Source organism: Hyperoodon ampullatus, assembly GCF_949752795.1.
Source record: "Hyperoodon ampullatus genome assembly, chromosome: 18".
Taxonomy (NCBI): Eukaryota; Metazoa; Chordata; class Mammalia; order Artiodactyla; family Ziphiidae; genus Hyperoodon; species Hyperoodon ampullatus.
In genome coordinates, this window is record NC_136931.1 from 40125050 (window position 1) to 40197138 (window position 72089).

Below are 72089 nucleotides of genomic sequence, written 5' to 3' on the forward strand. Positions count from 1 at the left end.
CCAGGGGGACCCAGAGCCTGGGCCCCTTCATGCCGCCTCCCCTCCCTCCCTCCTTCACCCAGTCACGTGTAGGACAGGAGCACAGGCTTGGGGCCAGACTTGTGGGTTCAGGGCTGGCTCTGCCACCTGCTAGCTGGGAGACAGAGAACCATGGTCTCAGCTCTTCCTTTTACTCGTCTGCAAAGCGGGGGTGGCAGGACCCACCTCGAGGGATACTGTGGGGATTAAATGAGATACATGTGTGTGAAGCACTTAGCACGGGGCCTGCATGTGATCAAGACTCAGTCTGGGTTGATGTCATCACCATCGTCATCAGATGCTGGGGAGAGAGAGGGAGGAGGAAAAGGCAGCTGTCTGTCTCTGATCAGGAGGCTCTGGTATGGAGGGCACCTGCCCCACCCCTACCCATGCCCCTAGACTTAAGGGGACAGAAACCCTGACCCCTCCAGGGGTCTTGGCCCCAGGGAATGGTCCTTGCAGGGAGGGTCCTGGCACGCTGCCGACATCTAACTTGTCTCCCTTGCCCTCTTCCCGCCCCGCCCCATCCAGTGGCGATGGATGATGAGGATGGGAGATGCTTACTAGACGTGATTTGGTGAGTAATGGGCTCCCCACCCCACCCCACCCTCCCCCACCCTCCCCTCCCCTGTCCCTCATCTCCTCAAATGTCTCTCCCCTTCTCTCTTTCAGTGACCCTCAGGCCCTCAATGACTTCTTACATGGATCTGAGAAGGTGAGTGCTGGGGCAGGGAGAAGCATCCCCAGGGCAGGGGCCTGTGGAATTGGGAGCTGAGAGACACTCCCCGCTGATTCAGTAGACATCTGCCCCTTGCCTTCCATGAGCCAGGCCCCAGGGTTATGGCAGAGAGTGAAAGAGATGGCAAATCCCTGCCCTCACTCCATACACATTTCCTTGGTAAAGAAAGCAACCGAGAGCTAATAAAGTTGATGGTGGAAAGCACCATGCAGAGCAGCATAAGAAATAATAATGTCACTTGCACAACAAAAGAGGTTTAAAAGAAAATGAATGGGAGGTGGAAGCAGGGGCTTCTCTAGCTGGTGTGAACCTGAAGGATCAAAGGGAGGTGGCCATGGTGCTCTGGGCAGGGGAAGGACAGGTAGGAAGGTTGGAAAGTTTGAGAAAGAAGGCCAGTGGGGCCGGAATGAAGGGGAAACTAGAAGGTGGTAAGACTGGAGTGGACAAAAATCACCAGGTCATGAAGGGCTTGGAGGACTTGATCGAGGAGTTCAGACTTTATTCTGAACGTGACAGGCAGTTCTGACGGGTTATTAAGCAGGAGAATGCCACATTCCGTTTGCCCTCCAGAGAATGGAACAAAGTGGGGGCGAGTGGATGTCTGTTGAGCCATGAGGAGCTGTATCAGTCACCTACAGCTGCATAACAAGTTATCCCATCACTTAGTGACTTAAAACAACATTTGTTAGAGCTCTCAGTTTCTGAGGGTCAGGAACTGGGGAGTGCTTAGCTGGGTGTCTAGCTCAGTGTCTTCCCTGAGTAGCAATCAGGATGTTGCCTGGAGCCACTGTCATCTGAGGGCTTGTCTGGGGCTGGAGGATGTGCCTCCACAATGACTCACTGCCGTGGCAGTTGGCTGGAGGCCTCAGCTCCTCACCATGTGGGCCTCCCCCTAGGATTGCTTGAGTGTCCTCAGAGCATGGCAGCTGGTTCCCCCAGAGCAAGTGACCCAAGGGAGAGAGGCAGGAGGAAGCTCAGTGCCTTTTATGACCTAGTCTCCAAAGTCGCACACTGTCACTTCCGTCATACTGCATTTACTAGAAGCGAGTCACTAAGCCCGCCCACACTCACAGGGAGGGAACGGGGCTCTGCTCCTTGAAAGGGGATGTATCAAATAATCTGTGGAGCGGAGGCGAGTGTGGAGCAGAAGTTGGTGGCCTGGGCCCCAGGGCAGGCACGGGAGGAGGTACCAGACGCTGGCTCTGGGATCTGTCTGGGAGGCAGAATCACTAGACTTGCTGGTGGCTTAGACGGTGAGGAAGAAAGAGCATCCAGAATGCCTCCTGGACTTGACCTGAGCAGCTGAGTGGGTGGTGGTACCGTTCTCTGAGACTGGGAGTTCAAGGTGGATGCCAGAAGTCCAAGGGCGGCTATTGGATATACCAGTCGGGGGTTCTGGAAAAAGATCAGCTGGACAGAGAAACTGGGGAGGCTTGGCTGTGGACAGCCATTCATTGGGCGCTTAGGGCCTGTTGTAGACATTGCCTATGTCTGCGGGAACGAGACAGGTCTCTGTGCTCCGAGACACGGGAACAGCACGCACGTTAGGCGCCCGGGTGGCAGGGCGTGCCGGGTGCTTGGGCTGGGCAGTGGAAGGAGTGACTTAGTAGGAAGGGACGGACAGTTGTCGGGAGGAGGTGACAAATGTGACAGGCCCTGCCAGATGTGTTACCAAAGACGCTTGAGCAAAGCCACGGAGGCAGGATTCTAGAGTTCAAGGCAGGCATGTCAGGAGAGGCTCGGACTCAGTGCTGGGGTTGCGTCGCGTTTTAATCTTGCAGCCAAGCCCCTTTCTTTGGGGCGACTTTTCTGGAGGCGGAGTTTCCTGTACCCCTCGAATCTCCCCCTGCACCCCCCCCACCTCGTCTTTGTCTTTTTGTCCCATGTAACCCTCAATTGGTTTTTGTTCTAGAGGTGGGCCGGCCCACTGCCCAGCTGACCTTTGACCTTGGGTGGGGGCGGGTCTTGTTGCAGCTTGACAGTGATGAGCTCCTGGATAATCCTGGGGAGGCCCAAAGTGCCTTCTATGAAGGTCCTGGGGTAAGTTACCCGGGGGCTCGGGGAAGGCCGTGGGCTCCAGGCATCACCCAAGTCGCCTGTGGTGGCAGCCAGTGGGGGAGGGGAGAAGGGGTCACACTCGTCCCCTGAGGCACTTTGCCGGGAGGGGGGCAGGGGGCAGTCACTGAGGGGCAGTGTGGGGTGGAGGTGAGGCCGGAGCTGCTGGACCCCCAGCTGTGCCCTCCGGCCCCTCAGAGAAGGAGGTGTGGTCCTGAGTCCCTGGCCTTGGAGGGCAGCTGCTACAGAGCTGGAACAGAGGCAGAGGCTGGCTCTGGAGTTCACAGTGGGCAGGGCGGGGGCACTGGGGGGTCCTGTCCCTGCCCAGCCATGGGTGGGGTGTGTGACCTGGGGGAAGGGGATCGACTGTTGTGGACCTCAGTCTCCACCTGGAAGATGAAGACAGGGGTGATGAGCAAAGCCCAGAGCGGGGAACACAGTGGACTTTTATTGAGCACCTACTGTGTGCCGGGCCCACTACTCAGTGCCAGTCGTCCCTCCCTCTTCTTCCTCTTCTGTGGCCTCTCCCCTCCCCGCTTCGCTCCCCATCCCTCCCCCTCCTTTTTCCTCCTCCCCCCTCTTCTCTCTCCCTCCCACTCCCCCCTCCTCCCTCTTCATTAACATAACTATCAGTTAGCAAATACCTCTCATATGCCAGGCCCTTTACAGTAATTTTCATTTAGTCCTCACAACAACCACAATAGCATTCCAAATAATTTATCTGGCATAATATAAATGACTAAATCCAGAACCCAACAAATACACATTATGTTCATGTTATTATATTTACGGACAGTAACAATGTGCATTATTCTTACCCGTGCCATCTTCTTAATGCCCATAACGTCCCTGGTCAGGTTCTCAGCACCTCCTGTACGTGACGTCAGTGAACGTCACGACTGTCCTAGGAGGCGGGTTTGGTTATGGCCATTTAGCGGTTAGGAACTCAGAACTGCCTGGTCCTTGGTTGGGGGCTGAGCCAGAGCCCCATCCTGCCAGGCACTGCCCTCCACTCAGCAGCAGGGTGACCCCTTTCCCCGGTCTGGGAGGAAAGGAGGGAGCAGTGCCCACCTCACTGAGCTGTTATTAACGACAACAAGGACAGTAATAATGACGGTAACAACGATAGATGATGTTTCTCGCGTGCCAGCCAAGAGCCACGTACTGCTCTGAGCCCTCCACTAGGATTAACTCAGAATCTTTCAAACTACAGGTGATGTTATTTTTTTTTAATTTTATTTATTTTATTTTTGGCTGTGTTGGGTCTTCATTGCTGTGCGTGGGCTTTCTCTAGTTGCAGAGAGTGGGGGCTACTCTTTATTGCAGTGTGCGGGCTTCTCGTTGCAGTGGCTTCTCTTGTTGCAGAGCATGGGCTCTAGGCTTGCGGGCTTCAGTAGTTGTGGCTTGCGGGCGCTAGAGCGCAGGCTCACTAGTGGCGCATGGGCTTAGTTGCTCCGCGGCATGTGGGATCTTCCCGGACCAGGGCTTGAACCCGTGTCCCCTGCATTGGCAGGCAATTCTTAACCACTGTGCCACCAGGGAAGCCCCCGAACTACAGGTTTTGATCCATTGCCTGGTCAAGTATCAGTGGGTTTTCCATGCCCTTGGCATAATTATTACTTGTGGAATATTGGCTCCAAAATGCATGTATAGATTACACACTCGTGTCCTGGATTGCCATCCCAGAAAGCATTTAAGAAACATCAGGTTCGGGACTTCCTTGGTGGTGCAGTGGTTGGGAGTCTGCCTGCCGATGCAGGGCCCTGGTCTGGGAAGATCCCACATGTCGCAGAGCAACTAGGCCCGTAAGCCACAACTACTGAGCCTGCGCGTCTGGAGCTTGTGCTCCGCAACGAGAGGCCGTGAGGGTGACAGGCCCGCGCACCGCGATGAAGAGTGGCCCCCGCTCGCCGCAACTAGAGAAAGCCCTCGCACAGAAACGAAGACCCAACACAGCAAAACAACAACAACAACAACAAAAAGTTAAAGGGTATTAAAAACAAACAAACAAACCAGATATATGTGGGTAGGCATTTTCCATCCCAGTTACAGAATGAGAAAACTGAGACTCAAACAGGGAAAATGACTTGCCCAAGGTGGCAAAGAAGGAAGAAGAGCCAGGCTGTAGATTCTGGTTCATCTGATGCCAGAGTCCTTTCCCCAACCACAGTGCCCGCACCGCTTCCAACTCAACTTCCTCCTCTGCTCCTCCTCCCTCCCCGTCTTTTCAGATGTACTGAGCTGCAACCTGGCCCTTCTGTGAAGCCTCCTGACACCACCGTTTGCCCTGCTCCCCTAGCCAGTCCCTCCGAAGGCAGCACACAGTTACAGACACAATCACGCCTTTAAGCCATCAATCCTCTGATGTGTCCCTCTTCCTCATCTCAGTTAATAGCATCTACTCAGTTGCTCAAACCCCAACCTGCCCTGCCAACCTCGATCTGTCCTTTTCCTTACCAGCTCTCCCTGTGACGTGAGACCCATCAGCAAGTCTGAATCTACTTCTAACGTGATCTCTAATCCTTGCGCTTCTGGCCTCTTCACTGCGACTCCAGCCCAGGGCACCATCTCCGCTGAGAACCTTCCAGCTACTCTCCAGGATTCCCGTCTTGCCGCCCACGGCCCCCACACAGCAGCTAGAGCTTTGCACAGCCTCCCCTGGTTCCCGTGGCAGACTCTGTGCTTTGCCTCCCCGTGGCCTGGAAGTGGGTCTCAGCCTCAGCAGCATCCTCAGTGTGGCTTCCCACCCCCGCGCCATCCACCTGCCAGCGTCTGCCACTCCGTCACTCCCTCGGACTTGGCCCCCTGCTGTACTTTCCTCATGTCACTTTGTGGTGGACACAAGGTCTGACTCCCCAGTGGCCATTTCTGCTTCCTCTTCTTTTCCTGGCAATGGGATTCCAGTTTGGATCGGGTGACAACAAATTTGAGGGAGCACACTGGTTCTCCCCACTCCTGGAACTGGGGGGAACACAACTTATGCTTTTGTCCTGGACACAAATCTTGAGGGTCCGGGATAACGGTGGCCACTTCCCTTTCCACTGCCACGGATCAGTTTAGAAAGAGCACGGGCTACAGTTCTGGCCGAGGAGACGTGAGGGGCGTTCTGTTGGGCGCTGCTACAAGCTTTCCTCACTTTTAAAAAGGGGAACAAGGAAGGGAGGGAGCTGCTCTCTGCCCTGCACCCTACGAAGGTTTGGGTGCTCCGCGTACAAGAGGGGATTCTTGCTGCTGCTGCTGCAGCCGACTTGCAGACGCTGGCCACTGCTGGCAGGCCTTGACTTCACCGTGGAGCCACTGGCACCACCACGTGTCCTGAGAGCTTAAACCTACGCTGACTCCTCTGTTATTACGGCCAAAACCATATGCACTATAGATATCTAAACTCACCTTTTTGCTGCTTTATCACTCCTACCTTCCCGCTCCTAAAATGTAAGCTCTGTGAGGGGAGGGTCCTGTCCCTCCATCACTAGGTCCCCATCACGTGGACTGGGCATTGTCTGGCACAGCTACAGCAGGTGCTTGATAAATGCTGGCTGCATTCATGTATGAGGCTCCTCCAGGGCAGGGACTCAGTCACTGTGGCTTCTGGGAGCAGCAGGGGCTCAAAAGCCTTCGCTGGATCAACAGGCAGGGAAGCCAGAAGACAGCTGCTTTAGAAACCAATTTAATAATATATACAAGGAGAAACGTACAAAAACAACCTAACAAAGGAGATGCAACAGGGCTGGAGGTGCCCGTCCCAACTAGCTGCCCACGCAGAGGGCCGATGCCAGCCCCTAGCTCGCCCTCCTCCTCCTACAGTTGGAAGGGCTCCACGGGCCACCTTGCCCTGACGGTGGGATCCACGTGGTCCTGAAGCCGGTGCCACTTCATGTGGGCATTCCGACCCTTGATCTTGCCAAACACCCTGAGGAGGCACCAGAGGACACAGGGGTCAGAGCAGGGGGAGGCGGGTAGCCCTGAGGGGGGCACCCCAGAGGGCTGAGGGCAGGCGGTGTGGGAGCATCCAGGGAAAAGGCGGTACCTCTCACACTCCCGGCAGGGAAAGAAGCCCTGGCCCTTCCTGCTCCCCGGCAGCTCAGGGGTCCGCTTCGAGCCGGTGTTAGGGCTGGAGTTGGGGATGGTCTCACTCCTGTAACTCTCAGTAGTCCTCTGTAATTCGGGGGTTGGACGGTGGCTGGGTTTCCTCCGAGGGCTACGAGTGACCTGCAGAGTGGGCAGAGGTGATGAAAGGGTGCTGACCGCCCCGCCGCCCTTCTAAGGGAGAAGCAGGTGTCCAGAGCGTCCAGACGTCGCGGGGTGCACCCCCCCACCGCCACCCAGCTTGGATGGGCACCGGGCATCCAGATCCGTGCTGAACTCCTGAAGCCCTACCCCGAGACCCTCTACCTTTGCTTCTGTCCTGTCTGCTTCACCCAGCTCTCTCTTGACCCTCTTTTCTGGCACTGGGGCTCGGCCGCAGTCAAACTCCATCATTTTCTTCTGCATGTAGTAGAACTCGACACACTGGGCTACTGTTTTTGTCTGGACCTAGTGGAGGAAGACAGAAACCGGCTAAGGACAGTGCCTCAGGAGTAGCAGTGAGGATGGCCTTCACGCCCTAAATCCCCTCCCCATGGGGCCAGCCGCCACTTTTTGAAAGCCCTCCTGAAACGTCTCTCCCCTACGGCTTGGTATGCTCCTCTGCTACGGGGGAAAGAGAATCACAAAGTCCTCCTGGGGATGAAGGAGTTCAGAGAGAAGCCACCAGAGTCAACACCACGTAAGCTCTGCATGCTCTGAGCAACAAGGCTGGCCCAGGAAGGCTTCTCTCCAGGAAAACGCACACAAAGGTACACACGAGGACGCTCACTGTGACATCATGTGGAGCCACGTCTACAGACAGGGACTAATTAAAGCAGAGTGTCCTTACGTGGTGGATACCTCATAGCCTTATGCGACAGCTAGGCAGAGCCCTCCAAAAAACTGAAGAGGAAGGAATACTTCCCAACTCAGTCCGTAAGTTCAACATTTCTCTGATACCAAAGCCAGACAAAGATATTACAAGGAAACAAGGCTACAGACCAATGTCCCTCATGAACATAGATGAAAATTTTTAAACAAAACTTTAACGAACAGAATCCAACAATATATATATGTGTATATATATATATATATATATATATATATATATATATATATATATATGAAGGACAATATACCATGACTAAGTGGAGCTCATCCCAGAAACGTGAGGTTGGTTTAACAATCTAAAATCAATGTAATTCATCATATTATACTTAAAAAAGAGAAATCATATGAGCATCTTGATAGGTGCAGAAAAAGCATTTGATACAATCCAATGTCCATTCCTGATGTAAACTCTCAGCACAATAGGCATAGAAGGAACTTCTCTTCAACCTGAGAAATGATACCTACAAAATCCCTACAGCTAACGGTGGAGTGGTTTCCCCTCAAATATCATGAACAAGGCAAGGATTTCCACTCTCACCACTTCTACTCAATACTGTACTGGTGGTTCTAGAGTGCAAAAAGGCAAGAAAAAAAGTAAAGGCATCCAGGTTGGAAAGGAAGAAATAAAAGTGTCTTTATTTGCAGATGATATGACTGTCTATGTAGAAAATTCAGTGGAATCCACAAAGAAGTTACCAAAACTAGTAAGTTAGTTTGGCAACATTTCAGAACACAAGATCAATATAAAAATCAATTTTATTTCTATACATACTAGCAACAAACCATTGGAAACTGAAATAAAAAAGAACTCTATAACATCATAAAAAACACAAGTACTGGGCTTCCCTGGTGGCGCAGTGGTTGAGAGTCCGCCTGCCGATGCAAGGGACACGAGTTCGTGCAACGGTCCTGGAGGGATCCCACGTGCCATGGAGCGGCGGGGCCCGTGAGCCATGGCCGCTGGGCCTGCGCGTCCGGGGCCTGCGCGTCCGGAGCCTGTGCTCCGCGGCGGGAGAGGCCACAATGGTGAGAGGCCCGCATACCACAAAAAAAAAAACACAAAAACGAAACAGAAAAAAACCAAGCGCTTAGGAATAAATCTGACAAAAAGTATGCAACAACTGTACACTAAAAACTTCAAAACATTGCTGAAAAATTAAAGATTGAAATAGAGAGATATACCCTGTTCACGAGTCAGAAGACTCAATATTGTTAAGGTAACAACTCTCCCCAGTTGACCTATAGAGTCAAAAACAGTACCAATCAAGTTCCTAGCAGGAATATTTATTTTGAAATTGACAAGTTATTTCTAAAATTCATAGGGAATTAAAAAGGATCTAGAATATAAAAAATAACTTTGAAAAAGAAAAACAAAGTTGAAGGACTAACATTTTCTGATTTCAAGACTTAGAATAAAGCTACAGTAATAAAGACAGTACGGGAATAGCTTAATAAAAGACAAACAGATCAATGGAACAGAATACAGGGTCCAGAAGTAGATGCATATATATATGGCCAACTGATATTTAACAAAGGTACAAAAGCAACTGAGTGGAGAAAGTATGGTCTTTCCAACAAAAGGTATTGGAATAAACATCCATATGCAAAAATGAACTCACCTCGCACCCCATACAAAAATAAACTTAAAATGGATCATAAATCTAGAAATAAAACCTAAAACTATAAAACCTCCAGAAGAAAACATAGGGGAAAATCTTTGTGACTTTGGGTTAGGCAAAGATTTCTTAGATACAACACGAAAAGCACAGTCTAAAAAAGAGAAACTAGTAAGTTATGCTTAAGCAAAATTTAAAACTTTTCTTCAAAAGACACTGTTAGAAGACTGACAAATGGCATATTGGGAGAAAATATTTCCAAAGCATATATCTGGATAAAGGACTGCTGTTCAGAACAAAATAAGAACTCCTACAGCTCAATAAAACCACAGACACTCCAATAAAAACAGAGGCAAAAGATATGAACAGACAGCTCACCAGAGAAGGTGCACATATAGCAAAAAAAAAAAAAAGATGCTCAGCATCATTAGTCATTAGGAAAATGGAGTCAGATGCTACTGTACACTCATTAGAATGGCTAAAATTAAACAGACTTAGCATACCAAGTGTCAACGAGGGTGTGGAGCAACTGGACCTTTCATAACCTGCTGGTGGGAATGGGAAGTGGTATAGCCACTTTGGAAAACAGTTTGGCAGTTTCTTCAAAAGTTAAACATACATCTACTATAAGTTACCCTCATTCCCCTCCTAGGTATTTATAATCCCAAACCCGTGTCCGCAAAAAAAAAAAAAAAAACCCAGTACATGTCCGTACAAAGACTTGTATGTAAATGTGCAGAGCAGCTTTATCTGTAGTCATCAGTAACTGGAAAACACCAACAGGTGGATGATTAAATGAACGGTGGTCCGTCCACACAGTGGTATACTCCTCAACAGTAAAGGGTGAAGTATGGGTACACACGACAACATAGATGAATCTCAAAATCATTAGGTTGAGTGTAAGAGGCCAGATAAAGCAGATCACATGCTGTATGATTGTTCCATTTATATAAACTTCTAGAAAATGCAAACTAATGTAGAGTGACAGAAAGTAGACAAGACTTGACTAGGGACCTGGGTGGCAGGAAGGAAGGGTTGCAAAGGGGCAGGAGGGAACTTTGGGGGGTGACAGATATTCTCATTATCTTGATCATGGTGGTGGTCTTACAAGTGTATAAATATGTCAAAAACATTAAATCTTACACTTTGATTATGTGCAATTTTGCATACATCAAGTTAAAAAAAGAGCAAAATAATCAGCAGGATATTAAGTATATGATGTCATCCTTTTTTGAGAAAGTGCATATAGGTGTGTAAAATCCGTAAGGGCAGTAAATACCTGTCAGGTTATCAGTCAGAAGTAGGATTGTGGGGAGGGGCCTGGAGGGCTTTATTTTGAACATGGGATTCATTTCTGTACCGTTTGAGGTTGTTCGAAGCAATGGCAATTTAGTTGTCAACTGTTCACAGCATGAGCAGAGTATCGCCCCTGACACGCCCTGCAGTTCTAGCGCCTCGGCCGTGTGAAGGAGCCTTGTCTACACCAGCCTGCCATGTTCGCCTTACCATCTTGTGTATCAAGTAGAAGTCCTTCTTGTAGGCACAGAACGCCTTCTTAAAGAGCCTCTTCTCCATGGAGGTCCAGATGTCCGAACCTATTGGAGAAACAGCCAAGAGGAGGAAGAATGTTTCTCCTTCTGGGACCACAGCCACGGCTGAAGTGCAGACTCCCCTCCTTTTTCAGGCCACCGAGCGCCAATTATATGCCAAGATTTCTGCTAAGCCCCTTACTTGCTTTATCTCACACAATCCTCACAAAAACCTTAGCAGGTAGGGGCTATTACCATCCCCACTTAACAGGTGCAGCAACTTGAGGCTTCCTCTGGTTAAGAGACTTGCCAAGGGCAGCCGTGGGCCCCTGCTTGCCTGACTCCAAGGCTGGAGTGCTCAACTGGGAAACCTGAGCCCACCCCAACCTGGCACCCCCCTTCTGGCCAGGAAGAGCCCACGAGGGGACCAGTGGAAAGGGGAAGGTTGGATCCAACTAGAGAACAGCACCCACTGAGTCCCCCAGAGAGGACGGGCCCTTCTGGGGGGGCAGGTGTAGGCCCCAAGAGAACTCCGGGAGGCACGTGCAGAGCTTGACATGGAAACTGACTGGCTCGCAGGGGCCTCAGCCAGGCCAAAACCAGGCGGGCAGCCACGCTCGTTACCTGTGTAGTGATAGTTGGCGAGAGGGTGAGTCCATGGCTTCTGGGGTCCTCTCAGTAAGAGGGTCTCCAGGGCAACCTGGAACGAGAGGAGTGGTGGGCAACTCTCTGAGGGAGGGAAGGTGAGGTAAAGGCCGGCCTTGGTTCTTTCATTAATTCAGAAAATATGTGCAGCCCTCCCTAAAGCCACCCCTACCCCAGGGCGACTCAAAGTGTGGTCGGTCTGTGGACTGGCCACCAGCTGTCAACCACTTGGGACACATTGCCTACAGCACTAAGCAGACTGTTGAGTGCAGCTGACGTTACCTTTTTCATAGCGAGATTTACTTGATGACGAAACAGTGTGTGGACTTATTCTGGCACAAGCTCCTTATTTCTTCAGGGAGCAGCATTTGGAGTGGCACTGCCCCCGCCCTAACCCATGTTATGGTCCTCATAGCACTAATCATTATCTATCACTTTTAAAAAATGTATTTCATGTGCTCACTCTCCTAAAATGTAAGCCCTGCAAAGAGAGGGCATTTGTCTTGCTCAACAGCGTAACCCCGGTCAGGACTAGCTATGCAGTTTGCAGGACCCAGCGCAAAATGGAAACACGGGGCCCTGTGCTCAGAAACTATTAAGAATTTCAAGATGGTGGCAGCAGAGCATTACACCAAGAATGGGCCCCTGAGCTGGCCCCAGCCTGATACCATGACAGCACCAGGTATCAGGAGGACCCAGTAAATGTGTGCTGATTACTCTGCTGAGCACCCACCACGTGCCAGCCACTGCCTCTCAGCTTGAGAGAAAGCACCATGTAGCCCTGACTCTAGGGTCTCCAACTCGGGTGACGTGACTTCTTCTCCCACTACACACAGTTGGACTTCTTCATTTTGTAAACTTCAGGATTGTGAGGAGGGTCCTTGGAGGAGGCAGAGGCATTTCTGTTGCATCAGAGGTTTTCATACACCATTTTTAATCAAAAAGTGAATGTTCAGTAAATAAACCAGATTAATGCAGGCCCTGAGTTGGTTCTGCTAGGCACCGCCTCCCCAGTGCCGCGCTGAGATGAGATAACGCTGGAGGAACCCTGGTGCTCTGCTGTCACCCCAGATAAATAACTGATTGAGCCCGTATGTGTGCATTTCCCCTACGTTCAAAAGGGCACCACCAGTCCCAAAGCGACCAGGGAGAAGGGTGGGTGGCCAGCCTTTGGTTCTCGTGAGCTGCAAAGCCCCAAGTAGAAGGCACGTGTCTTGCGCCTAGAGCCCCTGGCCCTAAGAGAGCAGGGAGCTTCCCACAGCTCCTCTGAGCCCACCCTCGCCTGCACCTCACCTGGATGTTGCCCTGGGCTTCATGCAGACAGTGCAGAGCGAGCTCCAGGTTGGTGCCCCCGCCCGGCATCACGCTGGAGCAGGCCACGTTGAAGAGCTCAGTCACTGTTTCCAGCAGGCAGCCCGGCAGAGGGAAGGAGAGGAGACACAGAGGGTCAGCAAGTGCCAGAGAGGAAACCTCCCCAAAAGCACAGATGGGGCGGGGGGCTCCTGTCACCATCTCCACCATCTCTCTGCTAAAAGCAGGCTGAGGGAAGGGAGGGACAAGGAGGATGGGCAGAAACCCTGCTCCTGGCACCTGCTCTGGATGGCCTGCCCAGCTACTGGGTGAGAGGAGAGGTGGGGCAAGGGACTGCAGCACAGCAAAGCAGTCCTGCGCTAAAGGCCATCTCTGCCCACCCCACCCCCGCCTGGGGATCACTGCTTTCTGCTCAAGGTGAGACCTGGGAGGAGAAAACCCTTGGGGATGGAGGAGGGCCCTCGGGAACCTGGCCCCAAAGTCTCAGCCACCTCTATCCTGTGTTTTCGGGTTGGTCATCACATCTCCCCATGGCTTCCAGACCAGAGTAGCTACATGCTCGTCACTTCCAGCCAGTGATCTGTCCTGGAGCTCTGGGATCTCAGCCTGAAACTGGCTTCCTATGTTGATGTGTCTGAAATGAGGCCACACACACGGACATAAAGACATATGTGTGTGACCAAGATGGGAAATACAAGAGAGATGTGCGGTGAGCCCAGCTCAGCAGGGAGGTGGAACCCACCTTTTGGCCATCTCTCAGACACAGGGAGTGCTCATCAGCCCAGTAGACACGCGCAGGTATTCCAGAGACCTCTTGAGGGATACTTCCTTCCTTCCTCCAATTTGCTTTATCGCCAGATTTCTGGCTTCAGGCGTTTGGGGTCTAGGACAGGGGAGGTATGTTCTGATACCTGGCATTCTTCTGTATCCAAGGTAACATCCAAGCTACAAAACAGTATCTCATTGTGCCATCATCAATTCTTTCTAGAACCCCATGGTGCTGGGCATTCTGTCCCCAGAGATCCAACTATGGTATGTCTGGACAGAAGGAATTTTGGGGAAACGCCTGGAAAAATCCACCACTTCTCTCCTAGGGAGGCTCTGGATCTAGACCTGACTTTCCCGTGATGAAGGCTCCCTTGGGAAAAACCGACACTGGAATGCAAGGAGGGTAAAAGCATCCCCACATTGCAAGGACCCTCAGGTTCTAAGTCTGTTCCAACTCACGGTTCAGTGCTGATCTTGCTGTTGTCCTTCACCACATAGATACCAAAAGAGCCGTCTATGTGATCTGGAAAACACTCAAAGAAGAGCCTCAAGAAGACTGGCTACAACTGACCCATGAGGCCCTTTCTGCCTGCCTTTCTAGAGCAGCTAAAAGCAGGCTCTTCAAGATTGCATGGTATACACACACTACTGTATATAAAATAGATCATCAACGAGGACCTACTGTATAGCACAGGGAACTATACTCAATGCTCTGTAATAACCTATATGGGAAAAGAATCTAAAAAAGAATAGATATGTGAATATGTATAACAAAGTCACATTGCTGTACACCTGAAAATAACACATTGTAAATCAACTCTAATCCAATGTAAAATTGAAAATTACAAAAAAAAAAGATTGCATGGTATGGAGTTTCCTCAAAAATTAAAAGTAGAACTACCATATCATGCAGCAAACCCACTTCTGGGTATTCATCCAAAAGAACTGCACTCAAGACCTCAAAAAGATATCTGAACTCCCATGTTCACTCCAGCACTATTCATAAGAGCCAAGATGTGGAAACAACCTAAATGTCCACTGACAGATGAGCACATAAAGGAAATGTGACATAAACATACAATGAAATACCATTTAGCCTTAAAAGGAAATTCTGCAATATGCAACAACATGGATGACCATTGAGGACATTATACTAAGTGACATAAGCCAGTCACAGAAAGAGAAATACGGCATGACTCCACTTATATAACGTACCTAAAGTAGTTGAATTCATATTGATAGAATCAAAGAGTGGAATAGGGGTTACCAGGGGTTGGGGGAGTGGGAAAGGGGAGGTTACTAATCAATGGGCATAAAGTTTCAATGAATCAAGCTCTAGAAATCTGCTGTATAACATTGTACCTATAGTCAACAATACTGTAATGCACACTTAAATCTTTGTTAAAAGAACAGATCACAGATCAACTGTTCACATCACAATAAAATAAAATAAAAAGATTGCATGGAATGGAAAAGGAATCTATGAACTTCCGGGTAGGATGGCGGAAGAGTAAGACGCAGAGATCACCTTCCTCCCCACAGATACACCAGAAATACAGCTACACGTGGAACAACTCCTACAGAACACCTACTGAACGCTGGCAGAAGACCCCAGACCTCCCAAAAGGCTCGCCCCGCACTCCGTGCCCCTCCCTCCCGCCCGGCCTCAGTGAGCCAGAGTCCCCGAAGAGGCTGCTCCTTTAACCCTGTCCTGTCCGAGCGAAGAACAGACGCCCTCCGGAGACCTACACGCAGAGGCGGGGCCAAATCCAAAGCTGAGACCCAGGAGCTGTGAGAACAAAGAAGAGAAAGGGAAACCTCTCCCAGCAGCCTCAGAAGCAGCAGATTAAAGCTCCACAATCAACTTGATGTACCCTGTATCTGTGGAGTACATGAATAGACAACAAATCATCCCAAATTGAAGAGTCAGGAGTCAGTGCTGTTCCTCTGAGGTGGGAGAGCCAACTTCAGGACACTGGTCCACAAGAGACCTCCCAGCTCCACATAATATCAAACGGCGAAAATCTTCCAGAGATCTCCATCTCAACACCAGCACCCAGCTTCACTCAACGACCAGCAAGCTACAGTGCTGGACACCCTATGCCAAACAACTAGCAAGACAGGAACACAACGCCACCCATTAGCAGAGAGGTGGCCTAAAATCACAAAAAGTCCGCAGACACCCCAAAACACACCACCAGACGTGGACCTGCCCACCAGAAAGACAAGATCCCCCCCGCCAGCCTCATCCACCAGAACACAGGCACTAGTCCCCTCCACCAGGAAGCCTACACAACCCACTAAACCAACCTCAGCCACTGGGGACAGACACCAAAAACAACGGGAACTACGAACCTGCAGCCTGCAAAAAGGAGACCCCAAACACAGTAACATAAGCAAAATGAGAAGACAGAAAAACACACAGCAGGAGAAGGAGCAAGATAAAAACCCACCAGACCTAACAAATGAAGAGGTAATAGGCAGTCTACCTGAAAAAGAATTCAGAATAATGATGGTAAAGATGATCCAAGATTCTATTTCCAAGATCCAAAATCTTGGAAATAGAATAGACAAAATGCAAGAAACTGTTAACAAGGACCTACAAGAACTAAAGATGAATCAAGCATCGATTAAAAACACAATAAATGAAATAAAAAATACTCTAGATGGGATCAATAGCAGAATAACTGAGGCAGAAGAACGGATAAGTGAGGTGGAAGATAAAATAGTGGAAATAACTGCTGCAGAGCAAAATAAAGAAAAAAGAATGAAAAGAACAGAGGAAAGTCTCAGAGACCTCTGGGACAACATGAAACGCACCAACATTCGAATTATAGGGGTTCCAGAAGAAGAAGAGAAAAAGAAAGGGACTGAGAAAATATTTGAAGAGATTATAGTTGAAAACTTCCCTAATATGGGAAAGGAAATAGTTAATCAAGTCCAGGAGGCACAGAGAGTCCCATACAGAATAAATCCAAGGAGAAATACGCCAAGACACATATTAATCAAACTGTCAAAAATTAAACACAAAGAAATCATATGGAAAGCAGCAAGGCAAAAACAACAAATAACACACAAGGGAAGCCCCATCAGGATAACAGCTGATCTCTCAGCAGAAACTCTACAAGCCAGAAGGGAGTGGCAGGACATAATTAAAGTGATGAAGGAGAAAAACCTGCAACCAAGATTACTCTACCCAGCAAGGATCTCATTCAGATTTGATGGAGAAATTAAAACGTTTACAGACAAGCAAAAGCTGAGAGAGTTCAGCACCACCAAACCAGCTTTACAACAAATGCTAAAGGAACTTCTCTAGGCAAGAAACACAACAGAAGGAAAAGACCTACAATAACGAACCCAAAACAATTAAGAAAATGGGAATAGGAACATACATATCGATAATTACCTTAAATGTAAATGGACTAAATGCTCCCACCAAAAGACACAGATTGGCTGAATGGATACAAAAACAAGACCCATATATATGCTGTCTACAAGAGACCCACTTCAGACCTAGAGACACATACAGACTGAAAGTAAGGGGATGGAAAAAGATATTCTATGCAAATGGAAACCAAAAGAAAGCTGGAGTAGCAATTCCCATATCAGACAAAACAGACTTTAAAATAAAGACTACTAGAAGAGACAAAGAAGGACACTACATAATGATCAAGGGATCGATCCAAGAAGAAGATATAACAATTGTAAATATTTATGCACCCAACATAGGAGCACCTCAATACATAAGGCAAATACTAACAGCCATAAAAGGAGAAATCGACAGTAACACAATCATAGTAGGGGACTTTAATACCCCACTTTCACCAATGGACAGATCATCCAAAATGAAAATAAATAAGGAAACACAAGCTTTAAATGATACATTAAACAAGATGGACTTAATTGATAGGTATAGGACATTCCATCCAAAAACAACAGAATACACATTTTTCTCAAGTGCTCATGGAACATTCTCCAGGATAGATCATATCTTGGGTCACAAATCAAGCCTTGGTAAATTTAAGAAAATTGAAATTGTATCAAGTATCTTTTCCGACCACAATGCTATGAGACTAGATGTCAATTACAGGAAAAGAGCTGTAAAAAATACAAACACATGGAGGCTAAACAATACACTACTTAATAACGAAGTGATCACTGAAGAAATCAAAGAGGAAATTAAAAAATACCTAGAAACAAATGACAATGGAGACACGACGACCCAAAACCTATGGGATGCAGCAAAAGCAGTTCTAAGAGGGAAGTTTATAGCAATACAATCCCACCTTAAGAAACAGGAAACATCTCGAAGAAACAACCTAACCTTGCACCGAAAGCAATTAGAGAAAGAAGAACAAAAACATCCCAAAGTTAGCAGAAGGAAAGAAATCATAAAAATCAGATCAGAAATAAATGAAAAAGAAATGAAGGAAACGATAGCAAAGATCAATAAAACTAAAAGCTGGTTCTTTGAGAAGATAAACAAAATTGAGAAACCAGTAGCCAGACTCATCAAGAAAAAAAGGGAGAAGACTCAAATCAATAGAATTAGAAATGAAAAAGGAGAAGGAACAACTGACACTGCAGAAATACAAAAGATCATGAGAGATTTCTATAAGCAACTCTATGCCAATAAAATGGACAACCTGGAAGAAATGGACAAATTCTTAGAAATGCACAACCTGCCAAGACTGAATCAGGAAGAAATAGAAAATATGAACAGACCAATCACTAGCACTGAAATAGAAACTGTGATTAAAAATCTTCCAACAGGGCTTCCCTGGTGGCGCAGTGGTTGAGAGTCCGCCTGCCGATACAGGGGACGCGGGTTCATGCCCCGGTCCGGGAAGATCCCACATGCCGTGGAGCGGCTGGGCCCTTGAGCCATGGCCGCTGAGCCTGCGCGTCCGGAGCCTGTGCTCCACAACGGGAAAAGCCACAACAGTGAGAGGCCCGTGGACCGCAAAAAAAAAAAAAAAAAAATCTTCCAACAAACAAAAGCCCAGGACCAGATGGCTTCACAGGCAAATTCTATCAAGCATTTAGAGAAGAGCTAACACCTAGCCTTCTCAAACTCTTCCAAAATAGAGCAGAGGGAGGAACACTCCCAAACTCATTCTACGAGGCCACCATCACCTTGATACCAAAACCAGACAAAGATGTCACAAAGAAAGAAAACTACAGGCCAATATCACTGATGAACATAGATGCAAAAATCCTCAACAAAATACTAGCAAACAGAATCCGACAGCACATTAAAAGGATCATACACCATGATCAAGTGGGGTTTATTCCAGGAATGCAAGGATTCTTCAATATACGCAAATCAATCAACGTGATACACCATATTAACAAATTGAAGGAGAAAAACCATATGATCATCTCAATAGATGCAGAGAAAGCTTTCGACAAAATTCAACACCCATTTATGATAAAAACCCTGCAGAAAGTAGGCATAGAGGGAACTTTCCTCAACATAATAAAGGCCATATATGACAAACCCACAGCCAGCATCGTCCTCAATGGTGAAAAACTGAAACCATTTCCACTAAGATCAGGAACAAGACAAGGTTGCCCACTCTCACCACTCTTATTCAACACAGTTTTGGAAGTGTTAGCCACAGCAATCAGAGAAGAAAAGGAAATAAAAGGAATCCAAATCGGAAAAGAAGAAGTAAAGCTGTCACTGTTTGCAGATGACATGGTACTATACATAGAGAATCCTAAAGATGCTACCAGAAAACTACTAGAGCTCATCAATGAATTTGGTAAAGTTGCAGGATACAAAATTAATGCACAGAAATCTCTAGCATTCCTATATACTAATGATGAAAAATCTGAAAGTGAAATCAAGGAAACACTCCCATTTACCATTGCAACAAAAAGAATAAAATATCTAGGAATAAACCTACCTGAGGAGACAAAAGACCTGTATGCAGAAAATTATAAGACACTGATGAAAGAAATTAAAGATGATACAAATAGATGGAGAGATGTACCATGCTCTTGGATTGGAAGAATCAACATTGTGAAAATGACTCTACTACCCAAAGCAATCTACAGAGTCAATGCAATCCCTATCAAACTACCACTGGCATTTTTCACAGAACTAGAACAAAAAATTTCACAATTTGTATGGAAACACAAAAGACCCCGAATAGCCAAAGCAATCTTGAGAACGAAAAATGGAGCTGGAGGAATCAGGCTCCCTGACTTCAGACTATACTACAAAGCTACAGTAATCAAGACAGTATGGTACTGGCACAAAAACAGAAAGATAGATCAATGGAACAGGATAGAAAGCCCAGAGATAAACCCATGCACATATGGTCACCTTATCTTTGATAAAGGAGGCAGGAATGTACAGTGGAGAAAGGACAGTCTCTTCAATAAGTGGTGCTGGGAAAACTGGACAGGGACATGTAAAAGTATGAGATTAGATCACTCCCTAACACCATACACAAAAATAAGCTCCAAATGGATTAAAGAGCTAAATGTAAGGCCAGACACTATCAAACTCTTAGAGGAAAACATAGGCAGAACACTCTATGACATAAATCACAGCAAGATCCTTTTGGACCCACCTCCTAGAGAAATGGAAATAAAGACAAAAATAAACACATGGGACCTAATGAAACTTCAAAGCCTTTGCACAGCAAAGGAAACCATAAACAAGACCAAAAGACAACCCTCAGAATGGGAGAAAATATTTGCAAATGAAGCAACTGACAAAGGATTAATCTCCAAAATTTATAAGCAGCTCATGCAGCTCAATAACAAAAAAACAAACAACCCAATCCAAAAATGGGCAGAAGACCTAAATAGACATTTCTCCACAGAAGATATACAGACTGCCAACAAACACATGAAAGGATGCTCAACATCTTTACTCATTAGAGAAATGCAAATCAAAACTACAATGAGATATCATCTCACACCAGTCAGAATGGCCATCATCAAAAAATCTAGAAACAATAAATGCTGGAGAGGGTGTGGAAAAAAGGGAACACTCTTGCACTGCTGGTGGGAATGTGAATTGGTACAGCCACTATGGAGAACGGTATGGAGGTTCCTTAAAAAACTACAAATAGAACTACCATATGACCCAGCAATCCCACTACTGGGCATATACCCTGACAAAACCATAATTCAAAAAGAGACATGTACCAAAATGTTCATAGCAGCCCTATTTACAATAGCCCGGAGATGGAAACAACCTAAGTGTCCATCATCGGATGAATGGGTAAAGAAGATGTGGCACATATATACAATGGAATATTACTCAGCCATAAAAAGAAATGAAATTGAGCTATTTGTAATGAGGTGGATGGACCTAGAGTCTGTCATACAGAGAGAAGTAAGTCAGAAAGAGAAAGACAAATACTGTATGCTGACACATATATATGGAATTTAAGAAAAAAAAATGTCATGAAGAACATAGGGGTAAGACAGGAATAAAGACACAGACCTACTAGAGAATGGACTTGAGGATATGGGGAGGGGGAACGGTAAGCTGTGACAAAGTGAAAGAGCGGCATGGACATATATACACTACCTAACGTAAGGTAGATAGCTAGTGGGAAGCAGCCGCATAGCACAGGGAGATCAGCTCGGTGCTTTGTGACCGCCTGGAGGGGTGGGATAGGGAGGGTGGGAGGGAGACGCAAAAGGGAGGGGATATGGGAACATATGTATATGTATAACTGATTAAATTTGTTATAAAGGAAAAAAAATACTATTTTATAGATGTGCAGTTTCTTGTATGCTAGTTATATCTCAATAAATCTGTTAAAATATCTGCATTAAAAAAAAAGATTGCATGGAAGGGGGATAAGACTTCTGAAAAAGTAGAGTAAGGAACTCGGCAAAACAACAAATTTACTGATAAAAATCATTAAAAAAAAAAAAAAGAACAGTTAGCCAAAGTCTATGCAAGTTGTCCTAAAGGCATACAGCATTTTAAGAAATACTCATTCAAGAAAATCTACTAAATCTTGGGAAGAACAGTGAGAGTCTGTGGCACTGGAGCCATGGCCCACTCCCTTACCCACCTTTACCCACCTAGCCCCCAGCTCTTTGTAACGGAAGCTCTACCCAGGTAGGTGCACCCAAGGAGATGGGGGCTTCTTCTTCCCCTGGCTCTCATGCTTAAAGAATTAAAGTAAGATAAAATAAAAATTTCTCATCAAAGAGAAAATGCCATGAAGAGATGGAAATTATTTTTTTAAAAAGAAACAAATGTGGATTTCCCTGGCGGTCCAGTGGTTAAGACTCCACGCCTCCACTGCAGGGGGCATGGGTTTGATCCCTAGTCGAGGAACTAAGATCCTGCATGCTGTGCGATGTAGTCAAAAAAGAAAAAAAAGAAGAACCAAATGGAAATAATTCAGGGGTTAAAAAAGTACAATAACCAAAATAAGGCTCAACAGTAGATCTGAGCTGGCAGAAGAAACGATCAGCAAACCTGAAGATAGAACAATGGAGACTATGAAATCTGAAGAACAGAGAGAAAAAAAATGTAGGAAAGTGAAGAGAGCCTCAGAGAAATGTGAGATGTCATTAAATGTAACAATATATATGTAGTGGGAGTACCAGAAAGAGGGGAGAAAGAGACAGAATATTTAAAGTATTAATGGCTGAAAATTTCCCAAAGTTGATGAAAAACAATATGTATATCCAGCGAACTCTATAAACTCCAAGAAAGATTAACACAAAGAGATCTACATCCAGACATAACATAGGCAAAATCTGGAAAGCAAAAATAATGATATGATCTTGAAAGCAAAAAGGGAAAAACAATTTGTTACATACAAGGGCACTACAGTAAAATTAACAGCTAACTTCTTAACAGAAACGATGTAGGTTACAAGGCAATGGGATAATATATTCAAATTACTGAAAGTAAAAGAGTGTCAACCAAGTATCTTATATTCAGCAAATTATCTTGCAAAAATGAAGGTAAAATAAAGACATTCCCAGATAAATACAAACTGAGAATACCTGTTGCTGGCAGACCTGTCTTACAAGAAATATTAAAGGTGAAATATTATTCAGCCCGCAAAATGGAACAAAGTACTGATACATACTGCAACGTGGATGAAACCTAAAAACATCATGCTAACTAAAAGAAGGCATTCATAAAGGACCACATACTGTATGATTCCACTCATAGGAAATATGCAGAATAGCCACATCGATAGAGACAAAGTAGATTAGTCATTACCCATGGCTGGGGATGGGGAGGATGGAAAGGAGGGACTGCTAATAAGTACAGGGCTTCTTTTGGGGATGATGAAAATTTCTGAAAACTGATGGTAGTGATGGTTGCTCAGCTCTGTGAATATACTAAAAACCATTGAATTCTATACTTTAAAGGGATGAATTGTATGGTATGTGAATTATATATCCCTAATAAAAATAAATAGTAAAGAAAGTCCTTCAGATTGAAAGCAAATGACATCAGATGGTAACTTGAATCCAAACCAAAAAAAAAAAAAACAGCGAAGCGCTAGTAAATATGGGTAACTATAAAAATCAGTATGATTACATATTTCTTTTCTTTTCTTAAGTGCCTTAAAAAATAACTGCATAAAACAATATGTATTGTGGGCCTCTAACATATAGAAATATAATATATGTGACAGTAACTGCACAAGGAGCACAGCTGCATTGGAGTAAAGGAATATCACCTCAGACAGTAACTCAAATCCACAAGAATAAATGAAGAGATCAGAAATGGTAAATAAGAAGGTTAATATAACAACCTCTATAAATCATGCTTGCTTTCCTTTATTCTCTCAGTGTTTTTACACGAAATAAAAGTATATAAAGCAATAAACATGACCAGTAAGGTATTACTGGGTCTCTCACATATAATAGCAAAAGAGTTAGAAGGAAGAGAGCTAGATAGGAGCAGTCTTTCTACATTTCATTGTTAGTGAGTTATTACACATCCTAACAGATTCTGATAAGACATATATTTTAGGTCCTAGAGCAACCACTAAGAAATGACTAAGAAAAAGTGAAAAATTAACAGAATTAAAATGTTACACTAGAAAATACTCTCTTAATACAAAAGAAAGCAGGAAAGGAGGAACAGAGGGAGAAAAAGACATGTAACATATCGAAAATAGAAAGCAAAATGGCAGATGTAAATCCAACCATATCAATATAACATTAAACAAGAATGGATTAAACAAACCAAGCCAAAAGGCAGAGATTCTAAGACTGGATAAAAAAACACATGATCCAACTAATGGTGTCTAGAGGTAACATGCTTTATTTTCAAAGACACAAATAGGCTGAAAGTAAAAGAAGAGAAAAATATATACCAAGAAAACAACAACCAAAAAAGAGAATGGAATGACTATACTAATGTCAGGCACATTAGACTTTAAAACAAAAAAATATTACCAGAGATAATGATAAAATTATTGTAGTAATGACAAATGAAGTCACAATCACATCCTAATGGTAAAAGGTCAAGCCGTGAGGAAGATGTGACAATTACAAACATATACACACCTAAAAACAGAACCCCAAAATACACCAAGCAACAAACGACAGAACTGAAGGATGAAATAAACCATTAAAAAATAACAGTTGGAGATTTCAATACTTTCAACAGTGGATAGGGCAGCTAGGCAGAAGATCAACAAGGAAATTGAAACTAACTAGACAAAACAGACAAAATACAGCATTCCACCAAACATCAGTAGAATACATTCTTCTCAAACTCACATGGCACATTCTTCAAGACAGACCGGATTCTAGCCCATATAACATGCCTCAATAAATTTTAAATTTTACAATAAATTGAAGGGAATTCCCTGGCGGTCCAGTCATTAGGACTCCACGCTTCCGCTGCAGGGGGGATGGGTTCGATCCCTGGTGGGGGAACTAAGATCCTGCAAACTGCACAGCACAGGGAAACAAATAAAAAAAAAATTAAATAAATTAAATTGAGAAAGAAATAAAGTATGTTCTCTGACCACAAGAGAATTAGATTACAAATCAATAAAAGGCAGCAATTTGGAAAATTCACAAGTATGTGAAAATTAAGCAACACACTCTTTAATAGTCAGTGTATTAAACAAGAAGTGGAATGATAAATTAGAAAATACTTTAGCTGAATGAATATAAAAACACAACATACTAAAACTTACAAAATGTAGCTAAAGCAATGTTCAGAAGGAAATCTATAGCTGTAAAATGCCTGTATTAAAAAAGAAGAAACATCTCAAATCATTTATGGTCAACTGATTTTCCACAAAGGTACCAAGACAGGGCTTCCCTGGTGGCGCAGTGGTTGAGAGTCTGCCTAGCGATGCAGGGGACATGGGTTCGTGCCCCGGTCTGGGAAGATCTCACATGCCGCGGAGCAGTTGGGTCCGTGAGCCATGGCCACTGAGCCTGCGCGTCCGGAGCCTGTGCCCCGCAACAGGAGAGGCCACAACAGTGAGAGGCCCGTGGACCACAAAAGAAAACAAAACAAAACAAAGTACCAAGACAATTCAATGAGAAAAGAACAGTATTTTCAAGTGCTGGAAGAACTGATACATACATGCAAAAGAATAAATTTGGACTCCTACCTCATACAGTATATAAAAGTTAACTAAAGATTGATCGCAGGCCTAAGAATAAGTTGGGCTTCATCAAAATTAAAAACTTGTGTACTGCAAACCATATCATAAATAAAATGAAAAGACAACCCACAAAATTGGAGAGAATTTGCAAATCATATATCTGATAAGGGGCTTGCATACAGACTATATAAGGAACTGAGACAACCCAATAATAAAAAGATAAGAATTCAATTTAAAAAATGGGCAAAGGATCTGAACAGACATTTCTCCCGAGAAGATATACAAATGGATAATAAGCATATGGAAAGATGCTCAACATCGTTAGCCATCTGGGAAATGTAAATCAAAACCACAATGAGGGGGCTTCCCTGGTGGCGCAGTGGTTGAGAGTCCGCCTGCCGATGCAGGGGACGCAGGTTCGTGCCCCGGTCCGGGAGGATCCCGCTTACTGCGGTGCGGCTGGGCCCGAGAGCCATGGTCGCTGAGCCTGCGCATCCGGAGCCTGTGCTCCACAACGGGCGAGGCCACAAACACTGAGAGGCCCATGTACCGCAAAACAAACAAACAAACACCCCACAATGAGCTACCACTTATACGCACTAGGATGGTTATAATGAAAAAGACAGCTAAGAAGTGTTACCAAGGATGTGGAGAAACTGGAACTTTCATACAATGCTGCTGGAAATTTAAAATGACCCGGCCATTTTGGAAAACAGTCCGGCAGTTCCTTAAACGGTCAGACATAGTTACCCTTTGACCCAGCAATTCCACTCTGAGCTGTATACCCAAGAGAAATGAGGACTTATGTCCAAAAACAACTTATACATAAATGTTCTTAACAGCACTATTTGCAATAGCCAAAGGACGAAAACAACCCAAATGCCCCTCAACTGATGAATGGATAAATAAAATGTTGTCTCTCCAGAGAATGGAATATCATTCATCCATAAAAAGAAATGAAGCACTGATGCATAGTACAACATGGATGAACCTTGACAACATTATTCTAAGTGAACAAACTAGACACAGAATGTCACCTATTGTACGATCCCAATTATATGAAATGTCCAGAATAGGGAGACCCATAGAAAAACTAGGTTGGTAGACTGGTGGTTGCCCAGGGCAGAGGAGCTGGGGGCTACAGCTCCTGTGCCCTGGGCCTGTGTGTAACCACTCGTGGATATAATCATCTGGGGTGATGAAAATGCTCTAGAATTAGATTGTGGGATGGGTGTACAATCCTAAGAATACACTAAAAAATCACCGTACACTTTAAATGGGTGATTCATATGGCATGTGAATTATATCTCAATAAAGCTGTTTAAACAATTACTCGAAAGGGCAGGCAGAATGGTGGTTAGGCTAAATGGCGTCTATTTTCTTTCTGGCTACAAAATTATAAGCACCTAGAAGGCTGCTGGTCCCAGATGGTCCTGGGATAGTTCTAAACAGCAACAGGACCCCCAGACCAGACCCAAGCGTAGGCCAGAGGGAATGGCTGGACCAAATTCTACAGGGGGCGTGGGTCTGGCCCCCCGCAGGCCTATCATGGGGTGATCAAGCTCACTCACCAACCATGGCGCTGATGAGCCTGTTGGGACGGGCCCGGGCAGATGTGGAACAGAGAGTGTTGAAATACAGCCCAGAGCCCTCCCGGATGGGGCTGAGCATCGGGGGCGGCGTGTAGGCAGGGCACTGGGACAGTCCCTTCAGCAGACGGTCCACCAGGAACACGGGCGAGCACAGGCAGCTCTGGCGGCATCCTCCCGGGCCCGGCTCCCCAGACATGGAGGGCGGAGGAGGGATGAGCAGTGCCTTGGGCCGTCGGAGCTTCTTCCTCTTCCGCTTCCTGTGTTGGCTGCTCTCCTTGCTGTCTCTCTCTTCCCCGTCCTTCTCCTGTCCCTGGAGAAGAAGAGACTTCAGAACCACAGCGGTCACCTGAGGTCACCGGCCCCACAGCTCAGTCCTCAAGATGGCCTGAGAGTGGGAAAGGGTACTGACCAGCCAGACGCACACCCAGCATGGCCGTGCCCAGAGTCCTCAGCGCAGGAAGCCAGGCAGGGCCACCACGCCTGAGCCAGACTCCAGACCCTAAGCCGGGTGATATATGAGGCTAGGGCCTTCTCAGGCACACACACCTCCCAAGGAGAGGCCCTCACTCAGACCATTTTGGAAATTCATGTCCGTTTTTAAAGTGACTGGCACTTAAAGTGTGGGGGCCAGACGGATGCAACAGCATGACAAAAGGAAAACCTTTTGCCCTCAAAATGACAGCAGCTTCTGGGAGACAAACAGTGGGCTCCACGCATCCCGTACCCGGGTCCAGCAAGAACGTCTCCAGGTGGGGTCTTCCAGCACAGGCTGAAGAGACGACGGCTTGACCTTGCTACACTCTCTCTTACCTCCACACAATCTCCCCTCCTCTCTGCCCATCTTACCCCTCCTCATCCTCCAGCTCTCAGCTGCAACACCCCCTTCCTCAGGCAGGGTCTCTGGTGCCCCCGGGGCTCCTACAGCTCCCTCTCCCAGCCCGGCCCGTTCTGGGTCGTCAGTGTCCGGGGATGGGTCTATCTACTCCGCTGGGCTGGGAGCCCCAGGAGACGGGGGCAGGCCTGTTGTGGTCGCTGCAGTGTCCCCAGCCCTGCCCAGCACAGGGCCAGAGACAAGGAAGTTCACTGGAGGCTGAATGGATGAATGAACATGCAAATCAAGCCCTTCTGGAGTCAGGATTTGGGGGCTTTTCTCACAGCTCCCACTGGAAGCTGGAAAGCAGCTGGAAGGAAGTGTACCCACCTTGCTCCCCGGGGGCTGGTTCGCTGCAGCCACAGGCACCAACACAGGGACCACCAAAGGGGCTGCGGTCATGTTGTCCAAGGACTTCCTGCCTCCCGGGGAACACTGCCTGTCCCCCTCCGGCCTCAGCACCTGTCTTGGTGGCTTGCAAAACTCCATGCCACACACCTACACACAGAGAAGAGCCAGCCCTTTAAGAGACACAGTACGTAGGGAGCAAGGGGCCCCTCCAGAGCAGCACAGCCCTGACTCCCGGCCCCCAGCCAGGCTCCCCGCAGGAGGACGGCTCCATCCTGAGATGAATGGCAGCTTCGCGCCCCTTCACCTGCGGCTCCTGCTTCCCTCGAGGTGACGGCCACTGGTCGCTGTGAAAACACATGTGGCTGCTCAGCCCTCTCTTGGTGTAAAACATCTGGCTGCAATTCTTGCAGACGTAAGTGCTCCTTGGCTCTGCCCAGTCTGTGGGACCACCATTGTGCTGGTTACTGTGGGGAAGAAAGGGAGAATGGGACTCGGTCCCCAAACACTGATCCTCTGACAGCTTTGGACGAACCCTAAAGAAATGGAGATGATGCCCCCGATTCTCCGTGGCCTGGTGCTCGCCCCTTCAGGAGTGAAGCATCCAGAGCTCGCTCACCCAGGGCCAGCACATCAAAGCCACCAGAGGATTCCTGAGGGGCTTCGGAACTTACCAGCCACCCGGCATGTTCTCCTCCTTCATCGGGTGGGGGAGCCAGTAGATATTTCCACCCTGAAGATGAAAATACATCTGAGCCAACATATCAGAAATGAGATGCAAGAGTGAAAACTATAAGACTTGGAAGAAAACACAGGTATAATTCTTGGTGACCCTGGAGTAAGCAGTGGTTTCTTGGATGACTCCAAAACCAAACAAAAGGCAGACATATTAGACTTCATCAAAACGTACAACTTCTGTGCTTCAAAGGACATCATCAAGAAGTGAAAAGACAGAATAAGAGAAGAAGTTGCAAATCATGTATCTGATAAGGGACTATGTATATTTCTGTATCTGTGATACATAATGAACTCTCACAGCTCAAAAATAAAATCACAACCCAATTTAAAAATGGGCAAAGACTCTGAAGAGACACTTATCCAAAGAGGATATACAAATGGCCAATAAACACATTAAAAGATGCTCAGGATTATTAGCCATCGGGGAAATGCAAATTAAACCATAATAAAATTATCATTTCCCACCCACTAAGGTGGCTGTAATCAAAAGAACCAACTGGACAATAACAAATGTTGGTGAGGATGCAGAGAAACTGCAGGCCTCATACACTCTGGGTAGGGATATAAAACAGCACAGCTTTTTGGAAAAGTCTGGCACTTCCTCCAATAGAATTACCCTAGAGCCCAGCAATTCCCCTCCTACGTATTTCCCAAGAGAAATGAAAACATATGTCTAAACAATAATCTGTATACAAATGTTCATAGCAGCGTTATCACAATGGCCAAGAAGTGAAAACAACCCACATGTCTATCAGTTGATGAATGGATAAATAAAATAGGGTGTATCCATACAATGAACAACTTACCAGCGATAAAAAGGAGTGAAGGTCTGACCCATGCTACAGCACAAAGGAACTCTGAGAACATCATGTGAAGTGAAAGAAGCAAAAGACACAAAAGGCCACGCAGCATTATGATTCCAATCACATGAAGTGTCCAGAATAGGCAAATCCATGGAGACAGAAGGTAGATGCATGGTTGCCAGGGGCTGGGAGGGATGGAGAGATTGCGGGTGACAACCAAGGGTATGGGGTTTGTTTTTGCAGTGATGAAAGTGTTTTGGCAAAGAGTGGCAATGGGTGCACAACCTCCTAAACAAATTGGATGGTGCACTTCAAGATGGCGAATTAGAAGGCACGTGAATATTAAAGCTGTGAAAAAAAAAAGAGGAGGAGGTAGCTGTGGTGTGACAGGAAGGATGCTGGACCTCGGAACAGCACGAAGAGACGTGGCCAAGCTCTCTGCGCCCAGGACCTCGTGGGCACGATGTGGGAGGACCCAAGCTGCTCCACAAGGGCGGACCGGCGCCAGGCCTGCAGCAGGGGACAAGTCGGACTTATGGACCTGTGATTCACAACCAGAATAGACACAGCATTTCACGAACAAATATCAAGGGCAAAGGAGCTGTGCCTTTACATTCTCTGAAGAAGTGAAGGAGGCAAATCCAAAAGGAAGCGAAATGCAGAACGAAAGCAAATAGAAAAAGTTTAGTGAAGAAACATGATGCAAAGTGTCTCTGACAACTCTAAAGCCCTGTTCTGTTTTGTGTGTGTGTGTTGCAGGGCGGAGGGTGATGGAAGGAACCATCACTTCTCTGGACCTTCATTCCCCCCTCTGTAAACAAACTGCATCTGACGATTTGCTGAGGTTATATACAGTGCCTGGACAAGTCAGAAACACGGACACAGGTAAGGACGACACTCTGCCTCCCGCATGGTTAGGTCCCGTGAGAGGGCCCTGGTACCTGGATCCTGTTGAATATCATCAGCTTGGACTTGGAGTCCCAGGGAGGATCCGCTGGAGGCCCGGCCGACGACGAGAACGAGGCCATGGCTACCTGGCTTGGAGAAGCCGCACAGCACATATTCATTTTCACCTTCTCCTTCCGGAAGCCTGAAAAGTGCTGGGCCCTGGAGTTGCCAGAGATGAGCCTGTATCCTCGGCCCTTGGAGCAAGCCGGGCCCTCTTCACCTTTTGTGGCCCCGGAAGCCGCGCCATTCTCAGCCTGAGCCTGCTTCCCTGTGAGGTGGGCTCTGGATGGTTCCTCTCCTCCGAACAGGGTCTGACGCAGGGCCCCGGGGGAGAAGATGTCCCACACGTCCAAGGTCCCTTTCGAGAATCTCAACTGCTAGGCCAGAGAGGAGATGTCTGGGTTCCCAGGAGGGTCCAGGGACGACGCTGTGAAGGCAGGTGGAGCATCAGCCACTTTTGGTCTTCCCTTTGTGTCTGGGTTCACTCTGCTGGGGGAGGCCTCTGTGGGGAAAGCAGGTTTGGATTTTCTCCTGCGGGTTAGGGATCCCTCTTGCTCAGGCTTCACGGGGCCAGCATGGAGAGTCAACACTGGGCGCCATAGGCGGGGGCTACTGTGGCCATGGCCCCTGCAGTGACTTCAGGGCAATTTGCTTGCTGTCGGGTGTGGGAAGCTGGGAGGAGGCGGCGGCACCTGGGTGTGGGAGGAGATCCGCTGGGACTTGGTGATCATCTGGAACACCTGCATCTGCTCGTGGCTCACCAGAGACTCCTGAGACTTCAGAAACAGCTGCCGGAAGAGCGGCGTGGCTTCCGACGGGAGGCCGCTGGACTTTGGGCTGTCCTGGGGGCCAGGCTCACCAGGGTTCTGCCACGAGGAGTCGCAGTCGAACTTGCGCCTCTTGGAAGCCCAGGAGTCGTCTTCTCCGCTGGTTCTAACATATCTGGGGTCAACCGAGGCCTCCCCTTGTGCTTTCAGGAGCGTGGGAGGGAAGGGCGGCATGTCCTCCAGACCGGTGCCCCAGCTGGGTGAGGGCTCCCCCGCAGGGGAGTCGCTGCTGAGCCCGGGGCCAGGCTCGGAGCCCTACCGGGACAGAACTGCAGAGGGCTTGTGGACGACAAACATACTGTTTCCTTTGCTCTTAGGGCTGTCCGACAGGTTTCGGAGCCACTGGAAACTGTGGCTTGATGGCTGGGAACTGGCGGGGACAGTCTGGCTATGCAACAGAGGCAGGCAGGCGGGCAGGGGAGCGCCCTCGGGCCAGCCCTCCAGGGATGATGGGGGCTGGAGCAGGGGCAGCTCCGGCTCAGCTGCGTTGGGCCGCTGTTCTCCGCTGCTCACGAGTGGATGGCTGTGAACACGTCCGTGCCCGGCTCCTTCCGTGGGGGCCGGGGCTCCTAGGGAACCTCAGTGCCCAGGGCTCCTGGGGCCGCCGGGGTGCTGGCTGGGCCCCAGAAGGAGGACCCTGATGAGGGCAGGGAGGAACAGGCCGTGTTCCTCCCTTCGCCGCTGTCTGAAGGCCCTCCCAGGGCTGGCCCGGGAGAAGGGGTCTTCTGTCAGACGATGCTGCTCATGATACAGCACAGGAGATCTCGGTTGGGCAAGAGGGAGCTGGGGGATGGGGCTTCCGGGGGCACCAGGGACCACAGGCTCGCGGGTGCGGGCTGGCTTGCCACCTCGTGCGCACGGGGTGAGCTCCCGCAGGGCTCCTCCTCCGGGGGGTGTCCTTGAGGATGCACAGGCCGTGCTGGACCTCGTAGTGCCAGTGCAGGGAGCGGTAGTCGCAGTAGCTCTTGCTGCAGCCCTGCGCACTGCACACAAAGGGCTTGGTCTTCTGGTGAGTGAGTGTGTGCCCAGTCCTGGAATCACATGAGGAGAAAGTTAGCGGGTGTCTCGGCGTGGGTCACTAACTGCAGGAACCCAGGCGTGTCCCCAGGGGGCAGCAGCATCGCAACTCAGAAACTGTGCTCAGACCCTATGAGGAAAGACCCCTGCTACGGCCAAAGCCGTCTGGAAGGGGGAGCTCTTGCCCTCACCCCTAAGCAAACCCCTAATCTGAGATTAAAAAAATCAGTGGGAGCCAAGTCAGAGTTCCCCAAAGTGGGTTCCTAAGGAACACAAGTCTCCAGGGTTGCTCCCTGAGGACTTGGGCCCAGCTGGCAAATAAGTTTGGAAAAAACACTCTTTACTTCTTGGAGGTTCCTAGTAGCAAACTGAAAAGCCACAGAGCAGATAAAGAGAGATCTGTTGAACTTTCCATGTCTCTCAAACTTATTTGCCCACAAAACCATTTTTTTAAATAGACACATTTAGCATCCCCGAGAACCAGAGATGCAGAGTTCTGAGAACGCACTTGAGGAAATGCTAACTTGGGGATGATCCTTCCTTGAACAAAGGAGTCTTTGCCTTCCCACAGGAGTCCTCTAGGCAGTGACCTGGGAACCCGACAGCAAAAAAAAAAAAAAAAAAGAAAGAAAAAGAAAAAGCCAAATTTGCCTATAATTTCTGCAAATATAAAAGAATGCAAGTATGTATTATATTTACATCATACTTATACCTGCATTAATACATTATAAATATAAACAAATGGGTAAATCACCCTCTGGGTTCCCAACAATCCTACTCCGTATGGTTCTAATCAATTGGACCCAGTAAATAATGAAACCCTTTCCCAAACAGGGACCCTTGGCCTCCATCTGAGGGAAGCAGCAGAGAGCGCATCCGGAGACCCACTTTCTAGCCCTAACTATTACCAGCTTGTGACAGGAGTAAACCATTTCCCATCCTTAATGGCGAGAGGGGAGAGGATACAATGAAAGCGGGATTCATCGAAGCCTCAGTCAAGGCTGGGCGAGCTGTAAACATGCAAGGGATCGTCCACTCCCACGTACCAGTCTCTCAGTTTGAAAGTCTGTCTCTCCTCCCTCGGCAGCAAGAAAAGCTTATCATTTCTAAGACATGAAGAACAAATGGAATTCTGCTCCTCTTACACTGACCTTGTTTTTTAAAGTCAAGTTTAAAAAAAAACTGAGTTAATAAAAGGGGGAATTAAGGAAAAAAAAGAGTGAACAGTCCATTGCCATGTTCTAGAAACAGGCATCTCAGAACCCCTTAAGCCCTGGTGTTATCCCAACGTATATTCCTCATGGAGTGCGTATCTGTTCTGCTCAGACACCTACCAGGGACTCTGAAAATTTCTCTACAGAGTTAGCCAAACTCCCTCCATGACAAAATAGCCTCTGGAGTGTGTTTTTAAAGCACAAGGGTCCTGTCTGCAAATCGCAGCGGCACTCTCCTCACTGCAGTGAATCTGGAGGCTGGGGAGGGCTGGCTGTCCGGGGCAGTGTAGGCCCTGCCCCCCACAAACACTGGCCGTGGGAGGAGAACAGGTTGCACACACCTGGGACACCTGACGGTGGGGGGCGGTGCAGGTGGATGGGAGGGGATGCAAAAGAACCAGGAACACGCCCAGCCCCCATTAGCCCCCTGAACAGACGTCCCGACCAGACTCCTACATACAGGTGGTCCTGACGCTTAAAGGCCTTGCTGAAGATTTTGCACACGTGTCTCCTCTCCTGGCTGTGGGTCGGGTAGTGCTTGCTGAGAGAACTGGCGCTGCTGAACACCTTCCCGCAGAGGCTGCAGTCCAGGAGTGTGTTCTGTGGGGAACTGTGCTGCCGCTTTCCTTTCCTTGTGCTCCCAGACGTGGCCCTGCCTCCTTTGTTAGCCTCTTTGGGCACCTTCACCACGCCTAACCCCAGGTCTAGACAGAGGGAGAAAGCACAGGTTATGACCTCCGGGGACATCGGAGCCCGGGAGGAAGCACTCTACCACCCTCGGACCAACTTCAGCAGCTGAGTCCAACTCAGGGCGTTGGCCGAGAACCCCAACTTCAGCAGCCGCACTCGCAGAGAATACCAGGCTTAGCACCAGGTGAGGCGGAGAAGGGACCCTGGTCAGGCCACCCCTCCAGGGCAGCACCCAATCTTCAAGCCACACTTGGGGGGTAAGGGAGGGGACAGCAACAGTCTGAGTGCTTCCAGGACAGAGTGACTCGACAGGCAGGGCTTCATGACGGTAACATCAACAGCACACTTGCAAGTGCAATCCAGAAATGCACAATGCAAAATCTTAGAAAAGTTTAAGTCCTTTCTCCCAGCCAATTCCACTCTGGGTTTTTTAATTAAGGAAATTAAGGCAGATCTGTACAAATTAACGGAGATCTTGCAGTGAACTGCACGCGAGTTAAATGCAGCATTGTTTTTCCTGGTGAAATGTGAGAAACCACCTAATAACTGACACGAGGGCAGGTGGGTGACTGTATTCTGGTCTCAATGGTCTATGGCGCAGGCATTTAAGATAAAACTGTAGGAAAATATCTGATGACGTGAAAGGATGTTCATGCCATACCACTAAGTGCTGTGCCAGTAACAAGAGGATTGCTGAAAAACGGAATGATCTAGTCTTTAGAAGGGACAAATAAATTTGAATACAAACAAACACAATGGGATTGATTGGTAGGATCATGGATCAACTTAATTTTCCTTTTCCTGTCTATCTGAATTTTCCATGTTTATGTACTTCTTGGGTAAATGATAAAAGGTATTTCCATGAATCACCTCATCAGAGGAACAGGTGAAGAGACTGGGAATGTCCATGTGGGAGAGGGAGATGTCTTCAAGTAGCTGAAGGGCCAGGATGCTTCTGTCTTGCTACAAGGGGCAGAGCTAGATTTGATGAATAAAAGGTAAAAAGAGGGTCTTCCCTGGTGGCGCAGTGATTAAGAATCCGCCTGCCAATGCAAGGGACATGGGGTCGAGCCCTGGTCCAGGAAGATCCCACATGCTGCGGAGCAGCAAAGCCCGTGCGCCACAACTACTGAGCCTGCGCTCTAGAGCCCACGAGACACGACTACTGAAGCCCACGCGCTCAGAGCCCGTGCTCCGCAACAAGAGAAGCCACCTCAATGAGAAGCCCGTGAACTGCAACGAAAAGTAGCCCCCGCTTGCTGCAACTAGAGAAAGCCCACATGCAGCAACGAAGACCCAATGCAGCCAAAAATAAATAAATAAATTTATATTAAAAAGATGTGTAAAAAAAAGTATAGGGAAGCTGATTTTAAATCACTAGAAACGTAAGGACAGTGGATACAAGACCTAAGAACTCTGCAGGCTTGCTGCTGTGTTCCTAGCTCCTGGGATTCCCATTCCTGTACTCGTAGGCACACAGTAACTGTTGCATGGATGAATCATGGAAGATTTTTCTACCCCTTAAGATGGATTAGACTGCCTCACGTGATAGCAAGTTTAAAAACTGCCCTTCATCTAGGATGCAGCAGAGGCTGGACCCAAGAATCCAACAGGTCAGGGCGTGCATACTGCACTAAAGGACCCCAAAGGCTAATTCTCTGTGGCTGAGATGTAGCTTGAGAGACACAGCAGAAAGGAACCTCGACTCTCATCCCAACTCCGTCTCTGGCCATTTGTCACTTAACCTGTCTGGTCTACATCTTCTTCATAGGAAAAGCTGCTGTGTTGAGTGGTCGAATGATTCTAACAGTTTAAATGAGGGAAAATAGGACTCCCATGTGGGAAAGTCCTTGCCTTGATAACTTACTTTTAAAATGTTCATTAGAAGGCTTCCCTGGTGGCACAGTGGATAAGACTCCGCGCTCCCAATGCAGGGGGCCCGGGTTCGATCCCTGGTCAGGGAACTAGATCCCATATGCATGTGGCAACTAAGAGTTCGCATACCACAGCTAGGGAGCCTGCCTGCCACAACTAACACCTGGTGCAACCAAATAAATAAATAATAATAATTTTTTTTTAAAAAGATGAGTATTTAAAATAAATAAATAAAAATAAAATAAAATAAAATAAAATGCTCATTAGGACCTCCCTGGTGGCACAGTGGTTAAGAATCCGCCTGCCAAGGCAAGGGACATGGGTTCGAGCCCTGGTCCGGGAAGATCCCACATGCCGCAGAGCAACTAAGCCCGTGCGCCACAACTACTGAGCCTGCACTCTACAGCCCGCAAGCCACAACTACTGAGCCCACGTGCCACAATTACTGAAGCCCGTGCACCTAGAGCCCGTGCTCTGCGACGAGAAGCCACCGCGATGAAGAGCCCGTACACAGCAAAGAAGAGTAGCCCCTGCTCGCCACAAATAGAGAAAGCCCGCGTGCAGCAACGAAGACCCAACGCAGCCTAAATAAACAAACAGAAGTTTTTCTCTAAAAATAAATAAATAAATAAAATGCTTATTAAAGCAACTGTTAAACTAGAGAACAAAATGTGGTTTCAAAGAAATTGGCAGGGACACTGAAAAACAGGCACATTGAGTCACTGGCCCGGGAAGCCACTTGCTCTTCCCAGAAAGCATGTGCACAAGCTCTAAAACTGTGTGTGTTCTCCGACCAGCAAGCCTACACGGAGGAATATGTGCGAAGAACTCATCCAAGAGAAAAGTCAATGGAAAAGTTATTCACAGATCCACTGTAACAGTCTATCAGGCAAGAATATGGTCCGACAATACAATGCAATAACCATTACAATGACAACCGAATAGTCTACCTTCATATAAGAAAGCAGACTCACTAAGTTTTAGAAACTTCAAATGAATTAGACACTTAATACATCCCTGCAAAACCATGTGTACCCTAGTGGCCTCACCTACGTTTTTTAAAAATCCACGTGTGGGAGCCATGGTGGGGATTTTAATTGTTATTACTTTTCTTTATTTTCTAACTTTTCTATATAAATCTATATCACTTTCTAATTAAAATATATAAGCATATCCATTTGTATGAATCTGAATTTAAGTTAGAGAAGTGTAAAGAGTTAAAATTTAACATTCAGTGGATTTTTTTTAATAAGGTAACCAAAAAAAAAAATCCTCAACTTTAAAACAAATTAGGAAAAATTGAACTAGATTAATGCTTTGTAACATTCACTGGGGGGCACAGACCCATATGAAAATCTGGTGAAATATCACAGTTTCTCTGCCCAGCAAAACGCACACGTACTCACCCTAGCAGCATTTTTAGGTAATTTTTGTGGTTCAGGTTGAGAACCTTAATTACTGTAACCAGGCCTGGCCCAGCACCTGCAATACCAAGGATGGCCTTGGTTTCTAGGATTTCACATTTAGCCATGGTTCCAACACGGGGACAAGGCGACCGGCTTGTCTACATTGTGTGGAGTGCGGGCCTCGGCAGTCTTTCATTCTAGCGAGTATGCAGGACAGTTCTTGAGCTGCTGATCCCAATTAACATTGACATTTGTTCTGCAGGGCTGTTCCGGATGTGGCCTTCCATGCGTGTGGTGTGATTATAAATACGAAGGAGCTCTAAGTCAACTCGTCTAAGCAACTTACCCAAGAACCCATGAAGTGGGTTAAAAACAAAAATCAAATTTATCCTATGGCGGAAGTCTGAAGGTAAACCAAAAGGTGATGTAACCAACGTCTCTGACTGTTCCACTAGTTCTCCCTTTGCTCCTCCGCTGCGGAAGAGAAAGACTTAGAACTGCATCAATGGACTGTGGGAAGGTATTCTAACAGTATTGGTAAAAATCACTACCATCTGTCCAGTGCTTCCCAGCCTGCAAAGTACTTTTACTTTCATTTCTTCTTTTGCTTCTTACTGCTGGCACTCTGGGGGGAAAGCAGAGTGGGTATTATCGTAAGGCAGTCTGAGATTCTGGATCTGCATACTCCACCAGCGGCTTCATGGAGTCACTGTCCTTCCCTGAATACACGGACAGGGCATCCAAGTTGTCCTCCAGCATCTTGCTGGGCGCGTCAGGCATCAGGAGGCTGGGGTCCAGGTCCAAGTGGCTCAGGCCGTCGTACAGCAGGTCTCGTGAGCCAGGCCCCAGATCCCGGTTGAGGGTGTCGCTGCATTTGAGCGCCTGGCTCTCGGGAAACGAAGGGAGGTGCATCTCGGATGGAAGGGTGCCCTTGTCCCCCAGGCTGCACTGGTCCATGGCTCTCCACTACCAGGTCTCAGCCAACAGCTACTCTCTAGACAAGCAAGGCTGTGTAAGGAGTCAGGGAGGAGAGAGCTCTTGGTGGTGTTTATTTCCTGAGAATGAACGAGGACGAATCACAATTATGAGATGGCAACACACATGGTGGATAGAGCGTGGACTTGGAATTCAAACAGACCTGTATGGGGGTTTGTTCTCGGCCACTTAACAGCCACATGACCTTGGGCAAGTCACTTAAGGTCCATGAGCCCTAGTTTCCTCATCTGGAAAATGAGCGTAAGAGTACCTCCATCATAAGATGGTTGTAAGGAAAAAGCAACCGAAATGTCCATCAACAGAGGAATGGATAAAGAAGATGTGGTACATATATACAATGCAATATTACTCAGCAATAAAAGAGAACAAACTAATGCCATTTGCAGCAACATGGATGGACCTAGAGATTGTCATACTGAGTGAAGTAAGTCAGACACAGAAAGACAAATATCATAGGATATCACTTATATGTGGAATCTAAAAAAAAGGGATATAAATGAACTTATTTATAAAACGGAAGTAGAGTCATGGATGTAGAAAACAAATTTATGTTTACCAGGGGATGGTGGGGGGAAGGGATAAATTGTGAGATTGGGATTAACATACACACTACTATATATAAAACAGATAACTAATAAGAACCTACTGTATAGTACAGGTAACTCTACTCAATACTCTGTAATGGCCTATGTGGGAAACGAATCTCAAAAAAGAGTTGATATATGTATATGTATAACTGATTCACTTTGCTGTACACCTGAAACTAACACAACATTGTAAATCAACTATACCCCTATAAAAATTAAAAAAAAAGAAGAAGAAGATGAAAAAAAAAGATGGTTGTAAGGAATAAATGAAAGGATTTTGGCAACATGGTGGACTAAACTGACCTCTTTCTCCAACTATAAACACATAGAGATATGAGAAAAGACCATTTTTAATACAGAGTCAAGCTCAAGAGACAGGTAAGACCCCAAGTGCCAGCAACAATGAGGAAACTCAAAGCCACAGGTGCGAGCACAAGTTGGCCCAAGGGGAAAGTCAGACTCCAATACAGGGCCTGGAACTGTCATCCAATATGGTGGCCACCAGTCACATGTGGTGATGACACACTGGAAATGTGGCCCCGAATTGAGACCTGCTGTGAGTGTCAAATACACTGGATTTGGAAGACTTAGTACCCCAAATAATTCATTTTCATATTGATTACATGTTGAAATGATAATATTTCGGATCTACTGGCTTAAATGTAATATGTTATTAAAATTAATTTCATCTACCTCTTTATTTTTTAATGTGGCTATTTGCAAATATTAAATTATATACATGGCTCATATTATATTTCTCTTAAAGAGCACTACCCTGGAGGCTGGGACCTGAGGTTGTAACAAACACATGGAAAAGGAAACAGGGACTTGAGTTCACAGGCAAGGGAGACCTGGGACCCTGGAAGAGCCAAGCCATCCACAGGAAAACTAAATAAATGAAAGAAAAACACCGCACACAAGCCTTGAAAAGCATCACAAGAACTAGTTAAAAACAGGACGAGAGACAACAAAACCTAGCAGAGAAAAGAAGAAGACACAAGGGGCAAGGACATTTTTTAAAAGAAACAAATGAAACTTCTAGAAATGAAAGACTTGTAAATTTAAAACTCACTGGGAGGGTTAAACAGCAGATAAACAGTGCTGAAGAGACAAATAATGAACGGGCAGAGCAATCTGAAGATAATTCTCCCCCAGAATTCAGTGCAGAGAGAGAAACAAATGGAAAATACAAATGAAGAAGCAAATGCAAAAGTCCAACATATGCCTAAAAGGGGTCCTGAAAGGGAAGAGGAGAGGATGGAGAAGACATGGTACCTCAGGATGGCGGAGGGATTTCCAGAACTGCGGAAACACAGGGCTCCAGACTTAAAGATATGATTCTTGAAGGTATATAGTTAATCATGAACAAGCACTGCAAGGCCAGAGCAGGACAAAAAAAAAAAATGAATTCACTCCTCGACACACAAGCAGAACTGCAGAACCCTAAAGACCAAGAGAAAACCCTAAAGACTACCAGGAAGACCAGGCAGATCATTTACAACTTCTCAACAGAAACGAGGCTAGAAGACAAGGACTACCACCACCTGCAGACTGAGGAAAGGCAGGAGTCAGCGCAGAACTCAATGCACAGGAAAACCAGGATTCAAGAGTCTACACAGACTTTTCCAGACAAGGCATAAGACTGTACCTTGTAGACTTTGGCTCAAACACTACCACAGGTTTTGAATCATTTAGTAAAAACAAAAAGAAAGATGAAGATTCACTTCATACTTTAAGTATTCACACTCAAAGAATCTAACCGTAACCGCCAGAGAAAAGGAATAAACTATGTAACATGTAAACTAGTAGAATTGATCCTAAAAAGAAAAAGAGAGAAAAGAGTCAAAATATTAAAATCAGAAATTAAAGAAGGGACATCACTCATGATCTTACAAAATTCAAAGGATTGTAAAGGAATACTATGAACAACTGCATGCCAACAAATTAGGCAACTCAGAGAAAAACGGACAGATTTCTAGAAAGATATAAATTACCAAAACTGACTCGAGGAGACAGACTATCTGAAAAGACCTATAAGGGTAAAAAGCTTGAATTACTCATTTAAAAACTTCCCACCCATGCCAGCATAGAAACAGTGAAAACAATCTACCTTGTCTGAACTGTGGAAAATAGTAAGGTTCACAGCAACCAAGCAAACACTTATCGAAAGGTGAATGAACCACCCCCGCTTCCCCACTCTCCAGCTCAGCAGTGATTCTGAAGACAGCACCCCCCTTCTCTTGTGGGTTCCTGGTGTGGGAGGGAGCAGACAGGACCTTGTTCTCAAAGAACTGAGGCTGTCTGTCCTGACCTGTCAAATAGCTTCTGAAGGTCTAATGAAAAGGTGTTGCCTTTGGGAGTTGCCTTCTGAGTTGTGTCTAACTCAGAATTTGCTCAGAGCAGAGAGTGGCCATGGGGAAGGCATTTGTCAAAAACATTCAAGGCAGTCAACCAGTCACTGCAGCCTGGGGCAAAGGATATTAACTGAGGCCGACAACAGACAGCACTGAAAGCCAGGGAGAAAAGCTGGAGAGTGAGATGCTTTGGGGAACAAGGGCTCTGAAAGGGCTCCATACTGGCAGTTTCTTACAAAGTTAAACATAAACAGGGCCTTACCATACCATCCAGCCATCGCACTTCTAGGTATCCACCCCAATAAGCTGAAAACTTATGTCCATACAAATGTTTATAGCAGCTTTATTCATAACTGCCAAAAACTGGAAGCAACCAAGATGTCTCTCAACAGAAGAATGGATAAACGAACTGCGGTACATCATATAATGGGATATTATCCAGCAATAAAAAGCAAAGAGCTATTGGACTTCCCTGGTGGTGCAGTGGTTAGGAGTCCGCCTGCCGATGCAGGGGACACGGGTTCGATCCCTGGTCCGGGAAGATCTCACATGTCGCGGAGCAACTAAGCCCGTGCGCCACAACTACTGAGCCCACGTGCCACAACTACTGAAGCCCGCGTGTCTGGAGCCCACGCTCCGCAACAAGAGAAGCCACCGCAATGAGAAGCCCGTGCACCGCAAGGAAGAGTAGCCCCCGCTCGCCGCAACTAGAGAAAGCCTGCGCACAGCAATGAAGACCCGATGTAAGCTGTAAGCTGCCTGCTGAATGTTGAAGGCCTGTCCCAACACTCACCCAGATGTCAACTGCAGAGACTGTGAGTTGTTTGATGTGGGGTTTGTTTGCTTTGCTTTGAACATTTAAGGAAATCTCTGTCAAATGTCTCTTTGGACACTTAAGGAAATCTCTGTCAAATCTCTGAAGAGAGACTTCACTGACCACGCGTGACAAAAAATACAGTCTTTCTAAAAATAGCCTAGAGAAGTCACTAAACGAACAAACAATTAGAACCCACACTGGACAACAGCAAAGCCTGGGGTGGAGGTGCGGGGGAGAATCTGATTCCCAGAGGTACCATATTATAATATTCAAAATGTCCAGTTTTTCAACAAAAAGTTATGACGTATGCAAAGTATGGAGAGGGCCATCCATTTCACATAAATGGCATCAAACAATATGCAGCCTTTTCTGTCTGGCTGCTTTCACTAAGCATAGCATTTTCGAGTTTGATCCCCCCCTTGGGGCACATATCATCACTTTATTCCCTTTTATGGATGAACACTATTCCACTGTGTGGATAGAACACATTTTCTTCATCCATTCATCTGCTGATGAGTATTCGGGTTGTTTCCATTCTGGGCTATCACGCGTAATTCTGTCCATAGCGAGACATTTAATAAACGCTTGACGACTCACTGATAAATCGAGTGGATCCTAGAATAACTGGAGTTTGGGCTAGTTTCCTAGGCCATAGGTTTCGACTGTTTTGAAACCTTTCATGTTGCAATGGAATAGACTAGCTGCAAGTGTAATGTCTGAGTGTCACATTATGTGTCCACCTGTGTGTCTGTGTTAAGTAGCCTACTGAGGGGGCTCAAAGTAAAGTTCACTGCAGGTCTGAAATCCTGTACCACAACTCCGGGACCCAAGTGAGTTTCAGAATTCACAATCTGAGGGATTCAGAAAGGTAAATCAATGCATACACCACACTGTAAGTAACCGCCAGTGGGTCCAGGGCAGCACCTGGTGACCAAATCATTCTTCCTGCATTGAAACCCTGACAGCTCACAGTAAACAGAATAAATAAAGACAGGAAAGAGCAATATGTGAGTTCAGGTGTGGCCACAAAGAGGTCTGAGCCACCTCAGTATTTTCAGAGCTTCTGGGAATTCTAAATTGCAGACAAGGGAATGTGGATGACAGAAGTTTATATTTTAAGGCAAAGTGAATTTCTCTGCCAATTCCAAAGTTTCTTCTACAGTGCTGCTCTAAAGTGTTCCCAGCACTCCAAGGGGAAAAGAACCCATCTCCTTCACCTCCCGACTATAAAAACAAGCAAATAATATAAAACATAAAGCATTACTTAAAAGTAACATAAAGCAACATCTTATAAAGTAAAACTGTAAGCGTTTTCTCCTTGTCAGGTAGCACACCAAGTGCTCTTCGGGCCTTAATTCACTCACCCCTCACAACGACCCCGAGGTCGGTTCTATCATTACTCCCACGTTGCAGAGAAGAAAAGGGACTCTGAGAGGGTAAATCATTTGTCCACACTCACACAGCTAACAGGTAGTTGAACCAGATCTTAAACCCAGATTATTTTTTTTTGTATATATTTATTTTTGCGATACGCGGGCCTCTCACTGTTGTGGCCTCTCCCGTTGCGGAGCACAGGCTCTGGACGCACAGGCTCAGCAGCCATGGCTCACGGGCCCAGCCAGTCCACGGCATGTGGGATCTTCCCGGACCGGGGCACGAACCCGTGTCCCCTGCATCGGCAGGCGGACGCTCAACCACTGCGCCACCAGGGAAGCCCAAACCCAGATATCTTGACTTTAGAGCTTGTGTTCTTACCCGCTGCACAATACTGATTCCCTATAAATTAATCTGTAGACTGCACTGCACCAATTATACTAGAAAACACAAAAGGTGCCAATGGGGGCGGGGTGGAAGACAGGATTATGTCTCGGGATTTCCCCAATGCCGAAATTGCCTTCCTTCCAACATACTCCTATAGTCCATAGAACAAACTGGTCCGGTTACAACCTCAGGCAGGCACGCCAGAAGTCCAAAGGCTGGGCTTTGACATTTACATCCTTTTCCAGATAGTAAAGCAACACCCCCCCCACCCCGCTCAACCAGTACTGAACTTGCTCTTGTTCTGTCAACAGATAAATTCAATTCAACAAGTTTTAGCACCTTCTATGCACAGAGCTCCCCGCTAGTCCCTGTAGGGCAGGGTTTCTGGTCCCCTGGAGACATTCCCAAGCTTCCAACTACTCTTTACAAGACTTTTGTAATTTTGTGCTTTCGTTTTGAGAACAATCTAAACAAGAAAATCTGTATATCTGGATTATTGGATTACCACTTTATAACCCAGTAATACTACCATTTGGTTTCAATGCCCGGGCTTTGTTTAGGATTGCACTAATGCCACTAACGATGACTAGGACTACTTTAATTGCTGCAGGCTAATGAGAAGAGGATAGAGGTGGATTGAGCTCATGATAATGCTTTTGGCCTCAACTAAAGCCAGTGGACATCATGGTACAAGTGGAGGTTTTGCTGCAGTTCAAACTGAAAAAGGGATGGGAGATCTGAGATACCACAGGGCCTGTTAAACCCAAAAGGGCCCGGTGTGGCAGTCTGCAAAGTATTTGTTTCAAGGAAGCCGTTAAATTCCAGCAAAATAGCAGCCCTCTCATTAAATTAATGTTTGTAATTTGAGTTACATTAGTTCGGTTGCTTTGTTTCTATTTGATTGGCAAATTGACTTTGGCTTTATGGTGGCACGAGAGCTGTAAGCTTTAGGAACTTGTGCCTCATTTTAGCATCATTTAGGCCTTGTTTAATAGTTTAAAAAACAGTTTAAGTCAACACTGGGGATCCAAAGCAATTTTATTTTTTTTTTCTTTTGAAAAAGGCCTATCGGGGCTTCCCTGGTGGCACAGTGGTTGACAGTCCGCCTGCCGATGCAGGGGACACGGGTTCGTGCCCCAGTCCGGGAGGATCCCACATGCCACGGAGCGGCTGGGCACATGAGCCATGGCCGCTGAGCCTGTGCGTCCCGAGCCTGTGCTCCGCAACGGGAGAGGCCACAGCAGTGAGAGGCCTGCGTACTGCAAAGAAATAAAATAAAATAAATAAAAATAAAAATAATAAAAAGGCCTATCATTCCACGACTGGTGGGGTAGGAGGAGAAAGAGATTCTCCTCTGAAATGCTACAACCTCTTGGGAAAGTAACCCACCATAGATTCTAGACCGCAGCCATAAATCCACAATTAGGTAAATAATATTTACTGAGGCCTTGTTTGGAGGGAAGGGAGAGAACAATTTCAATATCTACCTGTTCTATAAAAATGTTTTACTCAGCCTGCAGTAAATTTCAATATTTTTCAATTAGTTACCAAGTTGAAAAATTTGTCAGACTTTTTTTGGACAGAGTATCACTGTCCAAAAGAACTTTCTGAGCTGCTGGAAATGTTCTAAATCTGCATTGTCCAATGACAGCCACTCAGCACATGCAGTTAATGAGCAGCTAGAAATGCAGCTAGTGCAACTGACAAACTAAGTTCTTTATTTTATTTAATTTTAATTAAGTTAGCTACAAATGGCTTGTGGCTACCACCTGGGACACTGCATTGAAAATAAGGTTATCCAAATTCTATTTAAAAACCTGGGGAAAAATATCTGATGCTCTGTCAACACTGAGTCCACAAAGCAACAACTGGCTGGAGCTGAGAAGCCACAGCTGCCTTTAGACACAGCATGCACTCTCCAGTTTGCCACAGTCCTCACCACTCCCTAACCTCTCACACCTGGCCATACCGCTCATCTATATGCCCTGCCCAGCCCCTCGAGACATCTGAATTTATGACACTGATTTTGTGCCGTTGCCCTTGACCACCTTCTCTTCACTCGGCTTTACCAAATGAAACGCTTCCAAAGAAGACCGAAACGCCCCCTCTACTGCAGAGAATACTCCCAACATAACTAAGTCTGAGGTTATTTCCCCCTCCTCTCAACTCTGATAAGCACTTGTCTGAAAATCCATGTAACACTCATCCTGAATGGCTTCAAAATTTAATTATCTTTCAGGTTCTTCTATTTTCCCCCGGACTATAAGCTCTAGGATGACTTTGACTCTACCTTATGTGTCTATACTTCTGATAGCATCTTGCTGGTCACAGAACTCTGATCAAAGAAGGCTCTCAGCATCCCTTTCCTTATGAGTGACAGGATTCCATTGGGCCACCTCTCTTCCTCTTTGAGCAGCCCTAACCTGTTGGTGTGTCAGCTTTGCCACCTCCCACTCCCCACCAAGAGCCACCTTCTCTTCCTCTCTGTGCATCAGTGTTACCAGGGAGACAGTGATCATGTCTCAGTAACATCAGGTTGTTGGGAGCTGGGAGGTAGGAGAGACTTGCAGCTTTTACCCCGCCGATGCCAATTCTTTCCTTATTTTCCCACTCCAAACATTGTTGTAAACTACAGGCTTCTTTTGTTTAACCTACACAGTGTTTTTAAAAAGTGGATCAAAAAAAAAAAAAAAAAGAAAAGAAAAAAAAATTGGATCAGATTGCCTGAATACCCCAAATATAAAAAATAAATAAAAATTGGATCAGCCACCAACATTTTTTTTAATGGGGAGATTACACCTAGAGATATGACTTTCTGCCTTCTCTTGAAAATGATTAGATTTGATATTCCCGGATAGGTAATAATAGGATAGAGTGAGGGACAACGGCCATCTCTGGATGGGGCAATGGCCTCCAGGTCCCACAGTCTCCACTTACCTTCCGGCCTGGCCCCCATAATAACAACCATCATAATACTAAGAATAGCAGCAAACATTTACCAAAGCGTTATCATGTTTCAAACATCACTGCAATCACTTATATATCACTTCATTTAATTCCCACAACATCCCTTTGAGGCATAAACTATATTATTGACCCTATTTTATGGATGAGGTGAATAAAGTCCACACAAGTTAAGTAACTTGTCCCAAATCAAGGTTAGCATTCAACCCTGGGAAGTCTGACTTCAAAGCCCTCACCCTTAACCACTCACTGTGCTGTGATTCCACGCTTGACGCTGGGATTCCTGCCCTATACTCTGCACTTACATTCTTCACTTGAACAACCAAGGAAAACTCCTCCTCTAGCCATGGAACCAATATAGAATTTTCACCGTAAGTTTCACTCATTTCCTCTGATCGCTCATTTAAAAAGCAGATATAAAGCTTATGCTGGAAAACAGAACGACATAGAGGAATCAGAAGGCTATGATTGCACTTGCCAGAGAGACTTCTTACATAGAATTAACTAAACGAGGAAGAGACATCAAAGTTTCTCACTCCACAAGCTCTTCCTACCAGAAAATGCAGACAATCGTTAAAACCTAGAATAGACATTTTCGTAGTGAGGACAATGAGAGGACCCCCGGGGTCCTCGAGAGTCTTTCACGGAGTCTCTGAGGTCAAAATTATTTTCATAACAATATTTAGATGTTATCTGCCCTTCCTATTCAGTGAAACTTTCCAGGGGCTACAGGACTTATCTCAAAAGGCTGAATGCAGAAGCAGATATAAGACTCCAGATGACTCTAAAAATGTAAAACGGGACTTCCCTGGTGGCACAGTGGTTAAGAATCCGCCTAACAATGCAGGGGACACGGGTTCCAGCCCTGGTACGGGAAGATCTCACATGCCGCAGAGCAACTAAACCCGTGAACCACAACTACTGAAGCCCATGTGCCTAGAGCCCGTGCTCTGCAACAAGAGAAGCCACTGCAATGAGAAGCCTGTTTACTGCAATGAAGAGCAGCCCCCGCTCACCAGAACTAGAGAAAAGCCTGCGCACAGCAACAAAGACCGAACGCGGCACCCCCCAAAACGATGCCACTATTCTTGCTAAATTTTTTATCTTCTGAAATATAGTTTTTAAATTAAAATGTCAATTATGTTAATATATAATGGGTTTACTATTGCTATTTTTAAATGAATTAATTTTTTAAAATTTATGTTTAAACTTTTAATACAGCAAATATCAGCAGATACAGTTCACATGCACAAAAAGACCCTGAGGTCTTCAATAATTTTTAAGTGTAAAGGGGTCCTAAGATAAAGAAGTCTGAGAACTGCTGCTCTCAAGAGAAAAAGTCCAGCATGGACGCATGGGCCCAAATAGGTGTGTATATGTGTCTAACCTAAACCCAAAATTCCAAACTGGTGGCCAGTAACGTGTTTTGCAAGCTCCCACACCTTGGTGTGGTCTTTAATAAGGTCTTTAAATACTTATATTTAAATACTTTAATAATTTAAAATTTAATAATTTTAATAAATATATTAAATATTTAAATAAAGGTCTTTAAATACTTATTAAATTGGTTGTCAACATTTAAAGATCAAAAAGCTTCACATAAAGACAGTGTTCTGGTTTCTTCTGGAAAAAAAAAAAAAGAAAGTAAAAGTTCTGGCAACACTGCCCCAACATTTCCACTTGGCCATTTCCACTGGCTGGCATCGCTTAGATGGGGAACACAATCTTAGGTTTGCCAGTCTGGGCCTTTACCTGCCCATCCCCTGCAGGTATCTAAGTTGCTGAGCTAGAGAAAAAAAAAAGGGTTTCTTTGCAATAAATGATAAAACATACACCAATCTAATAAATGTCTGCATTCCTACAGAGCAGTCAACATGTACAATAAATAACCCTTTTCCTCATCTGACCTCCCAAAGCAGCAACTTCTAATGGTTTCACCATTGGTACAGAGACCCTTGCATTGATGAGAAACCCTTCTGCGAAAGAAAGGAATCCATCTGACAAAGTGGATGTCCTCAGACAAATGCAAAGGGAGGAAACTCACCAGGACAAGTGCGAGTGAATGAAAGAACCTCCAGGGAACAGGAGGGCCCAGTTTAGGTCGCACAGTGAAGGGGGTTCAGGTGACAGACCATTAGATATTTCCTCCTGGAATGCTGGGTAATAAATTCGGGACACTCATCCAACTTCTTTTGCCCTGAAAGCAGGTGGTGGAAAGGCAGGGGCAATCAGAACTTGGGTCGCCAAAGCAAGGGCACAGGTGTAAAACTGGGGGAGATTGGCAATTTTTGCAAGAAAGAAGAAAGCAACACTGAACTGGGGAGATCTAGGTAGGAAAAGGGATTTTGTTGTTAGAGGAGTTATCTTCTTTCTTTCCGTATTTTTCCTCCCTTGGGAAGGAACCTGGAGAGCTTTGCTGGGAGAAGCCTAATAGGGGTGGAACTGGTGAGGAAAAGGGGTTTTCGATGGAGAGTTGGGGAAGGCGGTTGGAACAATAAATATTAGATGAGAGAGAAAGTGGAAGGACTGAGCTGGTTTGTTATCAGTGGAAAGATCTTCCAAACAGGGGGACTCTTGGTGGGAAGAAAGAATTTTTACTGGAAAGTGATCCTCAATGGAAGAGAAATCTGGGAAAGAAAAAATAATTTCTTTGCTAGAGGAAGCTCCTAAAAGGAGCGGGAGGAGCGTAATCAAGGAGTCTGGGAGGGCTTTTTGGTTTTGCTGGAAGGTCCTAAAAGGAAACAAATCTGGGTCCCCTAAAGGGAGGGGGTCTCTTCAGAAGGAAAGGAGATTTTAGCACCAGGGGCCTAGAAAGCAGAGGGCGAATGCAAGGCCGACATGCAGAAAGTGCGGAGGTCGGGTAGGGCCCGCGGCGCGAGCTGGGGAGCTGTGAGGGGGCAGTTGGGGCCTCGGGGTGGGGGGCGGGATAGGAAAGAAAAGTCGGCCCGGGCCTCTAAGGAGAGTCTTCTCCAAGGGGGAAGGGGCTGCGGGGATGCAGAAGGTGCGTGACGCGGTGCGAGGGGCACCCGCCGCGCCTGCTGCGCCCCTCGGAAGGGAGATTGGGCCCCCCTGAAGAAGAAATATAAACGAATTCGATTTTAAAAGGGGGGAGGGGTTGAAGAATGAGGAAGGGGCGGGAAAGGACGGGGTAGGGAGGAAGGGGAGGGGGGCAGGGGCAGCAGCAACCGGGTTTTACCCGACCCTGGGGTCTCGCGCGCCGGGCCTCGAGCCTTGCGGGCCTGCCGGCAGCCGCCGCCTCCCCTTCGCCGCCCGCCGGCCGGCCGGGCGCGCACGCGCAGCCGGGCCCGCTCCTGGGGCTGCCCGCTAACCCGCAGCGCAGGCGCGCGTGCGTGGCCGCTGGCCGCCCCGCGCCGCCCGAGCTTCCGGCGCGTGCCGCCCGGCCGCGCATGCTCTGAGGCTCTTAGGCCGCCGCCGAGGGGCGGGGCCACTCGGGGGGCGGGTCTTGGCGTGGTCAGGTGACCAGTGGCGGGCGGGAAAGGAGGCGGTTGGTCGCCATTCGGGAAGGAGGGCGGTTGAAGGCGGGAGAGTGTGAAGGGGCAGCGGGAAAGGAGCTTTGGGGGGAGGGGCCGGCCCCCCACGACCCACACACCGAGGCCGAGAGTCGGGCAGCTCCGGCCATTGTTCCTTGAGAGCGTCGTTCGGACGCAGCATGGGGAGCTGCGGCTCCCCGCGGGCCGCTCTGAGCTGCAGCCTCCCGCGATGCAGGGGAGGGGGTTGAGAGTAGGGGCCGCCGTCGCATTGTCGTGGGGCCTAGCGAGGCAGTCCCCCGTGCTCCCGAGGGGCCACCGAGGCCTTCCTGGCAGTGGGTTGGGAAGATGTGGGGCTGCAGAAGCACAAAGCGGGACGCGATCTGCTCCGCCTTTCTTTAAGCAAACCCTGAACCACGTGTGGGTCAGGCTATGTCCTGAGCTGTGCTGCCGGACAGAAGGAAACCGGGAAGAGCAATGGGCCGGGGTGGAAGGTGGGGGCGTGCTGATCGGCCAAGAAGGCTGAACCGTGGAACGACTTAGAAGGGGAATTCATTCCTTAGAAATTGCGCACTGAAAACCTATGGAGACAGCAGATTTGTGGTTGCCTGGGGGCGGGAATGGGTATCGACTAGTAAACAAACTCGAGGGGATCTGATTGGGGTGATGGCAATATTCTGAAAGTGGGTTGTAGCAATGGCCGCACAACGTGGTGACTTTACTAAAAATCCTTTTTCAAGGATTTTACACTTCAAATGGGTGACTTTCATGTAACTTCTATCCCAATAAAGTTTTGATGTTTTAAAAAATTGATCCCTGGGGTAGGTAGAGCAGAGAGGAGAGGAAAAGGACTGGCATTCCACTTTTGGATTCCTTCATTCAACAAATATTGTTTATGGAGTTTCCGTTTTGTTCTGAAATACCGCAGTATATGAGTCAAACATCCCTGCTCTGGTTTATGTTCTAGAGCAACGCTGTCTGGTAGAAATAGAATACAAGCCCCAAGTGCCAGTCACAAAGTTTTACATTTCCTGGTAGGCATATTTTTTAAAGGTTAAAAAAAAGTGAAATTAACTTTAATAATACAATTTAACCCTAAATGTTATTTCAACAGGTAATCAATACAAAAAAATTTAATGAGATAATTTACTTTGGGGGAGACTTTAAAATCTGGTGTATATTTTACATTTACAGGACATGTCAGTTCAGACCAGCCACATTTCAAAGGCTCCATAGCCCAATGCAGCTAACGGCTTTGGTACTGAACAGCAAGCATACCTTTAGTGGGGGACAGGCAAATACATTTAGAATGCAATGTGGTTATCCTTTTTGAAAAATGTAAGGAAAGAAGGTAGAGACTGTCTGAGGATTCTATTTTCTATAGGTCAATAAAAGCCTCTCTGGCAAAGTTACACTGAGCAGAGACTGGAAAGCCATGAGGAAGGGAGCTATAAAAATATCTGGGGGAGGAGCAAGTGCAAAGGCCCTGAGGCAGGAAGAGGTGGGATCCATTTGAACAGCAGTGACCAGTGTGGTTAGAACGATGTGAGTAAAGGAAAGCGTAAACTAGGGGCATATTATGTAGGGCCTTGTAGGTTATGCAAAGACAGGGATTAAAAACCTGCCTTCGTTTTAGGAGGGATTCTTCATTTATATAGCAAACACTAAAAAATGCTGAGTTTCAGCAGTGTGATCTCTTGGTGGAAGAAATGAGGACCCTGGCCAATGGGTAGATGAGAGTTTAAAGAACAGGACTTAAGCTCCTGAAGGAAACTGACATTTTCCTGTCCTTTGACAAACATTGATCACTTTATGGACAGAGACAAGATCCTTGCAACACATAACACAAAGAAGTAGCATTCAGAAATTATTTTAGAAGACTACAAGTTAATGCGACAGCCCAATGAACAAACAAAAGATATGAAGAGGCACTTCATACAAGAGGAAACATAGGAAAAGGGGCCTAATTGTAGCAAGATTTTAATGCAAATTAAAACCACAGATATTAGGTCACACCCACCAGTTTGGCAAATTTTTATATTTTTTTCTATCACGCAGAGCAAGGGGAACTCACAGTCATGGGTCATGGGTAAACTTGGTACAATCACAGTGGAGTACAAATTGAAGATATTGAATAAAATAAAAGATGTGATGTGTCCCATGCCCCAGCAATCCAGGGATTGACGGTGGAGAAACTTGCTCATATACACTAGGAGATGTGCACAAGAATAGTCATAAGCAGCAAGGTTTGTAATAAAAACAAACAAAAAAACCCACTTGGATTGGATAATTCTGGAACAGAAAAAGGACATTAGTGGAAAAACTAGTGAAATCTTCAAGACTGAAATTCAATGCAGGGGACATGGGTTTGAGCCCTGGTCTGGGAGGATCCCACATGCCGCGGAGCAACTAAGCCCGTGTGCCACAACTACTGAGCCTGCGCTCTAGAGCCCGCGAGCCACAACTACTGAGCCCACGTGCCACAACTACTGAAGCCCACGCACCTAGAGACTGTGCTCTGCAACAAGAGAAGCCACCGCAATGAGAAGCCTGCGCGCCGCAACCAAGAGTAGCCCCCGCTCGCTACAGCTAGAGAAAAGTCCGCGTGCAGCGACGAAGACTCAACGCAGGCAAAAAAGAAAAAAAAATTAAATTATTGATGAAAGTTCAACTAAAATTCGGTAGTCACATTAAACTTAAATGTTAGTGATTAGATTATACTTTTTTACTAAATTTTGATTAAAATGGAGTCAATAAAAGTAAACAGTGAATTAAAATTAAATTTTCAATTATAAAATTACATTTTCTGCAGATGATGTTTTACAATTTTAATTCTACAATGAAAGGAATTCATGCAACATGTGTGTGAAGGTAGCAAACGCAGGGCCTGGTGCATGGGAGATGCTCTGATGGGTGAGTTTCGAGGTAGGACGTGAGCTCAGGCTTAGAAGCTGGGGGTGCTAACCTCTTGCCAGAGACCACACGCCATGGTGGAAGGAGCATGAGCTCTGAATCAAATATTTACCAGAAGCAGCAGCATCCCTGCCATGTGCCAGGCACTGTTTGAAGCCCTTTACATATATGAACTCACTTGAATCCTTATAAGCACCCAATGAGGCAGATAGTATTCTTATCCCCGTTTTCCAGATGAGTAAACTGAGGCACAGAGACACTCATGGAATCAATGGAGGAGTCAGGATCCAAAGACCTGGATTTGAACCCAGCCTAACCCACAAGCTATATGGCCGCAGTCGAACCTCAGTTTCTGCCCCGCAGATTGAGGACAGCGACCCACTGTGTTGGAGGTCACAAAGAGAAAATGGGAATACTTGGAAGAAAGCCCTCACTGAATCCTAACATATGCTGAACATATGTGAATGATTAAAGAGCCAGGAGGGAGGCTGGCAGTCCTGGCAGGGAAAAAGGCAGGAGCAAAGGTACTGAGGCCTCACCTTGAAGGCCGGGCCAGTATGGCTGTGTGGAAGTTGCTACAGGAGATGGGGAGTGAGGTGTGTTTGTGCCTGAATCCTGGATGCCTCCTGGAGCAGCCTTTTTCCTTCTGGTGCTTAGTGAATGTGCCACTTGGTGGCCACCGGGCAGGGCACTCTTCTGGTAATGCTGGTTCCCATGGGTGGGGGCAGTGTGACTCTGAGGGGGTCAGCTCCTTGGGTCAGGGCCTCCCACCCTGAAGACCTGTCCCATTATCTCCGGTGGAGTCTCAGAATTCCCCCCAAACCCCCAGAGAAAACTCACCTCAATTTAGGAAAGCGAAATAGGTTGTAGAACTGGAAAGGACCAGAGATGTCATCTGGTCCAACCCTTTCAATATACGCAGATCAGGAGATTGAGGCCCAGAGAGGGCAAGGGACTTGCCTAAAGTTACACAGCAAGTCAGTGGCAGAAACAGGGCCAGGTGCAGCTATCTTGACTCCTGGACCTGTGCTTTTTCCTCTCCCCCAGGTTTGTGTATGGGAGTATCTGGGTATTCACATGAATTGAACAGATGGGAGCAGGGGAGGGGAGCTGCCAGCCATATTGCACTAAAGGAGAATTGGGTGGTGCTTGCCTTGACAGTAAACAACAACCGCCATGCTATTAAATTTTTCTTAAGTTTGACATTCAGCCATTTTACTGAATAAATGATTCAACCAAGTATTTCCTAAGTCTCTACTATATCTCCAGTAAGCTAAGCACCAAAGGAGATTATAGACAAAGACCCAAGAAATTGTCCCACCTTGTTAGGTCTTAATGTTTTTGTCCCCCCCTAAATTCATATGCTGAAACCTAACTCCCAATGTGATGGTATTAGGAGGTGGGCCTTTGAGATATGATTAGATCATGGGGGTAGAGCCCTCATGAATGGGATTAGTGCCCTTTTAATTGATTTTTTATTAAAATTTTTTTGTTGAAGTATAGTTGATTTACAATGTTGTGTTAGTTTCAGGTGTACAGCAAAATGATTCATATATATATATATATATATATATATATATATATATATATATATATGTATAAAATGTTCTTCTTCAGATTCTTTTCCCTTGTAGGTTATTACAAAATATTGAGTATAGCTCCCTGTGCTATACAGTAGGTCCTTGTTCATTATCTATTTTATATATAGTAGTGTGTACATGTTAATCCCAAACTCCTGATTTATCCCTCTCCTTTCCCCTTTGGTAACCATTAGTTTGTTTTCTATGTCTGTGGGTCTCTTTCTGTTTTGTATGTAAGTTCATTTGTATCTTTTTATTGACTCCACATATAAGCAGTATCGTATATTTGTCTTTCTCTGTCTGGCTTACTTCACTTAGTATGATAATCTCTAGGCTCATCCATGTTTGGACGCGATTAGATCATGGGGGTGGAGCCCTCATGAATGGGATTAGTACCCTTTTAAAAGAGACCCTAGAGAGCTCCCTCACCCCTTCCGCCATGCGATGTTATAGCAAAAAAAAACCCCAGCTGTCTATGAGGAAGCAATATCACCAGACATTGAATCTGCCGGCACCATGATCTTGGACTTTCCGGCCTCTAAAACTATGAGAAATACATGTTTATTGTTTATAAGCCACCAGTTTGTAGTATATTTGCTATAGCAGCCTGAATGGACTAAGACACACCCTTTCCAGCTTCACAATTGTGGTCAGATAAGGTTGGAGAAGTAAAAAGAGACACATAAAATAATAAAGAACAATTATCAAGGTTAAGATTGGCCATCATTAAAAATAACACTAGGCAAGTCTTTGCTGTACTCTGCCACACCTCCATCATCTTATAAGTGCATTTGCCGTTCAGTATCTTCTAGATGGACACCATCTCTTTTTATCTTTGAGTCTCCTGCAGTCAAACATTTAACAAACATTGAACACCTGCTCTGTGCCAGAATACCACAGTAAACAATCAGACAATCTCCCTGGTCTCATGGAATTTATGTTCTTGTGCAGAAGACAAGCAATAAACAAGGAAAGAGATAACAAGTTAACTCCAAAATGAGATGAGAGCTATGAAAGAAATGAACACGACAGTGTGATAGAGAGGGTCTGGGTGCTTTAGAACCTGGCTGTTCAAAGCACGGTACCCAGACCAGCAGCATCAACAGCTTGTTAGAAATGCAGAAGCTCAGGCCCTATCCCAGACCTCCTAAGGCAGGAATTGTTGCATTTTAGCAACATTCCCATGGGATTCATGTGTACCTTGAATTTTGAAAAGAACTGCCTTAGACGCATGATCCACGAAGACTTTTCAGAGGAGGTGGCATTTGAATGGAGACCTGAAGGTTAAGAGTCAGGCTGTCAAGCAGAGGTCTGGAGCAAGAATTCCAGGCAAAGGGAACTTCAAGTACAAAGGTCATTATACCAAGTAGAGGTCTGAGGAGCTCAGGGAGGACCCGTGTGGCTGTGGCAAGGAAGTTGAGGATACTGATGTGGTTAAAGAAGTGGCTGAGGGCCAACCAGAGCCTGGTGGGCCCTGGGAAGGAGTCTGGATAGCATGTGAAATCAACAGAATCCACTGAAGAGCTATATGCGAAGAGAGGCACAATCTGATGGGCATTTACAAAAATGTCCCTCTGGGCCTGAGGGACTTCATACTGTGGCAACTTAGCTAAGCTGGAACCACATTTCTCAGAATTCCCTTCCATATATGGCCTGGGTTAGGCTTGGCCAGAGGAGAAATCCACACAACATTAAGATTCATTCAGTGATTTTTTATTTTTATTTTTTTTCGGTACGCGGACCTCTCACTGTTGTGGCCTCTCCCGTTGCGGAGCACAGGCTCCGGACGCGCAGGCTCAACAGCCATGGCTCACGGGCCCAGCTGCTCCGCGGCATGTGGGATCTTCCCGGACCGGGGCACGAACCCGTGTCCCCTGCATCGGCAGGTGGACTCTCAACCACTGCGCCACCAGGGAAGCCCCTCATTCAGTGACTTTTATCTAATGTTAATCCATGTTCAGATTTCCCAATCATCGTCCAAATATCTCACCTTAATAATATTAATATGAATAATATTCCACGTGACAATTAGAGCTGTCCTAAGGTTGATCATACATAATTGCAAAAACAAAAAAAAATTTGTTAGGGGTGGCAAACAGCATCTTCCAATGGTTTCTCCCCTTGGAGTGACCAAATTTTACACAACCAGCCCTAAACGGAAGGGTGTGATGGGAAATGCACATCTCATGCCTGGAGATTGTGAATGAATTGACAAGCCCATGACAAGGGCATTGTTTGGTTTGAAAGCTTCCCCAGGTGGTCCCAGCGTGCATCCTGGTTTGGGAATCACTGCTGTGGCTGCAGGAAAACCTGCCTGTCTCAGAAGTCAAATCCTCACCATGCTCTCCCTGGCATGTTGGTGGATAAAGCTGCCCCTGGGGTCCTCTCCGCCTCCCACCACTGCCTGACCTGATGCAGACCACCTGCTTTTTTCAACAGGTCATGACAGTGCTTCTGATACTGGGATCAGGAAGGTTATCTGGTCACCGAAACTTTGGAAGGCGTGAGAATGCTTAGGAAGCCCAGGCAGAAAAGGAGAGTCAAGGGGTGGGGGGGGATGAGGGTGGGGTGCCCGGATTTGTACTCGGAAAAGTGCAGGCATTTGAGGAGAAGTCAATCAGTGAGGACACTGAAAAAGAAGAACCAGAGAAGTGGAATGAAAACCATGAAAAATTAAGCCCTGGTGAAGCGAAGGAAAAAGATGCTCTCCAGAAGGAATGAGGGGTCCACCCTGGCCACTGGTTTCTGCTCTCCACCCTGCTTTCCTTTCCTCACATTCATCCCTTGAGTCACTTCCTTCAAGCATCCTCAAAGCCCATGCCCCTCACAATCTGCAGTAGGCACGTTGCCAAACTCTGCCATCTGCCCCCCAAGCCAGCTGAACACAGCGAAAGGAAACCACCCAGCCAGCCTGGCATGTTTTACCTGAATCACAGAAATCACAGACCTCAAGGGGGCACAGGGCACTCTCTCTGTGTCTCTGGGGAGCTTGCTTTCGCTCCATCACAATAGGACTGTTTCCTTCCAGGCCTCCCACCCACCCACCCCTGCCATCCAGCTGATGGCCATGTCCCGTGCTTCTCTGTGCAAACTGAACCCGACAGTAGGGAACCCCCTCATTGCCTAGCCCGAGAGCCCAAGCCCCCTCATTTTCCCGTTGGTTACCAGTCCCGCAACCCTTGGGTTCCATCCTGTTTCTCAAGGACTGAGGTTATTTCCTTTCTTCTTTCCCTTCTTTCCTTCCTTCCCCATTTCCTCTTCTGCTGCTGCTTCTACTTCTCCTCCTTCTAATTCTCCTCCTCCTCCCCGCTTCCTGTACAATCTGGCCCCATGCCAGCTGCTGCAATCCTTTCTAAAAGGCGGATGGGGACCCTCCACCTCTTGGCGGGAAGGAGGGTCACAGTACTGCGGACAGATTTAGCTGCTACTGTCCTGTCTAAATGTGTTTAGGTGGTGACTGTTAGCTCCCTCCGTAGTAAAGGAATCTCTTCTCCTTGGCGAACAGCAATCTGAAACGTGATGTTTGAGACCGTGTGAGCATCCTGCACCCCACCAACCTTTCCCCAGGGATGTTGGCATCTCATTCTGCCTTTCGCCTGGAACAACGTTTCCCAGCAGTTGACCACGTCAGAGATGATAGCAGCCTGAAGTCAAGTAGTCAGAATGGAGATGGACAAAGATGATGACTCTCGGTTTAATTGCAATGAAATCAATCCCTCACTGTGTAACTAATGACTAAGTACGCATCTCTTTTGCTCATTCCATGAGGATGGGGGCCATGCAGGTCTTGGTCACTGTGTCTCCAGTACCTAAGAGGACCTTCCAGTAACAATAATATAAAAGCACCAGGCAGTGTTCTAGCACTTCACATCAACTCCCTCATTGAGCAAGGAGGGTTGCTGCTATGCCCATTGTACAGATGAGGAAACTGAGGCACAGAGAGGAGACTAACTTGCTCAAGGCACAGAGCCAGTAGGTGGCAGAGCTGGGATATGAACCTGGAAGCCTCATTCCAGAGCCTGCACTCTTCGATATCATACTCTCTGGCTTCAGAATGAAGCTGCAGGGCTTCCCTGGTGGCGCAGTGCTTAAGAATCTGCCTGCCAATGCAGAGGACACGGGTTCGAGCCCTGGTCTGGGAAGATCCCACATACCTCAGGGCAACTAAGCCCGTGCGCCACAACTGTGGGGCCTGCGCTCTATAGCCCACGAGCCACAACTACTGAAGACCACGTGCTTAGAGCCCGTGCTCTGCAACAAGAGAAGCCACCACAGGGAGAAGCCTGTTCACCACAACGAGGAGTAGCCCCTGCTCACTGCAACTAGAGAAAGCCTGCGCACAGCAACAAAGACCCAATGCAACCAAAAAAATATAAATAAAATAAATAAATTCAAAAAGAAAGAAAGAAAGAAGCTGCAGTGCCACTATGGAAAACAGTATGGAGGTTCCTCAGAAAACTAAAAATAGAATTGCCATATGTTCCTGCAATCTCTTTCCTGGGCATATATTTGGAGAAAACCATAATTGAGAAGGTACATGCACCCCAATGTTCATAGCAGCACTATTTATAATAGCCAAGACATGGAAGCAACCTAAATGTCCATCGACAGGTGAATGGATAAAGAAGAGGTGGTATCAATACATATACACGATGGAATACTACTCAGCCATAAAAAGAATGAAATAATGCCATTTGCAGCAACATGGATGGACCTAAAAGTGATCATGCCAAATGAAGTCGGACAGAGAAAGGCAAATACCATAAGATATCACTTATATGTGGAATCTAAAATATGACACAAATGAACCTATCAAGAAAACAGAAACAGATGCACAGACATAGAGAACAGACTTGTGGTCACCAAAGGGGAGGGGGAGTGGGGGACGGAAGGATTGGGAGTTTGGAATTAGCAGATGCAAACTATTATATAGGGGATGGATAAACAACAAGGCCCTACTGTAGAGCACAGGGAGCTATAGTCAATACCCTGTGATAAACCATGAGAGTTTATCACAAAAGAATGTGCAAAAGAATGTATATATGACTGAATCACTTTGCTGTACAGCAGAAATTAACACAACATTGTAAATCAACTATACTTCAATAAAAAAAAGAAATCCTTTGAGACTATAATAATAAAGATATTCTCCTTAAACAAAACAAAGCAAATAACAGAAGAAACTGCAGTAAAAATTTATTGAATGAGTTAACGCTGCAGGGTGTGGAGAGGATGAGGGGTGGGGAGTTTGGGAAATGTGTTCCAGGTCATTTCAGCTCCCTCTACTTCAAATCCTTTAAAGGGGGACTTTTGTCTCCTTTGCTGGGTTTTTTCAATGATGGGAAACGTCCAGCCTTCACAGAATGCGTTTTCTGAGCACGAGTAGCACTGGGCCAGCCTGGCAGATGGGTCCCTGCTCTGCCATGCCAGGTCCTTTAGGGCACAAGGCTCCAAGATTCCAAAGTGCAGCTCCTTCCATGAAGAAAAAAATTCAAGTGTGTCCTATGTCTGAGGCCACCCAGGATGTTCATTTTCCTAACAGAAAACTCCAGATTCACAGATACTGTCCCTTCCTTACCAAAGTCGTTGAAGTTTCCCTGTGTGGGGTCCAGAAAAGAGGAAAGGGTGTAACAAAGGCAATTTGGCCAAAGCCATCTTTGCGCAGGTGACGTGGGTGGCTGAGGAGGAACTGTGCTTCTCTCCCTTCCACTAGTACCTCTCACCTTATTTCCTGAGATTCAGCAAGATCATCAACTGCTCTGAAATCAAGACCATTGTTCCTCGATTTCAATGATAATAATAGCTCTCACCAAAACATAGTCCAAGTTTCAAAGCTGTTATTCTTTGGCCATGCCATTCTCTCTTGAAATGTTAATCCAGCATCCCTGGAAGGGACATATTTTGTATTATTAGCAGCAAGCTACAAGCTGAATATCAGAATAAGAGTTTCAAGAGGAAGTTGTTGAGGGAAAGGTGAGAGATAATTTTGGATTTCTTTTGTCATTCAATAAATACTAAAATACTGGGTGTTGGGGATGCCCACACGTTCATCCTAGTGCTTAGCCTCTCCTTTGTATCAGTTAGCTACAGCTGTGTAAGAAACCATCTTGAAATTTAGTAGCTTAAAACAACAACTTTTTCTTTTTCTCTCACGTGTATTTGGGTCGTCTAGACAGTTCTGCTAATCTGGGCCAGGCTTGGCTGACCTTGGCTGGTTTCACTCGTGAATCTGCCATCATCCTCTGGCAGGTTAACTAGAGGCTGGCTGGTTTCAAATTACTTCAGCTGGGATGACTCAGTTCTTCTTTACCTCTGCCCCACATCCCTCCAGCAAGCTAGCCCAGGCATGTTCTCATGGCAAAGGTGGAGAAGAAGAGAGAGAAGAGAAATACTCTGAGCCTCTTAAGGCTTAGCCTTGGGATTTGTGCACTCCTGCTGTATTCTACCGGCTAAAGCAAGTTGTAAATTTCAGTTCAGGGGATGGGAAAAGAGACTCCATCTCTCTTTTTTTTAATTTTTAAAAAATATTTATTTATTTATTTTGGCCCTGCTGGGTCTTAATTGCGGCATGCAGGATCTTCGCTGCAGCATGCGGGATCTTTAGTTGCGGCAGGCATTTGGGATCTAGTTCCCCCATCAGGGATCGGACCTGGGCTCCCTGCATTGGGAGCGTGAAGTCCTGCCCACTGGACCACAAGGGGAGTCCCAAGAGACTCCATGTCTTGATGGGAGGAGCTGCGAAAGCACACCGCAAAGCGCCCAGATAAAGGGAGGGGTGGAGAAGGGCAGCCTCAAGGCAGGGAAGAGTGGTCCTTCTTATTTCTGCTTCTCCCATGAGCCAATGAGAGTCTGATTCCCATTGTCCACAGTTGCCTCATCTGCCCCACAGTCCTGTTATCTGACTTTAACCGTCACTTCTTTCTGTGAGTCCCTTAGGTCTCTTTTGGGGCAGCTCTATCCCATTCCTTACTCTCCAAGCCCCCAACCCCACCTCCACCCATCATTGGAGGCTGATGAATCCCCCTCCTACTTCAGGATAAGGCCGATTCCAGCTTCCCTGCCTTTTGTTTATTTCTTCCATCTCCTGTGGGAGGTGTTTGTTCTTGAATGCTCATGAGGGAGGGGTTCAAACTGGACTCCTCCCACTTTCTCAGATCCACCTGCCCACAGCCCCAAGTTAGTCACCCTTCTACCTCCCTGTGGGTCAGTCCTCTTGTTTCCATCCCCACGTTTCCATCCCGGTCCAGGCCCCACCATTATCTCTTGCCCTAGACTAACATCACTGCTGCGGCCTCTCCCGTTGCGGAGCACAGGCTCCGGATGCGCAGGCTCAGCGGCCATGGCTCAAGGGCCCAGCCGCTCTGAGACATGTTCGATCTTCCCGGACCCGGGCACGAACCCGTGTCCCCTGCATCGGCAGGCGGACTCGCAACCACTGCGCCACCAGGGAAGCCCGGTGTCTGGTTTTTAATCCTGGTTCTGCTGTTGATCTGCTGGGTGACCTCAGGGACCTGACTTTGCCTCTCTGTGCTTCAGTTTCCTCCTGCTGGAGACTGAATGTTTATTTCCCCCCCAGCCCTCAAACTCTATATGTTGAAACCTAATCCCCAATGTGATTGTATTTGTAGATGGGGCCTTTAGGAGGTGATTAGGTCATGAGGGTGGCATTCTCATGTATGAGATTAGTTCCCTTAGAAAAGAGACCCCAGAGAGCTCCCTCACCCTTTCTGCCACACGAGGACGTGCAAGAAGATGGCTGTCTGTGAACCAGGAAGAACCTTGATCTTGGACTTCCCAGCCTCTAGAACAGTAAGAAATAAATTTCTGTTGTTTACAAGCCACCCAGTCTATGGTATTGTGTTCCAGCAGCCTGAACAGACTAAAATACCTCTTCTATAAGACACCTCACTTCTACAGATTAGTGATGATAATACTATCTGCTTATAAGGTTGTTTGCTGTAAGGATCCGAAAAGCAACCTCATCTGAAGATCTGAAGCACTTGGGACTGTTCTGGTCCTGGAAATTGACAGGGATAAATGGGAATGACAGGATGGGGGTGGGGGGATTAATTCCATCCGATGTACTAGGTCTGTGCTCAGTATGTCACTGGTCCTCCCAGTGAGCCTAGGGGTCAGTTCCATTTTCCCGAGGAGACAACTGAGGCGCAGAGAGGCTCAAGGTCACGGTTGCCCAAGGTCACGGTTACTGAATAACTGGGCCACGATTTGAACTGAGATCCATCTGATTCCTAAGTTTCTCTTTCTGACTGTGAGCACCGGCTTCTCCCTTGTCTCCCCGCTTCCCCTCTGACCCCCCAGTCTCTGCTCCCCAGTCCGCCAAAGGGAGGCAAAGAAGGGGTCAAGCTAATCAAGTCTCCCGCTTCCTAAGATTTTTCAGCAACATGACTCAGTCCAATGCATGATCCAAGATTGGATCCTATACTGGCGAAAACATGGCTATAAAGGACATTACTGAAGGGAAGCGAGAGATTTGAATTTGTGCATTAAACAACAGTATTACTGTATCAGTGTTACAGTTCCTGATTTTGATAACTGTCCTGGGGTTTTTGAAGAGAATGTCTTTGTTCTGTAGCTCCATGCTGAAGTATTTATAGGGATCAAGGGACAGGATGTCTGCCGCTGCCTCTCAAATGTTCCCAAAAGAGTGAGATAAAACACATGTGGTTAAGTATTATTGACTGATGAACCTAGGAGGATGGGGTTCTTTTTACTCTTCTTGTTTGAGAAGAGTAAACTGTAAAAGAGTTCTGTAGTTTGATCTTATTTCAGGCGAAAAACAAATCAGCAAAAACACACTCTTCATTCTGCTCCTCAGTAGGTACCCATGAGAAAGGAAAATCTATGTCCACAAAGACACTAGTACCCGAAGGTTCAAAGCAGCATTATTCCGAGCAACCAAAAAGCAGAAACAACCCAAATGTCTATCAACTGATGACTGGATAAATCAAATGTGGTGTATCCCAACAGTAGAAATATTGTTTTATTGAAGTATAGTTGATTTAAAATGTTGTGTCAGTTCCAGGTGCACAGCAAAGTGATTCAGTTTATATATATATATATATATATATATATATATATATATATATATATATATATATATATATATATATATATAATTTTCCATCATAGGTTATTACAAGATATTGAATATAGTTCCCTGTGCTGTACAGTAGGACCTTGTTGTTTATCTATTTTATGTTTAAAAATTTTTTATTGCCGTATAGTTGATTTACAATGTTATGTTACTTTCTGCTGTACAGCAAAGTGAACCAGTTATACATATACATATGCCACTCTTTTTAAGATTCTTTTCCCATATAGGTCATTACAGAGTATTGAGTAGAGTTCCCTGTGCTATACAGTAGGCCTTTATTAGTTATCTATTTTATATATAGTAGTGTGTATATATCAATCCCAATCTCCCGTTTTATACCTCCCCCCTTGTAACCATAAGATTGTTTTCTACATCTGCGACCCTATTTGTGTTTTGTGAATAAGTTCATTTGTACCATATTTTTAGATTCCACGTATAAGCAATATCATATGATATTTGTCCTTCTCTGTCTGACTTACTTCACTCAGTATGACAATCTCTAGGTCCATCCACATTGCTGCAAATGGCATTATTTCATTCTTTTTTATGGCTGAGTAATATTCCATTGTATATATGTACCACATCTTCTTTATTCATTCCTCTGTCAATGGACATTTAGGTTGCTTCCATGTCATGGCTATTGTAAACAGCACTGCAATGAACATTGGGGTGTATGTATCTCTTCGAATTACAGTTTTCTCTGGATATATGCCCAGGAGTGGGATTGCTGGATCATATGGTAGCTCTATGTTTAGTTTTTTATGGAACTCCCATACTGTTCTTCATAGTGCTTATACCAATTTACATTTCCACCGAGAGTGTAGAAGGATTCCCTTTTCTCCACACCCTCTCCAACACTTATTATTTGTAGACTTTTTAATGTCGGCCATTCTGACCAGTGTGAAGTGATACCTCATCGTAGTTGTTCTTTTTTTTTTTTTTTTTTGGCTGCACCATGTGGCATGTGGGATCTTAGTTCCCCAACCAGGGGTCGAACCTACGCCCCCTGCATTGGAAGTGTGGAGTCTTAACCACTGGACTGCCAGGAAAGTCCCCTACCTCACTGTAGTTTTGATTTGTATTTCACTAATAATGAGCAATGTTGAGCATCATTTCATGTGCCTATTGGCCATATGTATGTCTTCTTTGGAGAAATGTCTATTTAGGCCTTCTGTCCATTTTTTGATTGGGTTGTTTGTTTTTTTGTTATCAGGTTATATGAGCTATTTGTATATTTTGGAAATTAAGCCCTTGTCAGTTGCATGATTTACAAATATTTTCTCCCAATCCATAGGTTGTCTTTTTGTTTTGTTTATGGTTTCCTTTGCTGTGCAAAAGCTCATAAGTTTGATTAGGTTCCATTTGTTTATTTTTGCTTTTATCTCTATTGCCTTGGGAGACCCAACAGGGGAATATTATTCAGCCATAAAAAGGAATGAAGTTCTGATTCATGCTACAGCATGGGTGAACTTTGAAAACATTGTGCTGGGAATTCCCTGGCAGTCCAATAGTTAGGACTCTGCGCTTTCACTGCCAAGGGCCTGGGATCAATCCCTGGTTGGGGAACTAAGATCCCACAAGCCATGAGGGGTGGCCAAAAAGAAAACATCATGCTAAGTGAAAGAAGCCAGACACAGAGGCCATATATTGTAGGATTCCATTTATATGAAATGTCTGGAATAGACAAATCCATAGAGATAGAAAGCAGATGCGTGGTTGCCTAGGGTTGGTGGGGAGGGGGACATAGGAAGGACTGCTAATGTTACAGGATTTCTTCTTGGGGTGATGAAAATGTTCTGGAACTAGATAGTGGTGATGGTTGCACAGCCTTGTGAATATACAATAAACCATGGAATGGTCCACTTTACATGAAGAAGTTTTATGGTATGTGAATTGCATAGCAGTTAAAAGTAATAACGACAGTGAAAACAAACCCTTCAATGACTGTGTATGGCTTTTGGGATCAAACCCCAAATCCCCGGTGTAAGGTCACCCAGTCCCTAAGCCTCTCTCAGCCAAGCTCTCAAGACTCCAGCAGCCCAACCTGCCTTCTTTCCCTGCCGCTGCCGCCTCTGGGGCTTTGCACCTGCCCTTCCCCTCCAACCTTGTCTGACTAACTCTATTTATCTTGCAAGTCTTAGCTTACAACTGACTTCCTTCACGATGTTGTCCCTTAATCCCCAGAGTCTAAGTCACCGGATTCCCAAAGTAGCATTTGGGATGATTTCCAGGTGACTTTTTTTTTTTTTTTTTTTTTTTTGCTGTACACGGGCCTCTCACTGTTGTGGCCTCTCCCGTTGCGGAGCACAGGCTCCGGACGTGCAGGCTCAGCGGCCATGGCTCATGGGCCCAGCCGCTCCGTGGCATGTGGGATCTTCCCAGACCGGGGCACGAACCCGTGTCTCCTGCATCGGCAGGCGGACTCTCAACCATTGTGCCACCAGGGAAGCCCTCCAGGTGACATTTTAATTGTTATGCATTTATTTTAAAGCACGTTGGGGAAAAAAGGAACTGGCCCTTCACACCTGTGACTTCATGACTATTGTTCCCTGGGATCAGCCTAAGGTAGCCCCAGGGGAACCCATCAAAGGAAGAAAAAAAGTTGGTTGAAGGAACAAATTTTATTTGATTTTATTGAAGTATAGTTGATTTACAATGTTGTGTTAATTTCTACTGTACAGCAAAGTGATTTGGTGATACATATATATTTTTTCATATTCTTTTCCATTATGGTTTATCACAGGATACTGAATATAGTTCCCTGTGCTATACAGGAGGACCTTGTTGTTTATGAGGGAAAACATTTTCAAGGTACAGACAATAGAGGCAGTACTCGGCAAAAGTTGTGAAATAGACCTTTAGGAATAATAGAAGTGGGGAAACCCCGGGGGGCTGAGTTAACTCCACCTGACCTCCCATAGCAGCCGCCAGGCTAATATGTGTCACACCGCGAAATGATTTGTTTTATGTCTGTCTCCCGCACTGGGGTGGGAGTCCCATGAAGGCAGGGCTGGGCCTGGCTCTTCCCCGCTGTTTCCCTAGCACTGCCCGCGCAGGGCGGGGCATGGAGCAGGTGCTCAGACAGGGTGTGCTGAATAAACTGAGGCCAAGCTGTTCCGGACTGTGGACTACCCCCAAGGGCACTAGGGAGCCTTAGGAGGGTTTCAATCAGGGGAGTGTCAAGGTTGATCTGTGCTTTACAAATTCCAGGCCCCCTTTCTACTTTGCACCCGGAAAATCCACATTCCTCCCCGTCTGACCTTTCCTATCAGACTCCTCTTTACCCTTCTCCTCCTCCAGGATGCCTTCCTGAACTGCAGGCTGGGTCAGGTGCCTGCTCTGGGCTTCCACAATCCCCCACCTTCCCCCATCACAGCCCTGTCTACCCTGGGGGTGGGTCTGTATCCTCCAGAGACTTGTGAGATCTCCACAAGTTCTGCCCTAGGCTCTCAGGAACCACTCCAGAGCAGGTGCATTGACTGGACCCCTCTCCACTGCCATGTCCCCAGATCTCCCTCCATTATTTTCCTCCACCAGTCCCTCCCTAGCTGTATTTGGATCCTCTCCTCGTATACACTGCCATGTGTATTATTTTTAAAATCGTGTGCTTAACACCACTGCTTTCTCACCATTTAAAATTTAAAAACAATTTTTGTGTCCTGAAATTGACTGTTGTCACCATTTAAAAGGTAAAATTCAGTGGCATTAAGCACATTCACAGTGTTGTACCACCATCACCACTATCTAATTCTCGAAATTTCCCATCACCCCCAAAGGAAACCCTATGCCCATGTAGCAGTTACTAGCCACTCCCCCTCCCCCCAGGCCCTGGCCACCTCTGCTTTCTGTCTCTATGGATTTGCCTCTTCTGGACAGTTCATATAATGGACTCACCCAATATGTGGCCTTTTGGATCTAGTTTCTTACACTTAGCATCATGTTTTCGAGGTTCCATGTCATAGCATGGATCCGTTCCTTTTTGTGGCTGAATAATATTCCATTGTGTGGATAGACCACATTTTGTTGATTCATTCATCTGCTGGTGGACATCTGGGTTGTTTCCACCTTCTGGTTATTGTGAATAATGCTGCTGGGAACATTCATGTACAAGTTATTGTTTGAACACCTGTTCTCAACTATTCTGGGTATACACATAGGTGTGGCCATGTAGTAATTCCAGGTGCAACTTATGGAGGAAACAGCAAACTGTTGTCCATATTGGTGGCCCCTTTACCCACCAGCAGTGTGTGAGGATTCTGATTTCCCCACATCCTTCCTAACACTTGGTATTGTCCCTTTTTTGGATTATGTCCATTCTAGCAAGGGCGAAGTGGCCTCTCATGGTTTTGACTTGCATTTTCCTAATAACTAATAACCTTGAACATCTTTTTATGTGCTTCTTGGTCATTTTCTCACTACCTTTTGCAAACTGACCTCAGCTCCTACCACCTTGCTAAAGCCATTTTCCCCATATTCACCAGTCCACTGGCTTCCTTTTTTAAAAAATTTTTTTAATTTATTTTATTGAAGAATAGTTGATTTACAATGTTGTATTAATTTCTGCTGTACAGCAAAGTGATAAAGTGATTCATATATATATATATATATATATATATATATATATATACTCTTTTTCATACTTGTTTCCGTTATGGGTTATTACACAATATTGAATATAGTTCCTTCGGCTATACAGTAGGACCTTGTTGTTTATCCACTGGCTTATCTTAATTCCCATTTTTTCCTGTCTCTCAGCAACTCTGGAGGCCTTCCTCTCTCTCCCACCATGACCTACCCATTCTTGGTCTTCCTCTTCTTTTTCTGGAGAGAGATGTGGGACCTTGGGCCAGTTATTTAACTTCTCTGTGCCTCGGTTTTTTCATCTGTGAAATGAGACCGCTAACTATTTCACCTTCTTGGTTGTTGTAACAATTCAATGAGCTTAGAAGTGTGCCTGATGATTACATAGTAACGATCAGGGAATTATTTAGTGGTGAGAGGAGTAGGAGGGCTGAGGGCAGAACATTTCCTCGTGAAAGGTACTGAAAAAAATGAAAAAGCTGGAGGGTGAAAAAATAAAATAATATTTAAAAGCTTGCCCTGATACAGAATTTTAGGAAACACCATCAGAAATTCTTTTATTAAAAAAAAAAAACCCCACAAGAATATTACTCAGCCATAAAAAAGAATGAAATAATGCCATTTGCAGCAACATGGATGGACCAGGAGATTATCATACTAAGTGAAGTAAGTCAGACAAAGACAAATATCATATGATATCGCTTATATGTGGAATCTAAAAAGAAAAAAAGAAATACAAATGAACTTATTTACAAAACAGAAAGAGATTCACGGACATAGAGAACAAACTTATGGTTACCAAAGGAGAAAGGGGAGGGGCGTAGGGATGAATTAGTGGTCTGGGATGAACACATACACACCACTATATATAAAGTAGAGAACTAACAAGAACCTGCTGTATACAAAAATAAATAAAATGCAAAGATTCAAAAAAAATCTGCATTAAGCTTCTTATACTTTTAAAACAATGCATCAAAAGACAAAAAAGTTTTTAGGGGCAAGTGTCATATGGTGGTTAAAAGTATGAACTTTGGGGCTTCCCTGGTGGCGCAGTGGTTGAGAGTCTGCCTGCCGTTGCAGGGGACATGGGTTCGTGCCCCGGTCTCGGAAGATCCCACATGCCTCGGAGCGGTTAGGCCCGTGAGCCATGGCAGCTGAGCCTGCGCGTCCAGAGCCTGTGCTCCGCGGCGGGAGAGGCCACAACAGTGAGAGGCCCGCGTACCGCAAAAAAAAAAAAAGTATGAACTTTGGAGAAGGGCTGCCTGGGTCCGAATCCCTGTGATGCCTGATGTGGGCAATTCTATAACTCTCTGTGCCTCAGTTTCCACAGGCGTAAAACGGGAGGCTGGTAGAAGCTGCCAGGATCTTTCTGGGCATTCACCGAGTTTATCTATGTACCTGGGCCGGCAGCTCCAGCTCTGGTAGGCGTTAACTTAGAACATCTCGTAGCCGGTCAAGTTTTCACTCCAGGCCTGGGGGACTTTCCCAGCCATCTAAAAAACCCTGTAGCGAACTTATACACAGGAAGTCTTAACAAGTAAGATCCATAACAGGTCAAATCTCAGCTGCAGGAAGTCGTTCTCATTCTCTGCTCCAGATCTCCCGGAACAGAGAGGAATAATAAAAGTCAAAACCCGGACAACTCTCCCTTCTGCAGGTCAATTCCGCCAGCGTCGTTGTCCGGAGGAGGCAGGCTTCCCTTCTTAAAGGGGCCTCTCCTAGTTTTGACTTTCTCTTCTCTCTCCTAAGAGGGCCTGGCTGGTTTCTCCTCCTCATCCCCCACTTAGCATCTCTCAGGAAGCGGCCCCTCCCTCTCCGTTGGGATGTGAAATCCTGCAGTGATTACTAATAAATAAAGCCACTCTTCATTGAATCTGGATTTCTGTTGGTCCTGAGTACGTGAAGCAGCTCAATTCCCCAAATACCATTGTGGGTTGTAGGGGGCGCAGGTCGGGGGTCCACGGCCTCTATAGCCAAGTCAAGAATTTTCCTAGGGGCCGTTGCTTCGAGGTACGTGGATGAAAAGGGAGAGTTCTCAGAACTTAGTATTTGTTTACAAGTTTCTAACTTTACAAAGGTCCAAATAGATCCACCCTCCACGCACCCCGGTCTCCCTCCCCACAGACGCTGCAGTTACCAGTTTGTTTCTGCTTTCGAAGATATTCTGTGCATTTAACAAGCAGCAGCTTAGATTTTCTCACCTCCCCCTTAAATTATTATACACTCGTCTTCCTTCATTGCCTTTTCCCCTTAACTGAATTCATAGCTTATTCCGCGTCGGTTCATGTATTACTTCCTCATTTTACGGTTAGTTCATGTCCCCCTGTGGGCCAGACCACAGCTTATTTAATGAGTCCCCTATCCATGGACAGCTAGGTTGTTTTCGGGTTTGTTTATCCTTACCACTTTTTTATGAAAACAGAAACAATGTTCCCTACCCCCTTGGTTAGCATTTATCAAGAAACCTGCGGAAGCCTCAACCTGCCCGCCCCCACTGCCAGCCTCCACTTAGAGTATCCCCATCTCCAGGGTTCCAGTGCTTTGGCGGCGCGTCTTATGTGGGTTGCCTAGCTGAAGCTGTCAGGCGCAGGCCGGGGCCCTCTGGCGCCCCGCCCCGCGGCCGGCCCGCAGTCGGGCCGATTCAAATCCAGCCAATGGCAGCGTGTAAACAAGCCCAGGCCCGCCCCACGAGGAATAATTCCCTGGGCCGGCGCGAAGCCTATTTAACTAGGCGGGGGATGGGGGCGGGACGGAGATGTGGCCCCGCCCCCCGGCCTGGGTCAACGGGCGACTAGGCCCCGCCCCCCGCACTTGCCGCTCTGAGGACCCAAGGTCGGGGTGGGCTTGTAGCTGCCTGATTTGCCGCCGCCCGCGGTCTTGGCGCTCCAGGCGAGCCAGCGTAGGTGCGCGCTGGAGTAGCACTGTCCCGCTGTACGAGCCATATTTAAAGGGCGCGGTCAGAGGGCGCAGGTCCCTCCGGAGGCAGTGCTGTCCTAGTCCTCCTATTTTTCCCATCCTGGCGGCTAGAATTCGGATCCTGGAGAGGTCTTTGATGAAAACTTTCCCCTGAAGTCGGATTGAACGAGAAGTGGAGGGACCAGCAGGGGTGTTTTGGGCAAGGCTTTTTCTTGCTTTGTTCCTTCTTGTTATTGAAGTGTTACATGCCTCCAGAAAAGTGCACGGATCCTAAGCGTGCTGCTCAACTGAAAACGAAAAACACCCGTGGAAACATCTTGCCAGATCAAGAAACAGAACTTGGGTTGGCCAAGTTTTAGACTTTGCAGTTGCGGGTGCGAGGGAGGAGCCGCGAAGGCCGTTCTTTTGACTTTCAGAGGCACAAACAACTTGTTAAGAAAGAAAGGGAGGGAGGGAGCAGAAGGAA

General features: G+C 46.3%; 1 pseudogene across 1 annotated transcript; it reads right to left on the reverse strand.

Annotated features, from left to right (window-relative positions):
• Positions 1-6610: 6610 nt before the first annotated feature.
• On the reverse strand, positions 6611-38640 carry LOC307067115 (zinc finger protein 541-like; annotated as a pseudogene). The gene is made up of 15 exons: positions 38202-38640; positions 34041-34284; positions 30516-32380; positions 28708-28766; positions 28341-28500; positions 28016-28183; positions 26794-27124; positions 14097-14160; positions 13361-13503; positions 12852-12955; positions 11538-11613; positions 10891-10979; positions 7205-7345; positions 6840-7021; positions 6611-6722 (listed from the first exon to the last, which is right to left on the reverse strand). The product of its transcript is annotated as a zinc finger protein 541-like (transcript).
• Between the last annotated feature and the right edge of the window lie 33449 nt (positions 38641-72089).